Genomic DNA, 72,089 nt, shown 5'->3' with positions numbered 1-72,089 from the left:
TAATTGGTCTTAGTCCCCAGCAAGAAAGCTTTCTAAGATCCTTGGGATCCCAGGAATGTTAAGAGTGTTTTAATGTTAATGAGATGACTGGTGGCTAGAAGCCCCTAGATCTTTAGGATAGGGGGCTAGTTGCCAGAGGAACAAACCATGTGACTAGAGGGTTAGAAATTTCAGCCCTTTCCCACTTCTAGGATGAAGAGAGGGGCTGGAGATTGAGTTCAATCATCAGTCGCTAATGATTTAATCAACCATGCCTATATAATGGACCTTCCCTAAAAATCCTAATAGAAGGGGTTCAGAGGGCTTCCACATTGGTAAATATATTGAGTTATAGGGACATGGTGAGCCTGGAGATGGCATAGAAGCTCTATATCCCTTCCCACATTCCTTGCCCTATGTATCTCTTCTATTTTGCTGTTTCTGAGTTACACCCTTTATAATAAACTGGTAATAGTAAGTAAAGTGTTTCCCTGAGTTCTGTGAGCTGTTCTAACAAATTATTAAACCTAAGGAGAGGGTTGTGGGACCCCCTCATTTATAGCCAGTTAGAAGTGTGGGAGGCTGAAACTTGGAATTTGTGTCTTGTGGGACTGAAGCTTTATTCTGTGGGATCTGCACTAAGTGTGGTTGTTAGTGTCCGATTTGAATGGTAGGACACCCAGTTCGTGTCTGGAGAGTTAGAGAATGGGTGTGGGAAACACCCCTCTCCCTGATTTAGCAAATGTGTCATGACTGACACATTCCAAAGAGATCATCAGAGAGTCCAAGAAGAGATACCCTGACTGCCAGAGACCTCTCATTATGTAAAAGTATCTATTTCTCCTTTTACTTAGTAATTTATTCCGGGTGGCAATGAACCCAACCTAAAGACCACATTGTCTGTATGCCTTGCAGCCAGGAGTGGCCACATGAGGAGGTTCTTGACAGTGACAGTGTTGGTTGATAAAGTGTTGGTTGATACTACTGGTAAGCCTTTGTAGAAGGGGAAGAGTGTACCTTGCTTCCTCCATCCTGCTGTTTGGAATGTGCTTGTGACGGTGGCAGCTATAATAGCCATTGTGGGTCAAGAGACCAAGGCCCTCAGCCTAGAGGGGGAGTGGAAAGCTAACAGGCGCCGAGGTCCCTAACTGCCTTAGAGCCACTGTAGCAGCCTTGGTCTGCCAACTTCTGTCTGGCTCTTGCCAGGGATCTTTTTGATTTTCTGTCCTATTGCGTTAAACCTAACCCAACTGAGCCGGTGTGCAATGTATTCTTGTCCTAGCAGGAGCACGTGGAAAACTTCTGGGTGGATTTGGACCATGTCTCAAAATCAAGCCTCAAATGGACTCTCTACTCTGCTCTGAGAGTCTGTATCTTCCTGGCCTGTGGAAACCTTTGGCAATCTCCTTCTCTTTGCTTTTGTGTACCCTCTGACCTCCTGCTCCTGCTCCTATGTGATTCCTGACCTCTCTCCCTCGGCTCTCTGGTTTCTCCTGTCCTTCATTTGGATTTGCCCTCCTGTCTCCTGGTGACAGACCTACAGCCCCGCGTGTTTCAACACCATGCCCTCAGACTCCAATCCTGCCTCGATGATCTTTATCTACAACCCCTAGATACTCTCTCAGTACTCACGAGTAGACACAGCAAAAAGAGCAGGAGCGAACCCTCCAGAAGTTCTACTAACAGGAATTTCTTCGCCTCTATGAGCCCACAGGGCCTTTTTACATGAACTTATTATTTTTAAGGTTGCTGTGCCCCAACTCTCAGATGGGTACTTTCTGTGTTGGGGGAGCCCCCAGGGATGGCCAGCCATCCAGAGCCTACTGTGGAAGGCTGGGGGTTGCTATTTAATGTCAGCCTGCTGATTTACGAGGGAAGCCATTTTGCAGCAATCTTAAAGAGGCCGTAAATTCAGGGAAAGCTACAGCCACCTGGCTTTGCACGCTGTCAGCGTGATCCCTGACAGCTTGGCCTCACCCTTGGGACGTTTCCTTTCTCAATGCTAACCTTAATCACTAGCTTAATGAGAGTCTCTTAAAGATGATTACATCTTTCTCTGATGAGAACAGATCCTATCAGGCTGAGGGTTGAACACCCTGCTCTGGTCTGTTCCCCACAGGATGACCCTGGGGTGCAAGGTTACAATCGCCTCGTTAGACCTCACCCGGGGGATTTTGAGGTTGAGTAATGTGTCTTTCTCAAAGTGTTCCCACGTCCAGGGTTGCGTTTTAATTAACTTTCAATCCCAGGCAAATACGTGACAGCCCACTTGAAGGGTATGTTTGCTTGTTTGGCAGAAATTCAGGGCTCCCTTTTAAGCTGGCTGGTGTTTCTCAATCTGGGTCCTTGGAAATGGACCCAACAGCAGCAGCTAGGTCTCTCTCCACTTGCGCAAAGGTGGCACAAATTGCTATTGTTTCTATGACAACTGATGGCTTCCCCCCTCCCCCACCATCCCGCTTTCCTAAAAGCTGCCTGTATGATGGACAGCAGAATGTGGAAGAAATTTGCGAGGCAGAAACTAGCCTGGTAGATTGCAGAAGCAAACGTGCACAACAATTTTATTGTCTCTCTTGGTCCTGGCTTTGTCTCTCTGCGTTCTGTTCCCGTGTTTGCCATGCAAGTCACATAGAAATAGGAATAATAGCTGCTGGGCTGAACAAAGAGAGACCCCAGCAATTTGTATGCAATCTCATTTGAACTCTTGGATTTTGGAGGGCAGTTTTGCTTCCTTTTCTTTTTCTTTCTTCTTTTTTTTTCTTTTTCTTTTTAATTCTGCTGTTCAGCTTCTTGTGCCTAATGAGGCCTTTCAGAAGGGAAAACTAGCAAATGGCCAAACAAGAGTTCTGTCCTTTAAGCAACTGCCTTCCAAATCCTTTATCAGAATATAGTTGTGCTACGAGGGTAAGGTAAGGATCTCTATATTTGTAATCTACGTTACATCAAACAAACCGGACGCTCCGTGTGGCTGCTCTAACAGCAGATGAGGAAAGTGTAGGAAAAATTAATTTTCTGAGGATAATAATTGCCTAGTTATTTAAGTAGCTCTAGTCAGTGGTTCCCAGTCTGAGGGCTGAATATCTGTGGAAGGACCTTGACGTCAGTGCAGAGTATGGCAAATCTATTTCATTAGAAGATCGGTACCGTCCTCAGTCTCAAGGAATACAAAGGCTCCCACAGATTGGCAATTTTATTTTTTTCAACTGTGGGTGGCTGCCACTCCAAGTAGTAACATGCAAATTCATTCTAAAAAGTGATTATGTCAGCAGGAGCTTTGGCCATTATTTTCTCAGTCAACTGAGGCAAAACAAACTCTTGCCACCAAAGGAGAGGACTCTTGGCATTTGTAAATATTAAATGAGAGGGCTCATAAGCAAAATGTTTTGGGAACTACTCTACATAGTTCTAAGAGCTTGGTAGGGAAGTTCCAAGAACATTTTGGGGGCTGGGCTGTCAGACATCTCTAGAGGTATTCAGAGATTGCGTAAGCTGTCTGGGAAGCAAGGACAGAGATCATCCCATAGAGAGATGTAGGTATGAAGGTTAAGTCTCCGGTTTGAGATCACACAGCCAGAGGGGCAGAGTGGGAATGAGTCTTGCATCTAGTTTCTGCCCCAGTTTTATTAAAAAATAATTGACCTACACCATTGTAGAAGTTAGGCGTACAACATGATTGTTTGATTTACATGTATTCTGAAATGATCACCACACTAGGTTCAGCTAACATCCATCTTCTCATATAGATACAATAAAAAGGAAAGAAAGAGAAAAAGAAGAAAAGGAAAAAAAAACTATCCTTGTGATGAGAACTCTTAGGATTTACTCTCTTAAACTTTCTCATTAGCTATAGTCATCATGTTGTCCATTACATCCCCTGTCCTTATTCATCATCTTCTTTTTTCTTTTTTAGATTTAAAAAAAAATTTATTTTAGAGAGAGAGAGTGCAGAGCAAGAGAGAGAGAGCGCACGCACAAGCAGGGGGAGCGGCAGGCAGAGGGAGAGGGAGAAGTAGGCTCCCCACTGAGCAGGGAGCCAATGCGGGGCTCTATCCCAGGACCCTGGGTTCATGACCTGAGCTGAAGGCAGACACTTAACTGGCTGAGCCACCTAGGCACCCCCTTATTCATCTTCTAACTTGAAGCTTGCAGATGAGTTTGTACATATAAGCTGGGAGTTTTGACCACCTTCTTGAAATTCCCTCCCCCCACCCTCCACCACTGGGAACCACAAGTCTGATTTCTTTTTCTATTATTATTATTTTTTAAGATTTCACATATTAGATCATACAGTATTTGTCTTTCCCTTCGGACTTATTTCACTTACGTCTTCAAGATCCATCCATGTTGTTGCAAATGATAGGATTTCCTTGCTTTTTATGGTTGATGGATATTCATCCATCAATGGACACATAGGCTGTTTCTATGTCTTGGCTGTTTTAAATAATGCTGTTTTTTTTTTTATTATGTTATGTTAATCACCATACCTTACATCATTAGTTTTTGATGTAGTGTTCCATGATTCATTGTTCGCGTATAACACCCAGTGCTCCATGCAGTACGTGCCCTCTTTAATACCCATCACCAGGCTAACTCATCCTCCCACGCCCCTCCCCTCTAGAACCTTGTTAGTTTCTCAGAGTTCATAGTCTCTCATGTTTCATCTCCCCCTCTAAATCCCCCCCTTCATTCTTCCCTTCCTGCTGTCTTCTTCTTTTTCTTTTCTTTTTTTTTTAAACATATAATGTATTATTTGTTTCAGAGGTACAGGTCTGTAAATCAACAGTCTTACACAATTCACAGCGCTCACCATAGCACATACCCTTCCCATTATGAACATGGGGGTGCAGATATATTTTCAAGTTAATGTTTTTGTTTCCTTTGGATATATTCCCAGAAATGAAATTACTAGATTGTATGGTATTTCTATTTTTAATTTTTTGAGAATTCTCCTTACTGTTTTCCACAGTGGCCACACCAATTTACATTCCCACCAACAGTGTACAAGTGTTCCCTTTACTCCACATCCTCTCTGATACTTGTTATCTTTTGTCTTCTTGGTGATGGCCATTCTAACAGGCATCAGGTGATATCTCATTGTGGTTTTAATTTGCATTTTCCTAATGACAAGTCATACTGCGCATCTTTTCATGCACCTGTTGGCCTTTTGTACATCTTCAGAGAAATATCTATTCGGATCTTTTGCTTATTTTTTAAATTGGGTTATTTGGTTTTTTGCTATTGAGTTGTATGAGTTCTTTGTATTTTTTTGGATATTAACCCCTTCTCAAATAGATGATTTACAAATATTTTTTTCCTACTTCATAGGTTGTCTTTTCACTTTGTTGATGGCTTCCTGTGCAGAAGCTTTGTGGTTTGATGTAGTCTCAGTTTTTAATTTTTTATTTTGTTGCTTATGCTTTAGGTGTCATATACAAAAAAATCATTTCCAAATCCCATGTCCAAGAGCTTTATTCCTATATTTCAAGGTTTCAGGTTTTATATTTAAGTCTTCACTCATTTTGAGTTAATTTTTGTGAATGGTGTAAGATATAGGTCCAGTTTCATTTTTTTTACATGTGAATATCCAATTGTCTCAGCATCATTTTTTAAAAGACTGTCTTTTATCCATTGAGTATTCTTCACTCCCTTGACAAATACTAGTTGACCGTATATGCGTGTGTTTATTTCTGGGCTTTTGGTTCTGTTCCATTGGTCTATCTGTCTGTTTTCATGTCAGCACTACACTGTTTTGATGACTAGCTTGATAGTATAACTTGAAATCAGGAAGTGTGAGGCCTCTTGCTTTGTTCTTTCTCAGGATTTCTTTGGCTCTTCAGAGTCTTTTATCATTCCATATAAATTTTAGGAGAAATTAGGAGTTTATTCTACTTCTATAAAAAATGCCATTGGAATCTTGATAGGGATCACATTGAATTTATAGATGACTTTTGATAGGTAGTATTGACCTTTTTTTTTTTTTAAAGATTTTATTTATTTGACAGAGAGAGACACAGCGAGAGAGGGAACACAAGCAGGGGGAGTGTGAAAGGGAGAAGCAGGCTTCCTGCCGATCAGGGAGCCCAATGCGGGGCTCGATCCCAGGACCCTGAGATCATGACCTGAGCTAAGGCAGACGCTTAACGACTGAGCCACTCAGGCGCCCCTAGTATTGACCTTTTAATGATATTAATTCTCTTAATGTGTGAACATGGGATACCTTCCCATTTGTGTATTCTTCTATTTCTTTCATCAGTGTCTTGTTTTTGGAGTAGAAATCTTTCATCTCCTTAGCTAAATTTATTATGAAGTATTTTATTATTTTTGATGCTACTGTAAAGTGGGATCGATTTTTTTATTTCTTTTTCAGAAAATTTGTTGTTGGTGTATACACATTGTACTGATTTTTGCATGTTAATTTTGTATCTTACAATTTTACTGCATTTATTGATTAGATCTAACAGTTTTTTGGTTGAGTCTTTAGGATTTTCTGTACATAAAATCATATCATCTGCAAACAGGGACAGTTTTACTTCTTCCTTTCCAATTCTGATACCGTTTGTTTCTTTTTCTTGCCTGATTGGCAAGACTAGGACATCTGGTACTGTTGAATAAGAATGGTGAGAGTAGGCACTCTTGTCTTATTCCTGGTCTTAGAGGAAATGCTTTCACCTTTCAATACTGAGTATAATGTTAGTTGCGGGCTTGTCATATATGGCCTTTATTATGTTGAGATATGTTCCTTCAGTGCCTAATTTTTAAGGGTTTTTTAACCTGAATGGATGTTAAATTTTGTCAAATGCTTTTCGTGTTGAGATAATCATATGATTCTTTCATTCTCTTAATGTGATGTATCACATTGATTGATTTGTGTATGTTGAGCCATCATTGCATCTCAGGGATAAATCCCATTTGATCATGTATATGAACCTTTTAATGTGCTGCTAAATCTGGTTTGCTAGTTTTTATTAAGAATTCTTTGCATCTTTATTCATTAGGGATAATGGCCTATAGTTTTCTTTTCTAGTAAGTATCCTTTTCTGGTTTTGGTATCAAGGTAAAGTTGGCCCTGTAAAATGAATTCGAAAGTGCTTTGATTCTTTGGAAGAGTTTGAGAAGGATATGTTTAGTAAAATTCACCAGTCAAGCTATCTGGTCCCAGGCTTTTCTTCATTGAGAGATTTTTTTTTATTACTGATTCACTCTCCTTACTAGTCATTGGTCTATTCAGATTTTCTATTTTTTCCTGATTCAGTCTTGGTAAGTTTTTTTTTTTTTTAATTTTATTATGTTATGTTAGTCACCATACAATACATCATTAGTTTTTGATGTGGTGATCCACGATCCATTGTTTTCATATAACACCCAGTGCTCCATGCAGTACGTGCCCTCCTTAATACCCATCACCGGGCTAACCAATCCCCCTTCCCCCTCCCCTCTAAAACCCTGTTTGTTTCTCAGAGTCCATAGTCTCTCATGGTTCATCTCTCCCTCCAATTCGCCCCCCTCATTTTTCCCTTCCTTCTCCTAGTGTCCTCCATGCTATTTCTTATGTTCCACAAATAAGTGAAACCATATGATAATTGACTTTCTCTGCTTGACTTATTTCACTTAGCATAATCTCCTCCAGTCCCATCTATGTTGATGTAAAAGTTGGGTATTCATGCTTTCTTTTTTTCTTTTTAATTTTTTATTGTTATGTTAATCACCATACATTACATCATTAGTTTTAGATGTAGTGTTCCATGATTCATTGTTTGTGCATAACACCCAGTGCTCCATGCAGAACGTGCCCTCTTTAATACCCATCACCAGGCTAACCCATCCTCCCACCCCCCTCCCCTCTAGAACCCTCAGTTTGTTTTTCAGAGTCCCTCGTCTCTCATGGTTCTTCTCCCCCTCCGATTTCCCCCCTCTTCATTCTTCCCCTCCTGCTATCTTCTTCTTTTTTTTTTTCTTAACATATATTGCATTATTTGTTTCAGAGGTACAGATCTGAGATTCAACAGTCTTGCACAATTCACAGTGCTTACCAGAGCACATACCCTCCCCCGTGTCTATCACCCAGTCACCCCATCCCTCCCACCCCACCCCCCACTCCAACAATGCTCAGTTTGTTTCCTGAGATTAAGAATTCCTCATATCAGTGAGGTCATATGATACATGTCTTTCTCTGTTTGACTTATTTCGCTCAGCATAATACCCTCCAGTTCCATCCATGTTGTTGCAAATGGCAAGATCTCATTCCTTTTGATGGCTGCATAATATTCCATTGTATATATATACCACTTCTTCTTTATCCATTCATCTGTTGATGGACATCTTGGTTCTTTCCACAGTTTGGCTATTGTGGACATTGCTGCTATAAACATCAGGGTGCACGTAACCCTTCGGATCCCTACATTTGTATCTTTGGGGTAAATACCCAGTAGTGCAATTGCTGGATCATATGGTAGCTCTATTTTCAACTTTTTGAGGAACCTCCATACTGTTTTCCAGAATGGCTGCACCAGCTTGCATTCCCACCAACAGTGTAGGAGGGTTCCCCTTTCTCCGCATCCCCGCCAACATCTGTCGTTTCCTGACTTGTTCATTTTAGCCATTCTGACTGGTGTGAGGTGGTATCTCATTGAGGTTTTGATTTGGATTTCCCTGATGCCGAGTGATGTTGAGCACTTTTTCATGTGTCTGTTGGCCATTTGGATGTCTTCTTTGGAAAAATGTCTGTTCATGTCTTCTGCCCATTTCTTGATTGGATTCTTTGTTCTTTGGGTGTTGAGTTTGATAAGTTCTTTATAGATTTTGGATACTAGCCCTTTATCTGATATGTCATTTGCAAATATCTTCTCCCATTCTGTCGGTTGTCTTTTGGTTTTGTTGACTGTTTCCTTTGCTTTGCAAAAGCTTTTTATCTTGATGAAGTCCCAATAGTTCATTTTTGCCCTTGCTCCTCTTGCCTTTGGCGATGTTTCTAGGAAGAAGTTGCTGCAGCTGAGGTCGAAGAGGTTGCTGCCTGTGTTCTCCTTTAGGATTTTGATGGACTCCTGTCTCACATTTAGGTCTTTCAACCATTTGGAGTCTATTTTTGTGTGTGGTGTAAGGAAATGGTCCAGTTTCATTCTTCTGCATGTGGCTGTCCAATTTTCCCAACACCATTTGTTGACAGTCTTGGTAAGTTTTATGTTTCTAAGAATTTTTCCATTTCTTCTAGGTTGTCCAATTTTTTGGCATATAGTTGTTCATAGTAGCCTCTTATCATCATTTGAATTTGTTATTAGTTGTAATATCTCCTTTTTCATTTATAATTTTGTTGATTTCAGTATTTTCTCTTTTTTTCCTGATTATCTAGTTAAAGGTTTATCAATTTTGTTTATCTTTTCAAAGAACCAACTCTTAGTTTGGTTAATCTTTTCTACTATTTTTCTGTTCTCTATTTCATTTGTTTCTGCTCTAATCTTTATTGTTTTTTTTCATCTGCTAACTTTGGGCTCAGCTTGTTTGTTTTTTACTGGTTCCTTACAGTGTAGAGTTAGATTGCTTATTTGAAATCTTCTTTCCTCTGAATGTAGGTGTTTATTGCTGGAACTTCCCTCTTAGAACTTCTATTGCTGCATCCCACAAGTTCTGGCATGTTGTGTTTCTTTTTCCATTTGTCTCAAGAAACTTTTTAACTTCCCCTTTAATTTCTTCTTTGATCCATTGGTTGTTCCGGAGAGTGTTGTTAATTTCTATGTGTTCATGAGCTTTCCATTTTTCCTCTTGGTATTAATTTCTTGTTACATGCCATTATTGTTAGAGAAGATACTTTGTGTGATTTCAATCTTCTTGAATTTGCTCAGATTTGTTTTGTGGCCTAACATATGATCTATCCTAGAAAATGTTCCATGTGCGCTTGGGAAGAATATGTATTCTGCTGTTGTTGGATACAATGTTCTCTATATGTCTGTTAGGTCCATTTTGGTCTATAGTATTGTTCTAATCCACCTTTTCCTTATTGATTCTCTGTCTAGATGATCTATCTACTGTTGAGAGTAAGGTATTAAAATCCCCAACTATTATTGTATTACTGTTTATTTTTCCTTTTATCTCTGTTAGTTTTTGCTTTATACATTTAGATGCTCCAATGTTGGGTGCATAAATATTTACAATTGTTATATCTTCTTGATGTATTGACTGCTTTATCATTATATAATGAGCTGGCATGGGCAAAGTGGGCTCTAGGGCTGGGAAAACTCTTTGTTTGAGGATCCTAATAAGGCAGATCTACACTCCATTGAGTTCCCTGTTCAGTGTGCCCCTGACTTGGTTCCACAGATGAACAGAACTGCTGGTTGGGATTACGACTTGGGCACTGCAGATATGAACTTGGTCTGCTAAGATCCATGTGCTGGTTGTTGCAAGATTTCCAGTGGTTGAGCCCCACAGATTTCCCTGTAACCTCCATGGTGCAAGATCAGAGTAGGGGCTCCTGTAAAGTGACCCACAATGCTAGGGGTGGGCTGGTTGGTCCCCTGGGTTCTCTTTTCCCACTGGAGAAACCAGAGGCTCAGGGGAGACTTCTCTGCCTGGTGCTGTGCTGGCCTTGGGAAGGGACAATGCAGTCAATGTTAAGCTGCTTGCTTCTCTTACCTTCCTAATGCAATCTGTCTTAGTCTCTGTGGCTCAGGGGGTTATTTCAGGTTCACCCACATATTCTAGGATTCTCTTGGTGGTGTCTTTTTCTTGAATAGTTGTTAGCTGTTCTTCTTGTGGGAGCAAAGTCAGGAACAACCTGTGTTGCCATCGTGGTGACGTCACACTGCATCTAGTTCTTTACTGTTGGCAGGTGACATAAAGACTTAGCTGAGGGAGAAAGAGAACCCAGACCTCGGAGAGGCTTGCCTTACACCTTGCCTTAGGCCATCTTTCTGAGCCTTCCTCACTTTGACATTCTGAGGCTTTGTCTTATAGAGCAAATGGCTTGAAATTATCTCAACTGAGTGCTTATGGAAGCTGAAAGGGTGGGAATAAATGCAAAATTTATCCAGGCAAGTGGCATCTGCATCTAGCTGCAGAGCCTGTGTTTGGGAACTCTCCAGGGAGCTCTCTTCCATTTTAGCATGCAGGGAGTCTGCTCAGGAGTCTTCATGGAGTTCAGAGCCCTCCACAGCCCACCTTTGTATCTTTATCTCTCTTGGTTCAAATTCTTGGGCTCTTCCCTGCAGTCAAACCAATCTACTCATAGTGTCAGGTCTTCAGGTTTTTTCTCACTCAGTTTCCTTCATCTAATGCTAAAAGGGGACACATTATAGCAAAGTGGAAAGACTGACATAAGAGATACAGTGGTCCAAACTATGACTCTGCCATGAATTAACTGTGTGACTTTTCTATGCCTCTGTTTTCTTTGGAAAAAAAAAAAAAATATAAGACCTACTTGTTGGAGGCACCTTGGTGGCTCAGTCGGTTAAGCGGTTAAGCGTCTGCTGTCAGCTCAGGTCATGATCCCAGGATCCTGGGATCGATCCCAGGATCCTGGGATTGACCCCAGTCAGGCTCCCTGCTCAGCGGGGAGTCTGCTTCTCTCTCTCCCTCTGCTCCTCCCTCCCACTCATGCTCTCTCTCTCAAATAAATAAATAAAATCTTTTAAAAAAAAAGACCTACTTGTCGTAAGTCTTGAGGTATGAATGAGTTATTGGAGGCATTACCTCAAGTTGATTGGTACTCACATATGGGTACTCAGTGAATGAGTAACTTGTAATTACTCAGAATGCCCTCCTTCATCTATGACCATTCAACCCCTGCCCTTCCTTCAAGATTTTACCTAAGCATTTTTAAAATTGCAAAGAACTTCCCAGCTCCTTCTAGCCCACAGTGATCTCTTGCTGTTCTGAACTGTCTAGTGTACTTACTTGATAGTTAATACCTGGTAATTTTTTTTTTGATATTTTTGTGTGCACAAGAGTTTTAATTACATCTTTTGTTAGAAATAACTTTCCTGTGGAATTTCCTCTGCTTGCCTGTAAGATTTTGAGACCCTTGGGACTATAGCTTAAATATCCTTTAATCTCCGCTGATCTGCAATGTGATAGTTTCTTGGTAGGTATATCAATAAGAGCCGTTTTATTGAATAAATTAATTTCTAGTGTTGATTGTTGTAGTCCTAGACACAGAGGAAAAGGATCTTGTTTGGGACATGTAGATAGTCATTTGTGCAGGTTTTAAGGTATTAGAAGGTATTACTACTTAGAATCTAAGCTCATGGTTATGAAATAATTGATGGAACTGTGAATACTGAGCCTGCTGGCATCCTAGCTCCCCACCAGGACCATTTGAACACTTCACATTAGTAATAACTTCCTTGCAGGGTAGTATGGGCTTCCCATGAACAGCTAATTAGGGGGAGCAGGGTACTCAGTGAATGAGTAACTTGCTCATTACTGCAAAGTGGTTGAGTTTAGAACAAGCTAAATAAGAAGATTAAAATCATTTCAGAGGAAACATTTCATGGGATATTAATACATTGGCTGTAAATAATGAAAGATAATGAGAGCATTAAATCCTAGCAACAATATATTAACTGCAAGAGAACTAATTTGTAAATGAGTACTTTGCTTCTCTCTGAGATGCATTTTCGTTTGCTGAAAGGAATGCTGAGAATGGCCGCCAAGGAGACACCTTTGGTAAGATTTGAGAGTAACTTCTAATAGCTTAGTTGTCTTGGGCTCATTGAAATATTTGGGCTTGGATTCTTTAGCAGTGAAAAAGAAATACCCTGGAGGAGAACAAAGATAAGTTTTTTTTAAAAAAAATTAATACTCTTCCCTTAATGGAGATGAGAAATTCATTGGATGCTTTCTCATACTATGTATTTTTTGTCATGCCCAGGAGTAGATTCCAAATGCAGGGATTTTACTGACATCCATAGGTGGGTGGGTATGGGAGAGAGGAAGCATTGGTGGTGGCTGTTTTTCAGAGTCTAGTTTACCTCTTCCCTTTCTGTAACAAGGTAGTACTAAGAATGGGACAGATGCTTAGGGGAAAGGAGCTCAGATGGACAGGTAAGCCCCTAGGTTCTTTTCCCTTGCTCCTGATTTGCTCCAGAAATCATCCCACTGGGAAAGCAAGAAGGGAATAGGCATCCAGAAGGGCTAATGGAGAGACAGAAAAAAACCACTCTTGGTCTGTATGGCTGGGCTTTGACAATACTTTATAATGAGAGTTTAAAGGCTGTTCTCTGGAGCCTATCAAAAGAACAAGCTGTGTTTTGTGAAATCTGGTGTAGGTGGGGAAGGGGAGGTTTGAGCTGTTTCTGACATTTACCTCCCTTCCTTTTTTATTGACCTCAAATTTGAGTTAAATTAATATTACTTAACCTAGTCCAGCTCTTTGCTCTTCTTGCTAAACATCCTTCAACATCTCCTTTAATTTTATGGAAGCAGACCTAGAGACACGAAGGTAGATTAGTGATTTACTACAGCTATAAATTAGTAGCTGAACCAAGAATAGAATACAAAACTAGGGATGAGCAGTTATTTGCTTTAACTATCACATGTTCTTTGTTATCAATGAAGAGCTTATTATGTTGCTAGGATACGTTCTGGTCACTGTTGAAAGGCATTGTTCTAAGTACAATGAAGACACTTGGCTTGATTCATTGCCTTGGAGTCTTAATAATCATATTATTTCTTCCTCCAATTCACAAAATTTTATAATTCATCATGAGTGTTTTAGTCAATTAGTACAAATTAGAAAGGTCCTATAGACTACAGATTTCCTGCAGGACCCTGTTTGATGATTACAAATCCAGTTTCACTAAATCTTGGCAAGGATAAAGCAATTATCTCAAGTTCATAGAAGACCTCACATTTCTCTCATTGTTTTCTATATTGTCCAGTAAATTCAGTATTATTATTTGAATGTCAAATTACATCTTTTGAATTATATGCACCCTAATATATAGGGGTAAACTTAGACATTTAGTGGAGTCTTATTTTAAAGAATTGGCTGACTCTCTAAACCTTTTCTCTGCATCTGAAATAATCAAGCAGCAAGAATCAGGAAAGGAACACTTCCCAAACCAACACTTTCTTGTACAGAAATTCCAATGCTGATCTGTTCTGTAATCAGATTTTATTGGAGTCTAATGTAGTTTTGTTTATGATCCTTAAAAAAATAGTATTAACTGTTTTATTTTTTATCTACCCTTTTGTTGGGCAATGAACAGTAGGTAATTTTTTTCCTCCCTGTGAAGGGTAAAGACAGAATGTTCCAAGTCTGTAAAAGCATTAGTACCACTTAAAATCCAAAATGTGAAAGGTTCAATGTAATTAACACAGAGTATCATTTTGCTTCACAGCTTTTTAAAATTGACATATCATAGACAGTTGTACTGCTCCTCAGTTTGGTAACATTAATAAACAAGTGCTTGTAATTTAAGAGTAATTATGAATCCGTCCATGTGTGATTTTCTAATGAAGTCAAATAAAGAAATCAGCAGTTGGGAGGCATTCTTTAGTTTTTAATTAGGAAAATAGCAGCAAGTTTAAGGTCTCAATTTTCATCCAATTCTTCCCATTGTATTGCTCTTATGTAATGGTATGATAAAGTCATTGCATTTAGACATGCTGAGTTTGACAGCACACTACTTGGAGCTGTGAAATCCTTTTTTCTGCCACTTTCAGAAGCTGTGCTATTAATCATGTAATATATTTGCACTTGACAGAAATAAAATGCTTTGAGATCCTTGGACAGAAAGTGCTGTAGAAAATTATAGCACACTTCATTCTCCCAAAGACTTTGTGAGGAAGACATGTGGTTTTGCTAGTGACATTGGACAGTGTAACTGACTTACCCAGAGTCCCACTGTAAAATAGGGAAAGAACATAGGTGTTGATTCTTGATACCTTCAAAACATCTATTGGTCAAACAAAGCTGAATTTATTACTCACTTAAATAGGGAGAATGCCCCCTTGCTAATGTCTAGGATCTCGGAAGAGAGAGGTCAGAGGCAGAAATTTATAGGACTTGGAAATCTGTTTGAAATTAGGGCAAATTTCAGTGTGGAGATCTGTTTGGAATATGGTAAAGATCAAATTATACTTTGGGATTGGTGGACTAAGGGTTTACATTCTTTATGCCCTTATCTTCCTTGGCAAGAATTTTCTGGAACAAATAGTAGAAGCATATTGATTTAAGAACCTTCTTCTGTGTTGACTCTCCCTTTTAGTACAAAGGGTGGCAGGTAGTGTTTGGAAATGGCATAGTGCTACAGAAGTAAGTAACATTTATATTGTGCCAGGTACTTGCTCATGGTTTCTTACATTATTCAATTCTCACAACCAAAAGAATAATAGCTAATGTACAAATTTTTCTATTAACCATAGCATGACCTAGTGTAATGGTCTCCACAGAATAAATAAGCAAATTGCCGACACAGCAGTGTGAGCCATAAATGTGGGGTTTATTTAATCCTCATAATAATCCTAGAAGTCACACAATATTATTATGTCCATTCTACAGGTAAGTAAACTGAGGGATTTCTTTCTGAATCAGGTTGGATTCAGGTTTCTGCTTTTCTTGATACCATTTCAAACCTTACTCTGGTGATTTTTTGTATTCTACTCAGATGATGAAATTTTCCTTTCACTAGCTTCACTTTACTGGTGTACAGTCTCTTCCAATTAACCTATCTTGAGCTCATCCTGCTTTGTAGACTTTCACAAACTACTTTGTAGAGTTTTCTAAATGTTCACAACTCCTCTTGCAAAGTGGAGTTCAAATAACACTCAGCTTAGAGTGTTTTCTTTCTTACGCCCACACACTTTCCCTACCTCTGCTATTCTTCATCAGCACTTTGCCTAACCTTAGAGCTAGTTCAAGGTCACCATGGCCAAGCACAACATGCTGGCATTTATTCAACAGCAGCCCTCAACACAATACAGTGCTACATCATCTAGAAGGCAGCCTTATACAATTAAGCGGTGTGATGGTTAAGTTTATGTGTCAAATTGACGGGGTCATAGGGCACACAGATATTTGGTCAAACATTATTTTGGATGTGTCTGTGAAGGTGTTTCTGGATGAGATTAACATTGAATTGGTAAAGAGAGCAGATTGCCCTCCCTAGTGTGAGTGAGCCTCATCCAGTCAGTTGAAGGCCTGAATAAAACGAAAAGGCCAAATAAGAGAATTCCTTTTTCCTGACTGTCTTTGAGCAGGGATGTCAGTTTTTTCCTGTCTTTGTGCTCAAACTGAAACATCAACTCTTCCTGGGTCTCCAGTTGAAGCCCTTCAGACTGAAACTACACCAGTGGCTCTCCTGGGTCTCTAGCTTCCCAACTGCAGATCTTGGAATTTAGAGACAGCTGGGAGGTAGTAGTAATAAGGAACTGGCTCACATGCATGGTGATGGAGGCTGATAAATTCAAGGCCTTCAGGCTCTGTCTCAATGGCTACGCATAGTTCTTAGAAGCAAGTACAAGCCCTTTGCCATGGACTTCAAAGCCTTGGGTGATTTGACTCCTATTAGTTTCCTCAGCTTCATCCCACATGATACTTCCACTAAGCACTCCCTCCCAACAACGTTGTACTTTTTGCCGTGAAGATAATTTCTTGTACTCCTCAGGGCCTTAGCATGTGCCATTGCTTCTTTCCACTGGAGTTACCCCACACGTCCCCTTCATTGGGTTGGCCACCTCTCATCTCTTATGTCTGACCTTCAATGTCATTCCTAGGACAGGTCTGCTCTGGCCAGTCTGTCCAAAGTGTCTGTGGTATATTCCTCCTGTCACATTACCACCTTGCCTTGTTTATATATTTTATAGTGACTCTCACAATCTATAATTATCTTAATTAATGTAAGATCCATGAGGAAAGATAACATGTTTGTCTTGTTTTCAGTTCTGCGGTACTTATCTAGACCCGACAAATAGAATGTGCTGCAGAAATATGTGTTGAATGAATTATATTTATTATGTATCTATGTGTTCCTTTTTTTTTTTTTTTTTTTTTTTTTTAAGGTTTTACTTATTTGCGAGAGAGAGAATGAGAGACAGAGAGCATGAGAGGGAGGAGGGTCAGAGGGAGAAGCAGACTCCCTGCCGAGCAGGGAGCCCGATGCGGGACTCGATCCCGGGACTTCAGGATCATGACCTGAGCTGAAGGCAGTCGCTTAACCAACTGAGCCACCCAGGCGCCCTATGTGTTCCTTTTAATTAATACACTTTATCATATGCCCTCTGAGAACAGAGCCCAATGTTAGGTACCTGGTAGGACATAAATAAAGTGGTGTTACTGGGTCCTATATTACGGGAACTTGGACAAGTCTTTTTACCTTTCTGGAACTCATCTACTTTGTAAATTGAGAAGATTAGATGCAAAAGAGTACAATCTTTTATTTCTTCCACACATTTATGGTCACAGCAAATTCCCATTAGTAATTTCTCTCATTGAATACAGTGAATATTGGAGAATTGTTCATTGGATTGTCCAATCCTTTGCCTTAAAATAAATGGACTCTGTTATCCCCCACGGTTCCCATCACATTTATGTTACATTTATGATACCTGCCTTCACACAAAGTAGTTGTGTGAGTCATCTAACAGCCATTCTGGGATATTTTATCACATTTTCAATAGCAGAAATATAAAATATAGGTGAAATACTTTAAAAACACTTCTTTATTAAGCATATTCTTTATTAAGTGATCTTTATGTGCTGGATATTCTGCTAGGTTCCTTGCAAAGAGTAGTGAACAAAAACATATCTAAAGCTTACTACTATGGAGCTTTTAGTTTGGTGGGTGAGATAGGTTGTACAAATGATTGTACTAATGGATGTATAATTATAAACATAGCTAAATTATCTGAAGGAGGAAAGGAACCTGACTTAGGTTGGGGTGGCAAGGAACCTTCTGGGGGAAGAGATGGTTTAGCTGAAGCATAAAGGATGAGTAGACTGTTAACTTGCTGGGAGGTAGGAGTGAGAAGAGGAAGCGAGAACATTCCATGCAGAGGGAGTGGCATGTGCTAAAGCCCTGAGGGAGAAAATAATTGCCAAGGAACTGAGGAAAGTGTCATTGGGGTTGGAGACTAGAGAATGAGGCAGAAGATGGTACTATTTGATGCTCAAAAGGTGGGCAAGGGCCAGGAATGCAGGCCCCTGTCAGGATTTTGATCTTTAGTTTGTGATTTGTGGGAAGTCAATAGTAGTGTTTATAATGGTGCTGCCATCATCAGATCTTGGTTTTGAAAATGTTACTCAGGCTGCTATGTGGAGAATGTACTGGAATGTACTGGAGGAGGGTTAGTGTGTAGGAGGATCTGTTGGTAATAGGCCATTGCAGAAGCTTTTGCAAGAGATGGTAACATAGATTAGGGGCACAGTAGTGGAGGAGGAAAGTGGTAGACATAGTTGAGAAATATTTAAGCTAGGATTTCTGGTTTGGCACCATTTACTGACACTGAGAACATTGGAGTAAGATCAGGTTTTAGGGGCAGATCATGAGTTCAATCTTGTACATGTTGAGACTGAAATACCTCCAAGCTATTCAGTTGGAGATTTCACGGTGGGAATTAGACATATTATTTGGAAGCTCAGAGAACAGGTTTGATCTTGAGAGTCTAAGGGACTGGAAATGCTAGTCAAAGGTGTGGGTCTAGATGAAATTGCCCAAGAAGAGAACAATGAATAAGAAAAGAAGGTGGTAGAGGGCACAGTCTCAAAGAGCTCTACCATGGGGTAGAGATAGCAAAGGAGGCAAAAAGATTAAAGACATGGAAGGAAGGCCAAGGGAGTGGAGTCTCATAGACACCAAGGGAAGAAGTGTTTTAAGCTAGAGAGACTGACACATGCTGTCAGGTAAGCTGGACACTAAAAAATGTTTTCTGGATTTATTGACATGTGACTCAAAGGCTTTTTCAATGGCATGTCGATCATAGAAGCCGTATAGGTGTAAGTTTTAGTAAGCGGAAGATGAGAAGTGGAAACTGAATCTAGTCGACTCTTTTAAAAGACTATCTGTAAAGGGAAGCAGAGATATTGAATGCTGTAGAATGATGAGGGAATTTTTCTTTTTTGAAGATGGGATAATCTTGAGCATATATGATGGCTGATGGGAAGGAGCCAAATGTAAAAGGGAGAGGTTGATTTATATAGGAGAGAGAAGGTCTCAGACATAGGGGAAAGTGAAGGTGCCACAAAATGGAACTGGTAGGAGGAGGGTCACCTCCTCTAATATAAAAGGAGGAATGAGGCATAATATGGGTATACACGTTTGGGAACTCATTGGTTATTTCTTCTTCATAATTATGTACTAATTATAATTCTTCTAAATCTTGGCTTTAGGGGAGGGAAGAGATTATTTGTTCCCCAGTTATTTTGCTTTCCTTTTTATTTTAAAGAGCACTTACAGCATCCTTAAACCTTCTGTTTTCTTCATTTTGCTTCCCAACACCTTCATTAACATTTTCCTTTATTCAAATCCTCATTCATGACCTTCTATATAGGATGGAGACAAATTGCTTAATACCTCAAAATTAGCCCCTCTAACAAAATATTTATGCTGTTTTCAAAAGGATACAAGATAAAGATGTGTGTAACTTTTTTTTAGAAATTGTATATACGTGACAAGTGACTAAAATTCTGTATTTGTAATCATTACCTTTAGTTCCTAGATTAAAATAAGCATTCTCACTGGTTGCAGAGAAACCAATTAAACAGGCAACTTTATTGAAAGCAATTGTGAGTTTGGGAAGGGACCAAGGAAATAGAAAATTGTGTAATTTCAAATATATATAATACCTCAAGTCTTTGTGTTGGTTAAGTCTCTTTAACTTTCTGTGATATGAAACCTGCCTAGAATTCTAATTACTCCTGTGTCCAAAAACTGCCAGGTATACAATCCAGCCAGAGCATTATTTCCAATTTGAGTGCTGAGCAATTGATCAGTTCCATACGGGGGTGAGCCATTTTGTTTCCAAGACAACAAAGAGTTGTACTTTAAAATCATCGATCTGGTTGCTTTGGCTGCCCTAATGGTGAAATTAGATTGATGGAGCATGATCGGACAATGGTTTGGTGATCTTTATTTGTCTTGGACTTTCCACTATAGGGATAGCTGTACATCATCCCTACATACTTACAGTCAAGGTGAATCTTTTCTGCCTAGCATCTTTATGGAGAAGATGTTTTAATTCTAATATCATTTCCTTACTCCAACTTCAATACCTGAAAAACAGGCTGCAAACTAGAACTCAGGGAGTAGAAATATCCTATCTCTCAGATACTCCTCATGTCATCACCAGCTCCCACACAGTTTCCTTTTAAAAGATGACCTGACTGCAAAAAACAATTACTCAAGGAGACACCTGATTTCACTCCCTTTCTACTCTTGACCAACCATACGTTATATTTCCAAAGAATTTGTCAGTTTTTTTCTTCAGTGTTATTCTTCAGAGAATGGCAAATCACTGGGGATGGCTTCAGGCTGAAGTTCCACTGGGGTTTATGAATGGGACAGTTGCCATGATGTGGAATTGCAGAACAAACTTTCACTGTGAATATTCTACTTGAATTTAACTTCGAAGATGGTAATAGGGAGAGTAGACAAAGTGAGAGAAAAGGTTTTTCTAGATAGGGAAAGAATGTTATCCAGTGAAGAAATAAAATGGCATTTGGGGAAGACAGAACCCAACCAGGTTGCTTGGACTAGAGAAGGAGAGACAAACAAAGAGTAATCAACAGGTGTTATCTTGAGTACCAAACTGAGGTAATTGGCATTGGCTTTCTGAGATGGCGTGTAATTTGAGGAGGATTCTGAAATAGACTCTGTGTTGTGGAGTGAATACTGTGAATGCCTTGTAATGTCTGCAAAGGGCAAGGGGGAGGGTAAGCATTGGTACATGTGCCATATGTTTGGCATTCCTGCTATAGATACCCTACTAATGGAACCTATGAAAAGAGGTGTGCTTATAGGATATTCCAGAGAAGGCTTGGAGGCTTGGTTTCTTTTTCCACTTCTTAGATCATTAAAAAATATAAGATAAGTACTTTTTCTTCTCTCTGCTTCTTTTTCTTTCTTAATGTCTTTTAAAAATACTCTTACATTATAAGATAAGGTAGATGAAGTTTTGCTACACACACACACACACACACACACACAATCGGTGTGATGTGTTTTGTTTTTAAAATGAGTTCCTGTTCTAATCTGAAGATGAAAACATTTGTAAGACCAAAAAAGAGTTTAAGTATCAGCTTGCCCAATCATTTTATTTTACAGAGAAAACAAGGCTCACAATAATACAATTAGCCAATATATAGTAAAATTGATAATGCACTTATCCTGAGATTCAGCCATTCCACACCAAGGTATGTACTCTATAACCATGCTTCCTAAAGTTTTGCTGTCTTATCATATGTTGAAAATGTTAATATTCCACTTTAATGCAACTACCAACCCCCAAATATCACCCATATAATCTGTTGATAAGACAAAGCATAGTTTACTGTTTATACCAACACAGAACTTTGGTAGTATCTTGGAATGGTAAAATCAAGATCAGAATTTATTGGGAAATGGAATTTTGGTTTAAGACAGGTGCCTCAATGTGGAATCGTGAGTGGGATTGAATAAGGATTATGATACAACAGTCCAAGATTGATGGAATAACCAAGGAAGGATTTTGAGTCAGGAGATTCAAAGAATCTTAGGGCACTCACTGTCTGCTGATGCTTTCCATCGAAAAAATTGATTATTCTTTTGGGAAGTTTCTATAATGAACAATCAAATAATTTGTCTGAGCAAGAGGATCCTGAGAAGTAAAGTAATACTAATGTAGTGAAATAACAAAGTCATGTTAACATGGATGGTAAGATCTGGTCTTTATTCTCAGTGTCTTGACTGAGTGTGAGAATAGATCATTTTGTTCTTATTTCACAGCATGCACTGCCATAAGCTGGTGAGGTAGCTCATGGATAGAGTGGACCAGTGAGGGGCTCTGGTCAACCCAGGCTCTGACCTGGCCAAATCTGAGGGCAGGAGAGATGCATTTACTGGCACACCCATTTGTGCCCCAAGTGATCAGTATACTGGCTTAAATTCTCTATTTTAGCAAAGAGATAAATACAAACATTTTCATAGCAGCATTGTTTATAAGAACATAAAAAATTGGAAATAACTTCAATATCCATCTCCAGGAGAATAAATAAACTGTGGTACATTCAAATAACATGGGATACTGTACAATAGTGAAGAAGAATAAGTTACAACTACACATATCAATATATGATTCATAAATAAAATCTTAAGACAAAAAACCAAGTTGCCAAAGAATATATACAGTATTATAACCTTAAAATACAGAATACATTTCTACATATTGGGTAGCATAAACACTTGTGAAAGCGTATGAAAGATGAACTGTGTGGATGGTAGTTGTCTTCTCAATCTGGGAGGGGTACACGGGGGACTTCACCTGCAGTGTTAATTATATTTGTGAAGTTAGATGGTAACTTCACAGTGTCTATCATATTCTAATTTTATACCTTTTTTATACCTTAAATATTTCCTAATAATTTTTCAGACATTTAAAAAATTATTTTAAAAAGATGCTAAAGTTTAGATAAGTGAGTGACTTTGCCAAAGCTCAACAAATCAGACAAAGATCTGGGTTTTTACTTCTCTGAGGAGAAGTGCCGTAAGTCCTGGTGATGACCGGCTGTTTGTGTTTGTGTGTGTGTGTGTGTGTGTGTGTTCTGGACCCAGGAGGAGGGAGCACATCCATGGTGATTCAGTCAACATTGTTGCTAGCCTCTTGGAGCCAGGTTTTCTTGTATGTGTCTTCAATTGTCTGCAGCAGAGAGGTTAGTAGTTGCTGTAATTCTCTGAGGACAGCTATCCTGGGAAAGAGTTGGAGATAGATGAGAGTGGAAAAAAGATTTGAATCCCCTATTATTTTATGAGACAAGACCATCAGTTGTTCCTTGTGAATTGAGAAAGTGATCTAGTTTGGGGGCTATAGGTTGCCTGAGTGACAACTTCTCAAGCCAGAAATCAGGTTAGGGTAGCCACAGTTAGGCTATAAATGTAACATTTAAATAATAAACATGAATAAAACAAGAAGAACAGCAGGGTCGCATTTAAATTTTCACTTAAATGTCTAGTAAAATGCCTGCTGGATTCTTATTGATTTTTATTTTTATTGATTTTTTATTTTTTTAAAAGATTTTATTTATTTATTTGACAGAACACAGTGACAGAGGGAACACAAGCAGGGGGAGTGGGAGAGGGAGAAGCAGGCTGCCCGCCGAGCAGGGAGCCCAATGCGGGCTTCTCCGCAGGACTCTGGGATCATGACTTGAGCCGAAGGCAGACGCTTAATGACTGAGCTACCCAGGCGCCCCTCTTATTGATTTTTAAAATGAGTTTGGTAGTGTTTATCAACGCTATTTTAGTTCAATGAATCTACCACTTAACTTTCTACAGCATAACAATGGGGAAATAAGTGAGTGTTCATGCAGAGATTGGCTTGCATCCCACTTTGACATGGAACCAGTGCAGTTGAAGCTCTAGCAAACTTAGGGTGATTGACAGCACATGAATCAAGCAATTATTGTCAGTATCTCTACTTTGCAATTACCTTAAAATTTGAAAATGGATAATTAGTTCCTAATTCTTTAGTCAACAACAACAAAAAAAAATAAAATAGAACAAAACAAAACCCCCCAAAACCCCAAACCTTCAGCCTTTGAGCTAGGCTGAGCTTGGCAGTGTTATTCTGAACCTTTCCAAACACTTCAGTTAACCTGTTGTATGCCGAGTGACATAGTTCAGAAAGATATCTTGTAGATATGTTAAGATATCTACAAGATATCTTAACATTTTATCAATGTTAAAATACTTGATAACTTTTTTGGCCTCAATGCACATATACCCCAACAAATCAGACTGATTCATCGGGGTATGTGTGCATTGATGTATATAGGAGAACAATCTTTTCTTTCTCCTTTTTACCTAATTCTTAAATGGATTTACGACCCCAAAGATCCACAATTATGGCTTTGTGGAGGGAGAATGCCAGGGTTCTTGGAAGCCACAGTGGTACCTTTCACAGAGTGTTTGAACTCAAGGAAGACAGCGTGTGTGAACTCAGGCTTCCTACTCGGGTGCTCTAAACCACAGTAATTTGTGGATTTTTTTTAAAAAAAGATTTTATTTATTTGTCAGAGGGTGAGAGAGAGAGAGAGAGAGCACAAGCAGGGGGAAGCAGGTTCCCTGCTGAGCAAGGAGCCCGATGCGGGGCTCGATCCCAGGACCCTGGGATCATGACCTGAGCTGAAGGCAGACACTTAACTGACTGAGCCACCCAGGTGCCCCTAATTTGTAGATTTTTGACTGAGGATTGAGAGAGCAAAAATAAAAATAGTATCTTCACAATAATAGACTGTATCAAATTTAAGGTGATTTTGTGAAAAGTTCACTGTCAGATAAGAGTGATCAAATAAAAATCAGCCGATGAAATAAAGGCACTTTCTATAATGTTCTTTGCTTAGAATTTTGTTAACAGAAGGAGTCTTGGTATATTGTAAAATAAACGTTTCAGAAATATTTAGTTTAGATTAACAAAGGCCAGCAGTAACATTGCATACAGAAAGCTTAAAATCCCTAAGCAAAAAATGGTACAGTTCATTTGGAAGAAAATGCATCACTGCTGTGACATTAATTACTAATTTCCAAGTTTCAATTTTACCATATGTGCTGCCTGTCAGTGCAAGCCCCTAATTTCCCAGTTGCTTAATGTGGCACTAATAATTTCTAACTTGAAATATGTTCGTGTGATTTTTATCTTTAAGCAAATAATCTTTTGAGTGTGATTTACTCTGCACATACTGATTGTTTTTTAAAAAATTTAAGCAAATTTTACTTTTCCTCTCTATGTCTTTCTCCCTTCTTTGCTGACTTTCCTCCCTATTTCATCCCTTGTGCCCCTCACTCATTTGTTCTTTGGTTTCCATAAGTAAATACAATCTCAACTAGCTAATAATTTCGTATTTCCAGCAGATACTTAGTCTTCAATAAAGTTGGTGGAAGGGGACGCCTGGGTGGCTCAGTTGGTTAAGCATCTGCCTTCGGCCCAGGTCATGATCCTGGGGTCTTGGGATCGAGTCCTACATTGGGCTTCCTGCTCAATGGGGAGTCTGCTTTTCCCTCTCCCTCTGCCTGCTGCTTGCCCTGCTTGTGCTCTCTCTCTCTCTGTGACAAGTAAATAAATACAATCTTAAAAAAAATAAAGTTGATGGAGGAATGCAGGAAAGAATGGCAACCAGGCACCTGGCTCCACCTGGTTCCCAGGACCACGGGTAGCCTGGGAAGGGAGACTGTCCCAGGAATAGCTTCTTGTACTTGCCCATCCTGGTGAGAGGGAAACTGGGTCTGGATTTGATTTGATTTTTTAAAAACTTCCCTTTTCTGTATCTCATTTATGAGGTGGCCATCTCACAGTGTTCATATACATATGCAAAACAAAACCTTGTAGTGCCCTAGTTTATCGAAGAACCTTGAGTTTTCCCTTTTTCATTAATAAGACTTCATCTAAGATTTGGAACTGAAAACACTCAATATTACCAGATGCTATAAGAAGTGACTTCTGCTGATGGTGTGATTTCTCCTTGATGTTTACTGGGACTCCTCTAGTGAATACTAATGTTATGTTTAAGTTGGAAAATGTGAATCACGTAAGTAAAGCGTAGTCTTTTGCTTTTTTTTTTTAAGTGGAAGAGGGATAATCAGTTTTATTTGATTGGCTATGCAGTCTCCAAACTATTGTTGAGTCTTAATATATATTTAATTATGATCTTAAAGAGGGAAATGAAAAAAAAGAGTTTAGAAAGCTTTTTATTGATTACTGCAGAAAGGTCAATTTGTAACAGAAATGGGCTTGCTTTGGCATTTCAAGTATTTTGTAATCATTTATCTTCTTGTAATTTAAATATACTGTATTAGAAAGGGGGGGGCCTGTGTAGTAAATTCAGATTTGAAAAGAACTAGCACAATTAATGGAATATTCAAAAGAAGCAGGTGTAATAGAAGAAGTTTTACGCCCAAATGGAAACCCTATAGTGAATTATCCAGTACCCAGAGTGATCCTTCAAAAATGTAAATATGGTTTCCTTCACTGTAGCAACTTCTTAAACAAATTGATGACAACCATGTGTCAAAGTTTAATTTTAAACTTGCCATAAGGGAAGAGACCTCTGAAAAAGTCAATTCAAAGATTCCCTCTTGGTAGAGATATTTTATATGAATGTTTAATTGAAGACTATAAGACTCAGGCTTCTGACAAGACCCGTCTGTCAGGTAGGTGGGTGATGCCTTTTCCAGAAGGAATTCTTAATTTCAATAAAGTCTACCAGAAAACTGTTTAGGCATTTTTATTAGGGATGGCATATATTTCCTAGAAGGGGTTGCACATTATATCTCATAAAATCCATGTTTGGTACAAGTTTCTTTCTCATGTCAGTTCCCTTTTTGTAACCCTCAAATTCTTCTCACACTATTTGGAATAAAATCCAGATCCACCAAGACCCCACACCCGTCCAATGTAATTTCCTATTACTCGACCTCTTCCTCTGTGCTCCTTGAATATGCCAACCATTCTCCAGCCTCAGGTCTGCAGTGAGCTTGCCCTCACTTTATTCATGTCTCTGTTGAAATGTGGCCTCATCTAGAATGACAGCCCTCCTAGCCCCATCCCCTCTCTGTCACCTGACATCTCCTGGCTTGTTTAGATTCTAAATGCCACTAGCTGGCATTATAACCTCTATTTACTGTTTATTGCCCACCTTCCCCAGTTCCCACCAGAGCATGAAAAAACTCCATGAGGGCAGGGACTTTATTGCATTCATTAATATATTCCCGGGGGCTGATGCATAGTACATGTTATGGGCTAAATTGTGTCCCCCAGAATGCATAGGTTGAAGTCTTAACCCCCAGGTACCACAGAATATGACCATATGGGTCTTCGCAGAGGTCATTAAGTTAAAATGAGGTCATTGGGGTGGGCCCTTATCCAATATGACTGGTGTTCTTATAAGAAGAGGAAATCTAGACACAAGACACATAGAGGAAAGATGATGTGAAGACAAAGGGGGAAGAGAGCCATGCCCAAGCAAAGGAGAGAGACCTGGAGCACATCCCTAGTTCACAGCCCTCAGAAGGAATGAACCCTGCCGACACCTTGATCTCAGACATGCAGCCTCCAGAACTCTGACAAAGAGTTTCTGTTTTTCAAGCCACCTGGTCTGTGGTACTTGAATGGCAGCTCTAGCAAACGAATACAGTACATATGCTTAATAAGTATTTGTTAAGCTAATAAAGAAATGGTTTGGAACATTTTTAAAAGTAGCGATATTGTTGAACACTTATCCAGAGAGGGAGTACAGATGATGATTTCTCAATAGAAAGTAAAAGTTGGCCTGGAAACAGTGTATTGACTTGATGGAGGGTAAGAACACTTCAGCCTCATCGTAGCCATCGAGAGATCTAATCTGACAAGAACAGAGCACCCAATACATTGACGTCTTGAAAGTAACTTCATCTCGCAGAGGTTTGAGAATACAATGCACTGCTACTTGGGGCTTAACCATCACCAACAACGAAGAGAACATCAGGGTAAATGATGGTAATCTGAATGTTAAAGGAAATGACTCTGTCATCTTGGAGTGTGTGGCGGTCAAGGATGCAGGTTATTGTCACCTGGGGAAATCAGACTGAAAACTGAAAAGGGAAAAGATAGATATTAATTCCATTATTAAAAACACTGCCTGGAAGAAACAGAGGTGAGTCTAAAAAACATAACTCCGACATTGCGATTACAACTGACTTCAATGAGGATGTGCACAGGAGCTCAGATAAAGGATCCACAGGCAGCATATTCACAAAACACAGAGGGAGGGACACATGGCTAAGAACAAATACAGAAGAGTGGCATAAATCAATAGGACCAGTGTTAGGAATCCTGCAGACAAGAATGCCCCGAGACTCCAAAGTGCTAAGGACAGCAACATTTCAATTTTGATTTAACGTGTTGGAAACCCCCAAACAAGGAATATTTCTGAAATGCCTGAAACCTGCTGCTCGAAACAGATGGTGTAACGCTAATTGCCACTGACAAAGAGAAAACAAACCTGCTTCAGTCTGATTTTATTCCCATACTCTTCGTCCACAAAAATGATTTAAAATTGGGAAGCCCAAGCCAGTGACATTAAGAAGGAATTACAAGTCATACTAGGTCAGGATAGTAAATGAAGAAGTAATTGTTTTTAATGAGGTCAAATCCAAGACCTGGATGAATAATATCGCAGAGCCATGAGAAAACATGCAGGTGTGATGCTGGGCCACCCTCATTCTTCGCTTTTGAAGAATAACGGTGACTAACAAAATGAAAATATTTAGAGAGGCACAATGTTGCGTCCATTTTCCAAAATGGGAAGGAGATAATTTCTAAAAAGTATGCAGGATTGAGCTGACCATTGATTTTTATTAGTAAACAGAATATTAGGCAGATGGTTTGTAAACACTTCAAGAAGAAAGTAGTAGTCATTAGTTGTCATCCGTCATCACTACCCTCGATGACAGGCATTGTCATGATGTCCATGGCGTTAAAAGTAATTCGTGCCAAATCAAGTTCATTTGTTTTTGGAAGTTACCAGCTGGTGGGTCAGGGGAGCATCTGAGACATACTTGATCTTGATTTTATTAAGGTATTGGTATCTGAGGACACCCATTTTTAACTGCCTACTGGTAAGTCATTTCCTCAACCACAGCATGACAATCTTCTTCCACAGCTTTTCCTCTTTAGGGCTTAGTTAGAGGGGCCACCAGTCTTCTAAGATAGAATTGTCTTAGTAATCCTTGATGCTTTGCTCCTCTTTCTCCACTGGACTAGTGCCAACATCTCACCTTTCCCTCACCGCTCTGGATCACACTTCGTGCACAGCCAGACTTATTTGAAGATGGAGCTGATTATGCTTAGAACTTCACTGGCTCTTTGACATCCACAGGATAAAGACTCGGTACCTGATCCCAAACCCTTCATGGTCTGCTCCTGACTTTGTCAGCAAAACAATTCCTTTCCAAAGCACTGCATGCCATCTTTCATCTTGCTGCACTGAGCTTTACCTTACTCTTATTTTCATACGCCATACTTCTAATGCCCTGCTCTTTACAAATGCTGTTCCTTCTGGTTCCTGTGTCTGATTTCCTTTTGTGTCTGGCAAACTCCTACTCATACTTCAAAGCCAAGCTGGTGTCACCTGTGTGAAGTCGTTTCTGAGTCTTCAGGCAGGGTTAGCTATGTTCTTTTTTATATTCCCACCACAGCTTATTCATATTTTTATTACCGAACTTCTCAGGTGGTATAGAAGTTATTTCTCTACTGCTCTCCTTCTGCCAGCCATTCACTGGATCTTCTAGAGCTGCTTTTTGTCAAATACATTTTGCTCTTTCCCTCTGTTAACATGTTGCATACACACGCTCAATGAATGTTAAAAAAACAGACAAAACAAAACAAAAAAGAGGAATGATTCTTTTTATTGGCAAGATGGAGACTTTTGGACACACAGTTGGCTGAACAGTGATATCCGAAGAGTGTGGCTCAATGGATGATTGAAACCTTGCTGCCTGAACTCTTTCACATCACTTCTTTTCTGCCTACAGATTTCCATTTATCTTCATTCATTCTTTCCAAGTCTTCTCAAATCAGCATAAGAAGTATCCCATGTCCTCTCCACAGTTAGCCCTTGCACCTCTCTTTTCAATCTGTATCCTTCCATTTGCTTTTGGACACTTACATACAGGTTTACTGTTTGCCCCGTCCCCTTCCCCAAACCCCATGTGAATCATTCACAAGTTAGACTGGAGAAAAGAGTTCCGTCAGTGTTAAGGTGATGAAAGGGATCCTTGCAACATAACCAAAGGGCAAGAAGGTGACAAATACCAGTAAAATCACTTAAGAATAACATGATTTCTTATAAGAAAAACTAGTGAGAACTTGTTTGTTCAGGACAGTTGACTTTTATAGTGTGGACTGTCTATTATTGTTGCTGTTCTTGTTATTATTATTAAGCTATTTAGGGAGAAACTGCAACCTCTAGTCCACCTTAGGCACCCTTCTTTTCACTATGAAGCACCAGAAATGAGGATAAAAGAGAATGGTTGTATTTTTTATTTTATTTTATTTATTTATTTGAGAGAGAGAGAGAGAGAGCACGAGCAGGGAGAGGAACAGAGAGAGAAGCAGACTCCTCACTGAGCAGTGAGCCTGATGTAGGGCTTGATCCCGGGACTCCAGGGTCATGACCTGAGCTAAAGGCAGATGCTTAACCAACTGAGCCACCCAGGTGTCCTGGTTGTATTTTCATAACCCATGCCAGCATGGGCTTAGTGTTTTCCTGGGAGAAAATATAACAGTGTTGAAATAGGAGGACAGGAGGGAATCCTGAGGGACTCTCTGAGTTAAAGAGGGCCAAGAGAACAGCTGGGAGGAGAAGGGGTGCTGTGAGGAGAGAAAGAAGGAGGAGGTCAAGCAGAGGTCTGAGCTGGCCTAGCCAATGTTGAGCAGGGACTTCTTGAGAGTCTGCCTTGATGCTGAGTAGGGAGGCCATCACGGGATAGATCCCAGGCTCCCCTCTGAACAAGCAGTCTGATGCAGGGCTCGATCCCAGAACCCTGGGATCATGACCTGAGCCGAAGGCAGATGCTTAACCGACTGAGCCACCCAGGTGCCCCATCACCCTAGACAGAATCTCTTAAGCAATTACTCCCTATTCCCTTTCCAGCCCCTGGTAACTTCTAAATCTCCTTTCTGTCTCTATGAATTTGCCTATACTAGGGACTTCATGTGAGTGGAATCATATGATTTTGTCCTCTTGGCTTTGGCTAATTTCACTTAGCATGATGTTTTCAAGGCTCATGCATCTGTAGCAATGTCAGAGCTTCCTTCTTTCTTAAGGCTGAATAAGATTCCATTGTATGCATACACCACATTTTGTCTGTCCATTCATCTGTTGACCAATGGCCAACTTTTGAGCCCCCAGAGTTTGCATTTTATTACTGGAATCTTTGAGAAAAAAAAGTTTCTTTGAGTTTTTTGGGTGATACTGTATTTGTGTTCTCTCAATAGTGAGAGATGGAAATACAAGATGGTCTCTGTCCCCTGCCCATTTGAGGGTCACAGATTGATCCCTGTCTTCTCTCCCTTCTTTCCTAAAAGGGCTTGATGTCTCTTGACTCTGCCTCAATCCCTGCACATAATCCGCTCCTACCATCTATCTGTAGCCATCTTTATCACTGGTGCTATGCTGAGTCATTTACCTGAGGTAGCTGACTTCTTAATCTCCCTGACAGAGGAATGAGTCTCTTGCACAGGACAACCTCTCTCCTAAAGGACAGAGCCACTCCTCAAGCCTGGATCTTCCAGGTTCCAGGGGATGAGCCCTGCCCCCCACTGGCTCTCTTCAGCCTTCCCTTCATATCCTGGTCCATTCCCTTTGCCAACCCTCCTTTCAATCTCCTTATTCTGTTTTCTGTGATTCTAGCTCTTTTCTCTTTTCACAGCCAAACTTCTTGAAAGCATAGTCAATTCTTGAATACTTTCTCAGGATTCACTCACCTTGTCATTTCTTTGAAGTTGCTCTCCGCCCCATCAACCTACTTAAACAACTTTCTTGAAGGTCATTAACAAAAATGGTGATCCTTCTAATAACATTTTCTTGATCTCCATCCTTCTCATTCTGTCTAGAGCATTGAGGTTGAGTGAATTCCAGGAGGTTAGTGAGGGTCCATGTAGGGTTATGAGTAAGAAGACACACCATTTACACCAAACCTTGGAAACTTTTCCCTTCTCTGTTATCTGTATATCCCAGGCCTTACCAAGCTATGATCACAAAAATAATCTTTTATATTCAGTTTATCATGGCCTGCCTGAAGGAATTCTAGTGTTCCACTGAGTTTTCTTTCCAAACACCTTCAGAGGTTTCCAGGGAATTCTTTCACATTTCACGTTTCATAGATTTTTCTCTGATCCTCACAAGTCACATTAGCTGACCAACCTGACACAGCTGTGTCATTTTTTGTCATTTTAAGTTGGGCTGTCCCAGGTTTCTGCCATTCTCCATATCCTATCTTTTTGTCTCATTTTTATGTTGATGCCTCCATAGGCAGTGAGTGACCTTAGTCACTGATGTCTTCTGCTTAGTGACTCCATTTACTTAGCCTTGGAGAGGGGACTCTCTCTTCCCTTAACTGCGCTCCCTCCCAAACATGGAACAGATCCTCCAATTACTTCTAAGAATGACTCTTCTTGTGGCCTAAATGCAGGTCTGAGCCTGACCTCAGAAACCCTTACTGGCTGCCACCTGGGAAATCCCTTGCCCATAATGATTGCTCTTCTAGAGATTCACACCTCCTTTCCTCCTTTAAAAATTTTTATTTTATTTAAAAAAAATTATTTACTTATTTTAGAGAGAGTGTGCACAGGGGCAGGGCAGAGGGAGAGAGAGAGAGAATCTCAAGCAGACTCCCCACTAAGCACGGAGGCCAATGGGGGCCTCCATCTCACGACCTTGAGATCATGACCTGAGCCCAAACCAAGAGTCAGATGCTTAAGGGACTGCAAGTGCCCTTAAAAAATTTATTTAAAAAGCTTCTTCATCTTCCACCTTTCCTAACATTTCTGCTTTTTAGTCTCTAAAAGCAAGTTCCTTTACCCAGCTTCTCTTACCTCTATATCTTTTTGCACTTCTTTCTCAATACTTCAAATATAACTTTTGTGTAGCTAATGAAATATGTCCAGTTCTGATCTTTTCCCCGAACTCCAGGTACACATTTCTAGATGTTTACTTGAAATCACCACTGAAATGTTTCATAGACACCTTCAAAGCAATGCTTCTTTCAGGCATAGAGAACTGTGGCAAAATTGTATACTCTGGGGTTTTTAAAACTATGTGGCAGGAAAAAAAATATATAAATATAAATTTTGCAAATTTATTGCTAAGACCCAAACTGATGAAAACTTCTTGCCTTCCACCATGCTTCGTACTCTTGACTGATTCTGGGACTGGAGCTTTTACACCTTGGCCTTGCACATAGCTGAGTGTTGAGTTCAGGTTGTGACCATTGTTCCCTGCTGGCTCGCTCTTTCAGCCTTTGTCCCAAACTCCCAGGGACTGTGGACTTTTCAAGCCGCACATACCATCCCTAAAAGCATTCAGGCAAAGATGGGATAGCTTTAGTCAAGATTACTGTACAGGGAATTCTTGCATTAAGAGGAAAGTTTTACTAAATCACCTTTAAGATTCTCACCAGCTCTAAGAGCTGGTGCTTTCATAGGATAAAATATTTAATATTTTCTTATATGGCTATATTCCCTTGATTTAGCTGAAAGTTTTTGTCATTTATATATATGTTTTAGGCGGATGTTAAATTTTCCTTATGGATTTGTTTGAAATAAATGGGTCATTACTTGCAGCTTGGACAGTTTTTGGCTTATGTGGCTTATTCTGACTTTGATTATTTGTTTTGGCAGAGAAAAACTCCTGATTAGTACTGTGGCAGAAACTGTTGGTTTTCTTGCACACTGTTCTCTTTCCTCCAGAGTAATAGCATTTTCAACTGGATACATAGCAGCCTTTCTGACCTTCTAACCTCCTTGGAGTTGGGTAAGACTGAGTTCTAAATATGAGAAATATGATTTGCAAAACTTCCATATGTCCTTAAGGGGATATGGCTGACTTTTCCCTTTCTCTGATGGCTGCAATGCAGATGTGGTAGCGAAACATCTTGGACTATAAAGGTAAGTGCAGTACTCTAGGGATGGACGAATGACTGTGTAGTGGGAGCTCCTACCATGGGAGCCCAGTTGGGGAGAGGAAAAACTTTAATTTTGTTTACGCACTATTATTTTTTATTTATTTATTTACTTGAGAGAGAGAGAAGGAGAGAGCACAAGCAGAGGGAGGGGCAGAGGGAGAAGCAGGCTCCCCACTGAACAGGGAGCCTGACATGGAGCTCGATCCTAGGACCCTGGGATCATGACCTGAGCCAAAGGCAGACGCTTAACTGACTGAGCCACCCAGGTGCCCCAAGCACTATTATTTTGGATCTTCATCTTATCAATCAATTAAAATTGCATCCTAAGAAAACACAACGGGCTTGTCTTTTTTTTTTTTTTTTATCCTATAGTTAAAAACCTTATCTTCTATGTATCATTTTGGTAATTGTTATTTAGATATATAAACAGACAGAGCTGTATATTGAAAGTAGATTCTCTTGATGGGCCCTGAAGACTGGACAAAGATTTTAGAATAAAGGTGTTGAATTTGTGGAGAAGAAAAGAAATGGAAGTGAGCATTTATTGAGCATCTATTATACACTAAGTACTGTGTCAGGTGCTTTGCCTATGACATCTCATTTAATCCCTGAGTTAAGATTTGTTATCCCCATTTTATTTATTTTTACTTTATTTATTTACTGCCTGTGCTCTCTTCTAGGATTTTTATGGTTTCAGTTCTCACATTTATTCTGAGCTTATTTTTATGTATGGTTTAAGAAAGTGGTCTAGTTTCATTCTTTTGCGTGTAGCTGTCCAGTTTTCCCAACACCATGTGTTGAAGAGACTGTCTTTTCCCCATTGCATATTCTTTCCTGCTTTGTCAAAGATTAATTGACCACATAATTGTGGGTTTATTTCTGGGTTTTCTATTCTGTTCCTTTGATCTATGTGTCTATATTTGTGCTAGTACCATACTGTTTTGATTACTACAGCTTTGTAACATAACTTGAAGTCTGGAATTGCGATGCCTCCAGCTTTTCTTTTCTTTTTCAAAATGTTATCTCTATTTTATAACTGAGGAAACTGAGACTTAGAAGGAGAGTTCGGTCACTGACCAGTAAGAGTAGAACTAGAATTTAGCTGCAGGTCTGATCTCAAAGCCTTCTCTTCTCCCTCTATGCTAGGGGAGGGGGTGACTTCGGAGTCATGGGTGTGGTGGAGATCTGGAGTGAGGGCATCATGGGAGCTCATGACAGGGTCTTATTTATGTGAGGGCCTCCTGGGGAAAATGGTACAATGACTTTTGACTAAAGGATGAACCTCAGGGTGCTGTACTCCCTCTAGGAGGAGACGGGAAACTTGATTTAAGTTAGGAGAGTCAAGGCACTTGGACCTTTTTCTTAGGTCCTGGTTTACAGTCAGTGGTGAGCCGGCACTTTTAAGTGCAATGCTGGCTGATGAGGGTCAAATATTCTCAAACATTTTCTTATCCAGGCCCTTGAAAGAGGGAACACTAAAAATGCAGAGAAAAGGCTACCTTTGGGGGTTTAATACAGAGTGATATTCATCCAAAATCAGCCTGAAGGAGAAATCTTGTAAATCCAAGGACTCTAAGGGGAGCCTCTTTTTTAATCCAGGGATGGTGAAGAAGCTGTCAGAGAACAGTGCCACCACGTGGTGGATAAAATAATAGCAATAGCTGGGAAAATGGCCGTAGGAGTGGGCAACAGCTTGCAGGAGACACTGGGAAATGTGGGGGAAAGGAAGCCACCCCGAGGTGAAGTTAGGGTGGACAAAGCCTTGTTTTTCCAGTACAGTACTGATGAGGGTTCAGTGCGGCCTAAAAAATAAGGATTTTATTGGAATGGTTACCTGAGAATTTCATTATTTCCAAGGGGAAAGGAAGGTTACTTACAGAAGTTGGAGAATGTACAAGTTAGAGATTGTAGAAGCAAATTCTTTAGACAACAAGGAAAACTTGAATTGGGTGTTTCTCCTTGAGTGAGACTCATGGCCATGACCAACAATCCCCAATGGCTCAGGAAGTTTAGGGGAGACTGAGACTGCCTTGAGTTTGGAGAGTAGAGAAGGCACAGGTAAGAAAGGGAACCAGCACGGGAGTATTGGGTCCCAGGGGGACACACTGAGTTAGAAGAAGTGACTGGACATGGACATCTGGAGCTCTGGGTCTCCAAATAAACCCAAATGGTTCAAAGCTGGACTCTAACTATATCCTGTGGCTGGAATAGCTGACCTTGGTCTAGTTTATAACCTTTTATAATTTCATGCTCCAGGAAAGTAATCTTGTGATTTTTCTTACAGTCAAGATGAATATTTTTGATCTCATTGCCTTGTACCAGAGGAAAAAGGAACCAAGACATTCCCTGAGAGATGTCAATCACAGAGCCTGCTGGCCCTCAGTCCTTCCTCCGTGAAAACGGCCCCGCTTGTAGCCCCTGCTGAGGAGACTTCTCTGTGCAGATTGTGCACTTTTATCCTCCTCCCCATCTCTGCCTACCTTGTAACTATTATTTGGACAAGGGTGGGCACTTGGCCCAAAATTGGCTATTAGAGCCCCAAGTCGAGCTTCCTGCTCAGCACTAAGTCTGCTCCCTCTCCCTCTGCCCACCAGCTCGTGGTCTCTCTCTCTCTCACTCTCTATCTCAAATAAATAAATAAAATCTTTAAAAAAACAAAAACAAAAACAAAACAAATTGGCTATTAGAATCCTGACCCAGGAGTTGGTCATGATAGTTTTAGCTTTCAGATATTTGAAACAGAAAATGCTGAGACCACCAGATAGTGGGTAACTAGAGCAGAAGCTGAAAGCATTCAGAGAGGGGCCAGGAGGTTGAGTGAATTCCAGGAGGTTAGTGAGGGTCCATGTAGGGTTATGAGTAAGAAGACAGTCAGGCTCTGGCAAAGATTTTCTGCCTGAGAGATTATATGGCCCATGAGACAATGCTAGAGATATCGATGGTCCCTAGAATGGCCTTACCTTCTGATGACTTTCTGGTTCTTGTTGCAGTCCTAGTTCTACTCCACTACTATGTTTATACACAAACTCATTTCTTGAGGTAGATTGAATGACTCTCTTCCCTGCAATAGGAAGAGCTGGGATTGAGCACAGATAAAGGGAAAGAGATCACAGGCCAAGAAGGCTTCCAAGTTCTTGGATGGTGAGAGCACAGGTCCATCAAATACTAATACTAGCATCTGTACAGAGCTGCAGAGCTCTAAGGCCTGTAGACCTTTCACAGCTGTCCCTTCATTTGGTCCTTATAATGACCTTACAAGGGGAGCAGAGCAAGCATTTGTGTCTTCATTTTACTGATGAGAAAAGTTCATGCGCAAGGGTTTAATGACTTACTCTAAGCTATGTAAATAATCATCGGCAGTGCTGTGACTTCCAACTGAAAACTCACAGAGATGTGATTCCAGCTCAAATCCCAACTTGATTTTTCTCATTAGCTCCAACCTCTTGTCCAAGCTTATACATTGGAACCACCTGCCATGCTTGTAGTGTTTGTGCCCTAGCCTCAACCTGTGACATTCTGATTCAATAAGTTTGGGTGATGGTCCTAAGCACAAGTGGGTTTTAAAGATCCATGAGTGAGTGTGAGGAGCATCCCTTACTGAGAACCATTGCACCAGACAACGCAGGCTCAGCAGCAGCTCCCCTGTGGAGGTATCCACCAGCTGGCTTACAGCCCTCAGCCCTGAGGAAATTCCACAGGCTGGAGGGAAGATTAAGAAATTATTCTTCACGGGATGCTTGGGTGGCTCAGTTGGTTGGGCGTCTGACTCTTGATTTGGGCTCAGGTCCTGATTCAGGGTCATGGGATTGAGCCCTGTCAGGCTCCAAGCTCAGCAGGGAATCTGCTTGAGATTCTCTCTCTCCTTCTCCCTCTGTCCCTCCCCCGGTTGTGTGCAAAGGCTCTAAATAAATAAATAAATAAATCTTAAAAAATTATTATTCACTAAGTATATGGGGAGTGTTTAGAGAAAAAGTAAAGCCATAATGATGTCAAAGGATGATTTGAGGCCTTTTATCCCCATAACCTCCATGAACTGTCCACTCTTTGATAAGGACAATTAAAACAATGTTATGTATTATGTGGATTATATCTACAGAAAATCTTGCTATTTTAAAAAATTGATTTAGAACATATAATCCAAACCCAAACCATGGACTTTCTATGCAAATATCGCTTCAAGGCCAGTCTTTAACTCCCTTTTCAAATAGATTGTCACCACTAAATCCCTTCTATATGGATATCCTGAAGCTGTCAGGAAGGCTTATATGTGAGGTTGAAAGAAGAGTTATTTCAATAGTGAATGAAAAGATAAATAACCTCAGAGAGAATTTCAGGGCTCTTCTTGTCCTGGCATCTGGCTAGTGCTCCAAGGAACTGCGGACCTGCCTTGGGAGAGGCTGTAGCAGAACCAGGCCTCCTCAGTTCCTCCTTCAAAGGAGGGTGGCAGACCTGCCTGATGCCAAAATATAGCGTGATCATAAGAGAAAACTGCCCAAATGCTGACAAGAGGATCACAGGAAGTACAGGGAGTTGGAGAAATTAAAGAGGATACCGTCTATTTGGATCTCCCTCTCTGAGCTTCCCCACTTTCACCACCGTATTGCTATTTCACCCCTACCACAGTGCACACTAGCATCTTCCATTTCAAGGCTGGTTTATTCAGAATGTTTTAAGAGGAATGGACAGAAGTCAGGTGAGAGGGAAAAAGACTGCAAATTCTTCCACATTTAAGAAGACTGTTTGCGGGAGTCCAGAGTGGGTATAAGGAACCTGAAAGGACATCTACTCCGCAGGAAACAGGACCAAAGGTAACACTAGAGAAGGGAGGACATCCTGTGAAAGGAGTGTGGAGGGGACGCCAGAACATAAAAACCATAATGAGGATGTCAGTTTAGAAGATAGGAATTCACTAAGACAAAAAGTAGTTGTTAGTCCTGAGGGTGAGCTCATGAAGGAACGAGGAGGAGATGGCAGAAGATCAAAGCCACAGTGAAAAAGCTGGATGCCATGACCTGGGCTCAGAAGTCCAAACTGGAGAGTAGTAGATTTGTGCTGGCTCTCTTGACTTTGAGAGCTGGCCCCTGGGCTTCACTTCATTCTTGGAACTGTATTTACCTCCTGTGCTAGGAATAAAAAAAAAATGGATAAAAAAGGGAATTTAGTCTTCACCACTAGCTTTTTTTTTTTTTTTTTTTTTTAAGGCAAATGGGTAACTGAATTTTGAAGTATTAAACTCTCTCTTTGTGTGGGTTAGTTGGAACGTCAAGACATATCGAATGCTGCTTTGTGTGAATCTCATGCTAATCCAGATTGGGCTTCCATGTGGCCAAACCTGCTTGGATTTTTCTGCTTATGTAAAATAAGGTGCCCAAAGTGGGTTGACTGATACATAAAAGTACAGTTTTAGTCTCAGGACATATTTTTAAATCTGTAGTGGTTAAGACTTATGCTTATGTTATTGTAACCAAATACACAATATTAATGAATAGAAGCAGTTGGATTTAATGGTTCACCTCTTTAGGAATGAGGAGATTCCACTTCTTGGTAGGTAAAAACATTAACAAACTATTGTTAATTTTAACATTTGTGTGAATAATAACCTAATGGGATTTTAAGAGTAGATTTCAGAACTCCTGGGTGGCTCAGTCAGTTAAGCATCTGCCTTTGGCTCAGGTCATGATCCCAGGGTCCTGGGATCGAGTCCCGCATCGGGTTCCCTGCTCAGCGGGGAGCCTGCTTCTCCCTCTGCCTGCTCTGCCTGCCGCTCCTCCTGTTTGTGCTCTCTCTCTCTCTGACAAATAAATAAGTAAATAAATCTTTAAAAAATGGTATTTATTTAAAAAAAAGAGTGGATTTCTATGTAGCTTGATATGTGCTTATTAATTTACTAATATACAGGTCATGTAGGTCAGACGTGATGTGATACCTATTTTTTTGAAAGTTAATGTTTTTTTGATGGATATATTATTTTGAAAGTTAACGTTTGTTTAACCTATTTGAGTTAGTATGCAATGGCCAGGAGCATGGAGAAATATCTAACTAACTTTAAAAGTTCAAAAAGTAGGAACCAAAGAGCTAGATGGAACACTCAGGAACCTCCTGAGTCCTGAACCAGAAGAGCACCATGATTTCCTAAAGGCGCTGGTGACTGAAGTGTAACATAGAAGTGTGTGACAATCATGAGCATAGGCTGTCCTGCTAGATGAGTGAATCCGAGCTGGGGGCCTGTGCAAGAAGACAGGCCTCGTGGAGAGAAGTCAAATACACCAGCATACTCTGCTGCCATCTGCCTCTCCTTGAACTGATCTATTTTCATTTATATTGGGGAAACTAAGGTTCGTACGTAGCATGTATTTCTGTATTTTGTGTGCGGGTGATTGTAATAATTATAATATAGCTCTAAAAATCACTTCTCGCTTCTCCATAGGAAAGCTTTGCTGGAATTTATTAGAGGACCAGTTAATCATCTGTAATTTTCTAGGCAGAAAAAATCATTCAGGGCAAATAAACTTTAGCTAATAAAATGGCCTGGATCTGCTTAACTAGATACCATCTCTCTCTCTCTCTCTTTTTAAAGCTTTATTTGTTTAAGTAATCTTTACACCCAACGTGGGGCTCAAACTCACAACCCCGAGATCAAGAGTTGCACGCTCCATTGACTGAGCCAGCCAGGTGCCCCCAGATAACATCTCTTTGAAATAAGAGTTTATGGTTTGCCCACAGGGGATTTGGAAGTTAGGGAGGTACTCAGAGATGCTATTTTTCTATGGTTAGACTCCTAAATAATAAACATCCTGGAAAACAGAAAGGTTATTAAGATGTCAGAAGTCGAGGACCCTAAGTTATGGGTGATATCTCAGTGCTCTGGTCATTGGGACATTCCAGGCTCTGGAAGCACTGAAGTTTGAACTTTGGAACTTGATTTCAAACCATATGGATGATAGAGAGCCAGATATATACAGTCCAAAGCTTACTAGAAGAGGGACCAGTACTCTAGCTACGTGGCCTAGGGACCAGTACTACCCAGTATACCCTGAAGATAAATATATGTATAATAGCCAGTATTTACTGCATGTTTACTAAGTGCTAAGAAGGACACTAATGCAAAGTCAGTTACATAATGGTCCTGGGACATAGCTCATTCAAAAATGGACAGCTAAACAATGGTAGAGCTGAGGCTAGAGTGTGTGTCAGCCTGACTCCAAACCTATCACAATGCTCAGCTTGCAGTCACAAGTTTTCTGTATCTCTTTTGCAGTCTCTTAACCATTCTGTCTCTGGCTTTTCTCAACAAGAATAACCAATGCTAGAATTGAAAGAGAAAGTGCTTATTTGTAGAGAAGCCCAGACACAGTACAAACTGAGTAACAAGGGACTAGAGCTCAGAGAAAGTGCTGGACAGAGGACACATACCAGGGACACGTGGTGGCCCATTTTGAACTTCAAAGGAGCAGTTCTGTGGGGCTTCCCTTGCGGCCAAGCCTGTAAACTTTTCATTTTTGTGACTTGACTTGACATCTGACGAAGCTTAGTATTCACCATGGAAATTAAGTGCAAGGGCCTGCTGACAGATGTTCCTTTTTGCCTTGAAGGAAGATAAACATGTAGTTTAATAGGCCAAAGCATATGTATTGCCTTCTTCAGAGGGTAAGCATATGGATGCTCCAGGGCCCCTCCAAATAGATCGTGTTTATCTAAAGCCTAGCTTGTGCTTGCCATTAATTGCAGGTGACAGCCTCTGTTTTTCCTAGCCTTGCTGAATGGCAGATGCTTCAGCTCCTTAACCTGACTTTCCCCTGGGCTGGGGCCTGGAGTCAGACCTGACCAATGCAGCTAGGGCATCGGGAAGGAGTCTTGCTCTGGTAGGTTCTCTATCTGTGCAGTGAGTGGGGTCCACATGAATCTCCCAGGCCTCAGGTTTCTTTCATCCTCCTCCACATGTGTGGCTTGTCTCTGGATTGCACCCCAGGGCTCCTGCTGGGGCCAACCCTCAGCCTGAACTCCTGAGGCTCTGGACCTCAAATCCTGGGTAGGTCTTGCTCTAAAATCTAACAAATCAACTGGACTGGAAACACCATTCCTCTACCTTTCAGTCTCTACCCCATGCCACCCATCAGACTGAACCCCTCTGGGCTCTGAGCTTGATTTGAGGCATGACTCTGAGGCTGTGATTTGGACTGCTAGCCGTCTTTCCCTGTGTGGTTGGCTCACTAATTTGTTTTACTTTCATTCATGTCTGTTTCTGCCTCTGTTTCCTCTTTCCATTTATTGCCCCACTATGGTAATTTTACAACCAATCTCTGTCTCTCTTTTTAGCATGAAGAAATGGTTCTTTGATTCAGGGATTTTCTTGGCACAGTGGTGATTATATGTTCCTCCTTTTTTTTCTTATGTTCAATTAGCGAACATATAGTACATCATTAGTTTTTGATGTAGTGTTCAACGATTCATTAGTTGGGTACAACACCCAGCGCTCATCACCACACGTGCCCTCCTTAATGTCCATCACCCAGCTGCCCTATCCCCCACCCATCTCCCTTCTCCAACTCTCAGTTTGTTTCCCGGAGTCCAGAGTCTCTCATGGTTTGTCTCCCTTTTCTGATTTCTTTCCATTCAGTTTTCCTTCCCTTCAAGTGAAAGAACTGGGACTTGATGCTGTAGGCAACAGAGATCATTGAAAAGTACTAAGTTTGTGCCTGCTTGGCATCTACAAACCCCTTCCTGTCTCTGGAGGCCAAAGTTCCCTCCTGCGGGGCAGATGACCCATTGCACAGGTACCTGGCTGGCCCCGGCCAGGTGTGTGACCCAGCCTCTGCCAAATGGATGCTCCAGCCTGGGACTTTTAAGCCTGAGTGTGGAAAGGGATTGAATCCACATGTGTGGTGGTGAGCCGGGGCTACTGCCATAGTAAGTGTTGTTAGAACAGAGTGCCAAGCAGACCATTTTTATGCCCCCTCTTGGCTGTGCTTTGCTTTCCCTCATACAGGTCTGTGTTCCGAACTGGGTTCCCAAGGCTGCACGCCAATCTCCGCGCTCTCTGAGGACTTTCCAGTACATTCCTTTTCTAATCAAGTAAGCAGAGTCGTGTCTGTTTTGTGTAACCAAGAACCTTTGTTTGTAAAGTGAAGTCACAGGCCCAGGTTTGTTTTGGTTGGGTGACCCTGACAGCGGAGCAGAGGGTGGAAATGAGGTGGCAAGTGAACGCGCCGCCCTCCCAGGCTGGAACGGCTCTTCCGCCATGTTCTGAGAGGACCCGTGGGGGCTGTTCACAATCTATGGAGCAATCCTTTTCCGCACCGAGCAAAGCTGAAAGAGAATAAGGCCCTCCCAGTCCTGTCCTTCTTGGAGGCTTTGAGTGACCACAGAGAATGGCAAGGGGAAGAGGTGATCCCCGGCCGGCCCTCCGCTGCTGCCGTTGCGCGCGCTGACACCACAGAACGGGGAGTCCGATCGAGGACTGTGGGGATGTTTGGCTTGGACTTTTCAAAGCCCAAATTATGCTGGCCATAAAGAAAAGGCACAACAGCCCTGCAGTCTCCAGGGCTGTTTCTTATGTGAGCAGTAAATTCTCTTCAAGAAGAGGGGATGGATAACGGCATTAGGTAGTATAAATAAAGGTGCCATTTTTATCCCATCTTTAAAGGTTTGGCTTAAAAAAAAAATCCAGAGTATGTTTTCTGAACTTGCTTTAATTAGGAGAGGCACTGATGTTGGGCTTCCCACAGCTTTCCTTGTGGTTTGTGTGTTCCCTTTGTAATCCATTAAATTTTATGGCATTAGCAGGGATTTGAAGCACCTGATTTAATCAATAGTCATTTCTCCTGCATCAGCACTTTTGTGCAGTGCTCTGTATGTTAAGCAGTATTTTAGAGCGTTGTCTGACCTTTACCTCTTAGACTGCACTTCCTAATTATAACTTCTCCTGTTTGACCATGATATATATCTAAGGTCAAAGGCTATTAATAGCACTTGTGAATTTTCCCCAAAGGATCACAAAAAACGCCCCAATATGGAAGTCAGGATTGTCCGTGCATTTGGATCGGGGCACGATTGGGGCTGGCCGACTGTGCCTTCTGATGTCACGTTAGTTTTTTTTTTTTTTTTTCTTTCTTCTTTTAATAATGTTCAAGTCATCCCACATATGCTACTTGGGATTCTGACTCATTCCTGGGTACAATTCAAGTTGTGGCCATGCTAAGCCACCGGTATGAGGCAAAGCATCTGATTTTTCTTCATACCCCTGTTGCGCTACTGAAACACTATGCTGAAAACCCATGCTGTCTATCTCATCAACAGGCTGTCTTCCAGTGGCAGACGTCTAAATCTTAAGGGACCCATGTCCTGTTTCCTCTCATGGGGACGGGGTTCCTCCTGCTGCACGCAGTGCTTACTGGTGTTGGAAGCCTTCAGGTCTCTGTGCTGTTCGTCAGTGGATCCGCATCTAAGAGGATATTAAGAGGCTCATCCTTGTGGCCTTGGTCATCTCTCTTAGTAATATGGGAAAGAAACTTTGGGCTAACAGATTTGGCCGCCAATAGGCTTTGCTTATCTCCAGAGCAACCTCTCATTATGAGTCAGATCTGGGAGTTTGATAGGTCCCCTTACTCTCAGTAGCTCGGAAATGAGAATCTTGCTGTGGATGTGCTTTGAGTCCTCCTCAAGCCAATGTTTTAGCCGCAGTAACAGCCTCTTTGACTATACTGTGCCTCCGTGTGTCCCTTCTCCGACGTTGGCCCCCGCTTCCAAGCCCAGCCTGATCATTTTCATGTGACAGTTCTTTCAATAGAATCATTTTCCAAAATATGCCTCTCCTCAAACGTCATCCATGTTAGTACTTTGGTCTTGTCTGTTCTGTCTGTTTTAAAGCCTGGAGTTGGCCTGCAGATCCCCAAAATTCTCTCCCAGGCCTGCCTGCCCCAGTGCCTTCATCAGAGTATTCTCTCAGATGCATTTGTCACGTGCAGACTTACTGACTCTTTTTTTTTTTTTTAAAGATTTTATTTATTTATTTAACAGAGAGAGACACAGTGAGAGAGGGAACACAAGCAGGGGGAGTGGGAGAGGGAGAAGCAGGCTTCCCGCCGAGCAGGGAGCCCGATGTGGGGCTCGATCTCAGGACCCTGAGATCATGACCTGAGCCGAAGGCAGACGCTTAACGACTGAGCCACCCAGGCGCCCCAGACCTATGGACTCTTACATCTTACATCAGGGCTGGAATCAGGGCGCACCTTATAAACAGAAAGTATTGTGAAGTGGGAGGCGGAGACCAGCTATGTAACTTTGAGCAGGCTTTTTTTTTTTTTTTCCAAAATATCTCTGAGCCTTGGTTTCTTTACCTCTGAAACTGGGCTAATATGAATAGTTCATTGGGAAGATTCAGTGAAGTAGCATTGGTAAGGCATTCAGCAGTGTCAAGAACTATGAACGGTCTGAGGTTTTATCTCGCTTGCAAGCTCACAGGGTAGCCTGCTACAGGTTCACAGATGCTGGCAAAAGACACAAGACTCCTGGGTCCGAGACAAATGACTATGGCTCACAGCAGTTACGCTGGTATCCTGAGCTCTGCCTCCCACAGGGCAAAGCTACCAGGGCCAGGTGATACCTGTACCCGTGGTGGGTTTGTTACAGAGAGAAACTCGGATCTTAGGGAACTCTAATTATTTATTTATTTATTTTTATCCCCCCCCTCCCCCGTTATTTATTTATTTATTTATTTATTTATTTATTTATTTATTTATTTATAGTGAGCTCCAGGTCCAAAGTGGGTCTTAAACTAACGACCCTGAAATAAATCAAGAGTTGCGTGCTCTACCCACTGAGCCAGCCAGGTGCCCCTAAGGGAGCTCTAGTGTTTTGTAATGGGCAGGAAGTAAACCTGCTCTTTTGCTCTGGCAGAAACAATCTCTTGTATCTTCCAAGACTATTAACTCTGCAAATATCCTTGAAAAGATAGTCCAGAACAAAAGCACTCAGGGCCTCTGTTTGCAAGATGTGCAGGAATGTGAGAGACCCCTCGAGGATTGTCTCTCAACACACAGCACCCGGCTCCGATGAGCTCAATGAATTCCAACTGTCTTTATTGTTAATAAAGTACTAATGTAGTACTTAGCGTATAATAAGTTCTCAGTAAAATGGTAGCTATTAAGAGTATAGATGTCTACCCGAAAATAATGAAAGTCAATTCTGGCCAGTGAACAATAATGTATATTTAGAACCTATCTCCAAGCTTGATACACAGTAGATATTTAATATGCATTACTGAAGGAATAAATATGATTTCAAAGTGAGAACATTTTAAAAGTTGCACTAACCAAATATAAGACGTGATCATCAGGCTCCAAACCATGTATCTTTTTCTTCTTTCTTTTCGACCATACAACTCTTTTTCAGAATATTTTCCATAGAGTCAGCTCTTAACAAATACTGTTTGAAAGACTAATAGTAAAATAGATAAAATGCACAAACAACCCTCCAATTTTAATTATAGCAATGACTTCTTCTTTCTTACCATATATTGTAGTAAACTGCTGAACAAATACAGTAATTAGGATTTTCAATTTCTCTCTCTACTCTGGTATTTCTCTAGAAAATGGTGAAATGTATTCCTTACCAGGCTATTGTGAAAGTTTTGAGAGCACTAACATGGCTAAAATGTAGACAGCAAGAGAGAGGAGAACTAAAAGTATAAATAACACACAAACTGGATAAGCAGCTCTACAATAAATTGAAAGTTGATGTAAACTCAGAATAGTACTCCTACTTTTCCCATGGCAATTTACCAAAATTCATGCATATTTTGCAATAAAAAAGTGTTCACCAAATCACCCCTAGGCATAAATCTTCTAACTTCTGAAATTAAAATCTCTAAAGAAAACTCAGGAGTCACATTAAACCAATTGCACAAGCCTGGTCAGCATTTCCCATTATCTGGGTGGAAAGAAGGATCCCTTTGGCTGGGGGTCAGAAAGGAGTCAGGTTGTTGATGGAGGCTTGAGAGCTGACTGGGGGGTGAGGGGAAGTGGGTGAGGAGAGGAGGGATTTAGGCATATTTCTCCCCACAGGCCTCTCCTGAGCCCCAGGGAAGGTCTTTCTGTCTCCTGACGCTTGGCTCCCTCTCTGCAAATCAGGGAGGAGGCTGTGTGCTTTAAAGAAGGCGGTAATGGATGTGGTGAGGCGGAGCACAGCAGGTCAGACTGCACAGATTTGGTATTCATAAGGTCATAGTACTGGGCTGCTGTCTGTCAGTTTGGTACTTTTTTTTTTTTTTTTTTGAGTCTCCGAGGCAAGTAATGAATAAAAAAGTAATAATGTGCTGTGTATCACCTGCTGTTCTCTAAACTATAGTTAAATTTCCCCTGATAATTTCTTTTCCATTAATCCTTTTTTTCACTGTTTGGATATCTTTGGAAAATTGCTGACTTGGCAGCTGAAAATATTTTCTTGGCAAGTCCTTTGAAAGTGTAATTGTATTAAAGTGCCTTTTTCTTATCTTTGCCTTTAAATAACTTTTTTGGGGGGGGTTCTCTGTTGAAGAAAGAAGAATAAGCTAAATGGTGCATCTGTATCCTCCACACATCATTACTTTGAACCTTTGGAGACCAGTGATATTCTCTACTGTGAGAGATTTTAGCCTTAAATCAACAGCATGTCAGGGAGCATTAGGAGGAGGAACAGGACACGCATATGCAGATAGGTCTGGTGTCTTCTGGATGACCATCAAGCATAAGTGAGCCGCCAGCAAACCAGCTCCAGAAACAAGAATCCTTAATTCCCACCACTCTCTCCCCACGCATTTAGTCTCCGGAGACGCAAATACAATATGCCAATTACGGTAACACTTTCTGACCTCAATTTATCAAGAAATACAAAATTGCATGTTCAATATTTTGTGAAGCTAGTATTTCAAAATTGATTTTTAGGCAATGGTTACTTGTGATTCTTTTTGCCTCCACTGAGAATTTGGGGTTAGGAAGAGCAGTATATTTCTCTTGATGTCTCTCTTGGATAAATAAAAAGAAAATAGGAGGCCAATTTCTGGTTGGCCTCAAGGTCTCTCCCAGGCAGACTCATTTCATCCCACTTCCCCAGGGCTTATGCTTGGCCTCTGTTCCTGGAGAAGAGAATCACAGAATCACAGAGCTGCAAATAGCTTGTTCTTGTTTGAGAGTCATCCTTGATTCGGGCCAAGGGGATTCAGCTCTTGATGGGGCCCAAGGAAAGGATCCTGGTGTTTTTCTTGGGCTTCGGGGCTTAGTGTTCCACAGAGAAGTGATTTTTCCACCCAGCAACCTGTCCTGGATGGGAGCACTGACAAAGTAGCTGAACAGGAGCCCAGGGAAAACCCACCAGAGCTCGCATTTGTTACAAAATACTGCATTGCTAAGTACTAAATAAGACTGCTTCCCTGTCCTGCTCTCTGGTTGGCAAGACACAAAGGCACCCTCGAATGGAGGATGGAATTGGAATTAAGGGTTGGAATGAGGTGGCAGCTGGAGATTCTGCATCAAAGAGCAAGGGGACCAACCCTGGGGCTGTGGGCACCTAAGGCAGGTCACTCAAGTGCATGGTGAAAGCTTTTCATTCTATTCTGTATTCCTGTGCAGTTACTAAGCTGAGTTTAGGTCTTAGCTCTGCCATTTTATTAGCTGGGCAGCTTTGGCCAAGTTACTTGACCACTCTGCGCTTTCGCTTCTTTATCTATAAAGAGACAATAACACTTTGCTGGGTTATTTAGGGATAAATGTCCATTTATGTAATGCTTCTGGTGCATAGTAGGTGCTACATGAATGCCATCCATCACCCTTTCTTTCTTTATTTGTGTCTTAATGGGCAATCACACTACCCTTGCTGGACTGGTCCTCCAGAGCCCCTTCTCCACCCTGATTAGAATGAGACACAGACTTATTGCTCTGGATTTCATAAGAAATGCTAGCTTTTGTGCCAACCTGCCAGCTCTTTCAGGAAATGAAAATGGAGAAGCAGGAGGTTCTCTGGGATCCGGAGTTACCTCAGGGCTGGGGTAGGAAGTTAAAATGGAGAGGCAGGAGGTTCTCTGGGATCTGGAGTTACCTTAGGGCTGGGGGTAGGAAGTTAAAATGGAGAGGCAGGAGGTTCTCTGGGATCCGGAGTTACCTCAGGGCTGGGGGTAGGAAGTTAAAATGGAGAGGCAGGAGGTTCTCTGGGATCCGGAGTTACCTCAGGGCTGGGGTAGGAAGTTAAAATGGAGAGGCAGGAGGTTCTCTGGGATCCGGAGTTACCTCAGGGCTGGGGTAGGAAGTTAAAATGGAGAGGCAGGAGGTTCTCTGGAATCAGGAGTTACCTCCAGGCTGGGGGTAGGGAGTTAGACCTTATCAGTTACATAAAGACAGGGCAGACCTTATCTTTGCTGGAAGGATTTCATGGATACCGATATAACAGACCCATGTGAAGTGAACAAATGCATTTAAGTTTCTGGTGGCCAAAGTGGGGTGAGGAGAGAACTAATGAGGGCAAATGGGAAAGAGGTGCCTTATATCTACTTTCTATTTCTGTGTCTTGACTCCCTTTTCATTAATTTGTACCCTGAGGTGGGTTGTACATAAGGAACATACAAACAGACACACTAAAGGAGGGATAAAATTCTTTGAGTTTGGAAAGAGCGTGGCTGGTGTAGCATTTGCAAGCAGTCTTTTTTTTTTTTTAAAGATTTTATTTATTCATTTATTTGAGAGAGTGAGAGAGAGAGCACATGAGAGGGGGGAAGGTCAGAGGGAGAAGCAGACTCCCTGCCGAGCAGGGAGCCCGATGCGGGACTCGATCCCGGGACTCCAGGATCATGACCTGAGCCGAAGGCAGTCGCTTAACCAACTGAGCCACCCAGGCGCCCTGCAAGCAGTCTTAATACAATAGCACTTTACATTTAGTATTTTAGAGTCTTACATTCCCATCTCCTGTCTAATCCTCAAAGAATCTAGGATATCTCCAGGGACGCCTGGGTGGCTCAGTCTTAAGTTCAGGTCATGATCCCAGGGTCCTAGGATCCAGCCCCACATCAGGCTCCCTGCTCATCCGGGAGCCTGCCTTTCCCTTTCCCTCTGCCCCTCCCTGCTGCTCATGTTCTCTCTCTGAAATAAATAAATAAAATCTTTAAAAAAAATCTAAGATATCTCCTGTGTTATTTTCCCATTGCTGCTATTAACACCTCACCACAAATTTAGGGTTTAAAAAAAATTTCTAATCTCACAGTACTGGAGGTCAGAAGTCCAAAATGGGTCTTATGAACTAGAACCGAGGTGTCCACAGAACCGTGTTTCTCCTAGTGGGTCTCAGGGAGAATCTGTTTCCTTGTGGTTCCATGTTCTAGTGGCTGCCGGCAGCCCTCGGCTTGTGGCCCCTTCTTCCATCCTCAAAGCACACTACTCTATCCTGGGCTTCCACAGCCCCATCTCCTCTAACTCTTCCTCTACTGCCCCCCTCTTATCTGGCCCCACCCAGATAACCCAGGAAAGTCTCCTCATCTCAAGATCCTTACCTTAATCACATCTGCCAAGTCCAGTTTTCCATGTAAAGAAATGTGTTCATCGGTTCTGAAGCTTAGGGTGTGGACATCTTTGAGGGACTGTTATTCAGTCTACCATGCCTCCCCAAACCACCCCTTCCTGGTGGTTAGTACATATCTCTTTCTGAACTTACACATTATCTGACTTTCCTTTATTAATTAAGTGAAGGAACGAGTTGTGGAAGAAGCCATACCCTCTCATTGTTCCTCTTCAGCGGTAGGGTGGAAGAGGCCAGCGAGAAGTGGGACACAAACAGTATTAGGAGTACTTGCTGGAGTTTTGGTCACTCCCTTGGGTCTTGACAGACAGGTTTCCAAGAGAATGGTGCTTGGCTAGCCCTGGATCAACAGGGCCAAGCAGGCATATACATGCATTTTCTAGCGTCTGATGAAATAATCGGGCATCCTTATCCCTAAGAAGAGCTTCTCTGATTACTTGTAATGCATATACGTACAACTGCAAAGCCTAAATACAAATTCTTCCACTGTTATTGCAAGGGACACCACCAACATGGCCTTGAGCCAGTTTAGATAAACACCAATAAGAAGTAATAAATTTATTCATTTACTTACTGCAGAATCAGCAGGGAGCCTTTTTCAACCCAGGGCTGTCCATTTTCAAAGGGGTAATGGTACTGTAAGTGGAGGATTCTGGCGGCTCTGACAAAGACCGTGTTCTCGTTTGTTTTTGTTTATAGAGCTATGACTATTCAACCAATTCCAGGAAACTCTCTCCTGCTGACAGTATCTATGGGTAGTTCCTTCAAGCCCATTCAGTTCAGTGCACTGATGTACAAGGTATGTATAAAGGGTAACGTTTTCCTATCTAAAATCTATTTTTCCCAAAATGTGTAGAATTGATTTTCTCACATGTCACCTAACAACCTTCATCAGAAAATTTTTGTCAGACGCCTAACAAAGCAGAAGGTCTACCCATGCCACGGGTCCTGTTAGCAGAATACCAAAGTCTATCCCACTGCTCTCGGTGGTCCTGCTGCTAACACATGCAGCCGCTGGACAGACTGATGCCCTGCTCCTCTTGCTCTCACTGTGGTGCCCATCAGCTGGAAGATGTTTTACATTCATTTTCCCCAATTCTCAATGTCATATTAATCACCATGTCTTTTTAAAAACTGATTTCATCAAGTTATTCTTTATGTACAAATGCATGTATCCATGTAACCATCATCCCAGTTAAGGTACAGAACATTTCCTTTACTGCACGACATCGCCTCCTCCCCTCTGCAGTGGATCCTTCACCCCCCTCTGGCCCCAAGCAACCACTGATCTGCTCTGTTACTATGAATTAGTTTGCCTTTTCTAAAATTTCATACAAAAGGAATTGTATCATATATACTCTTTTGTGGCTGGCTTTTTAAAAAATTTTTTATTTTACTTTATTTTTTTATTATTATATTAATTGGCTTTTTTTTTTTTAAACTCAGCATAATGTTTTTGAGATTCACTCATGTTTTTGTTTATATCAGCGGTTTGTTCCCTTTTTATTGCTCAGTAGTATGCTAGGGTATGGGTTTCCCGCATTTTGTGTGTCTGTTCAACCTATTGATGAATATTTGGGTTGTTTCCAGTTTTAGGCTCATATGGTTCCTTCCCTTCCTCCCTCTGTCCCTTTTTTCCCTCCTTCCTTCCTTCCTTCCTTCCTTCCTTCCTTCCTTCCCTCCTTCCTTCCTAAATACCAAGGAGTGGAATCTCTGGGCTACGAGTAAATATACATTTAACTTTATAAAAAAAATCAACAAACTTCTTTTCAAAGTTGTACTATTTTATATTCCTACAAGCATTGTCTGAGAGTTCCAGTTGTTCCACATGCTTGCCAGTAGTTGGTATTATATTTTTTATTTTAACCAGTGTGCCGTAAGATGTCATTGTGGTTTTAATTTTCATTTCTCATAACCGATCATTTTGGGTGTCTTTTCATGTGTTTATAACCATTTAGGTATCTTCTTCTGTAAGTATAGGTTAACATTCTTTGCCCACTTTTAAATTAGGTTGTCTTATTATTATTGAGGTACAAGATTTCTATTTGTATTCTGGGTACAGGCCTTTTCTTAGATATATGCACTGTAACTATTTTATCCCAATCTGTAGCTTGGCCTTTTATATTTCTAAACATTGATTTTTTTAACTTTGATGATGTCTAATGTATTTGTTTCCTTCCTATTGCTACTATGACAAATACCACAGATACAGTGGCATAACACAACACAGATTTATTGTTTTAAAGTTTTAGAGTCAGAACGTCACACCAGGTGGGCAGGGCTGTGTTCCTCCTGGAGTGTCCGGGAAAGAATCCATTCTGTTGCCTTCCCCCACTTCCAGAGGCTGCCTGTATTCCTTGCCTGGCGAGGCTACATCACTCTGACCTCTGCTTCGGTCCTCACTGCACCTTCTCAGACTCTGACCCTCCTGTCTTCCTCTTTTAAGGGCCCTTGTAATTGCATTAGGCCCTCCTAGATAATCCAGGGTAGTGTCTCCATGTCAAGATCCTTAATGTAATCACATCAGCAAAGTCCCTTTTGCCACATAAGGTAACAGTCACAGAGTTTGGAGATGAGCACCCAAGACATTCATTTGTTAAGTGAATGCTGATGAACCTTCTGTCAAGCAACACAGGACTCTCCTCTCACTGGTGTTGCAGACTGATAGCACAGCAACTACATTCAGTTATGAAGAATGGGCTGGATAAAGGAAGGATGATAAGGAGCCAATTTTTTTATTTAGGCAAAATGCCAATTAAGTGTTGTTATGCAAAGGGATATTCTAATAGACACAGCAGAGTTTTTCGTAAAGGAATTTTAGTATTTCATATGATAACCTTAATAGTTTTCCATCATAACTGGGGAATAGGTAGTCTGATTAATAAATTCTTTCGGTTAAAAAAGATCCTTGTATCGGTTTTGAATTTAAGAAGGCTAAAGGATCTAATGTTTATTTAGTATGTTCAATGTGCTTGGTACTGGACTAGGTACTTTACAAATGTGATTTCAAATCCCCAAAACAACCTTGGGATGTTAGACTGAGGATGAGAATATCCACAGAGGTACCATAAGTTGCTTATGACCACACAGTTAATGGAGGAACCAGTATTTGTACCTGGGGGTGTCTTCTTCTAGAGTCTGTACCCTTTCTACTTCCTTTAAAAATTACTAAATTCTCTTATTACTAAAGCTAATCGCAACTTTACTGGGTAATTCACAAAGAATCTATAATTTTGTAGTGACTCAGGATGTCACTGAACATCAGTTGCTATTTTCCTTGAAAGGGGTAGATATGTTAGTTATGTTGCTCTTCCCAGTTGATAGAACTTCCCGTATATTTTTAGATGGTGTGATATCCTGGTAACATAGAATTTGTGTTGGCAATTGGAATTTTAGGATGTCTCCAAGATGCTATTGTACATAGAGAATCCGGGAAAGCCCCAAATCAGGCCCCAAATTGTGGTCGTTTCTCCCACTGAGTGTATAAGCTGTGAATATTCCCGAAGGAGATAATAAAAGGAAACATAACTGAGGGAAACAGGATGTGACTTTATTGTTGGCTATGCCCATAATCCTCAAAGCAGAATTCAGTGAAAAACATGGCTAGTGTGGCGCTCTAACGGGATTGGGAAATTCCTCTGCCCTATATTCTTTTACTTTTAGTCTTTAAAACAATTTTTTTCTCTAGCTTCCCATTTCTTTTTCTTTTTTTTTAAATTTTATTTTATTATGTTATGTTAATTACCATACATTATATCATTAGTTTTTGATGTAGTGTTCCATGATTCATTGTTTGCGTATAACACCCAGTGCTCCATTCAATACGTGCCCTCTCTAATACCCATCACCAGGCTAACCCCTCCCCCCACCCCCCCTCCCCTCTGGAACCCTCAGTTTGTTTCTCAGAGTCCATAGTCTCTCATGGTTCGTCTCCCCCTCCGATTCCCCCCCTTCATTTTTCCTTTCCTGCTATCCTCTTTTTTTTTTTTTTAAACATATAATGTATTATTTGTTTCAGAGGTACAGGTCTGTGATTCATCAGTCTTACACAATTCACAGCGCTCACCATAGCACATACCCTCCCCAATGTCTATCACCCAGCCACCCCACCCCTCCCACCCCCCACCACTCCAGCAACCCTCAGTTTGTTTCCTGAGATTAAGAATTCCTCATATCAGTGAGGTCATATGATACATGTCTTTCTCTGATTGACTTATTTTGCTTAGCATAATACCCCCTAGTTCCAACCACGTCGTTGCAAATGGCAAGATATCGTTTTGCCGGAGACTGGGGAGACAGGAGATAAAACGATTTTTTTTAATCCACAAGGGTTTACAAGTCAAGCAGGTTTGTTGCCATGCTTTCTAGAGGAAGCCATCAGAGCACTAGAGAAGTCCATCTCAGGGTCCATCGATGGTTTCCTTATCCATGCTACTCTGAAAGGACTGGTGGGCATTTTAGCTGAAGACACAGTGTTTTTTGACGTTGTTCCCCAAAGTTTCTGAAATTGTTCAAAACAAAACATTAATTATTTCCAAGCCACTTTATAGGTTTGGTGAAAATTTATCCTATTTCCCATCTCAAATTATATGCAGCTCCCGTGCCAGGCTACCTTAGCAGAGAGGTTTATACGCTGTTTGCTCGTGACAAAATTCCCCAAGTAATAGGATGCCAAAAATAGAAAAAATGTCCCAAATTAGAACAAGATACAATTCTCTACTTCTTGTTTCCAAAGAAATATTAAAACCCTCAAATAGAATTATTCTTTTATTGGGGAAAATTAGTCTGAAGGAAGTAATCTTTCAAGTATTTTTTCAGTAATAGACATTAGAGTATCTCTCCGGAGTTTGGGTTTCCGGGTTCAGTCTGGTCTATCTTACAATGAAGCTAATGTGTTGTTTTATAGCGTTTCCACAGTTGGATCAACCCAACATGTAGTGTCTCATATGTTCTCCTTTCTCCCCAAATCATGAAATATGAAACAAAAGGTTGACCCTAATTTTTATGTCAATAGGAACTTTGAGAAAATGATAGGAGTTTAGGAAACATAAGAAAATTGAGAAGAGATGCATTAGTACCACACAAGTTTGGGGGATTGAGAGAGCCAGGCAAAAGCCACAGTGACTTAGCAGAGGCAAATCAGGTAAGAAAGCAGCCGCTTTGGGGAATTTTGTCCAGCAGATTCAGGAGTCTGAATGCAGTGGACCTAAAGATGATGGGCAGAATCCAGAGGAGAATCAACCTGAGGTTAGGGGCCTTAGATAACATGTATTTTTTAATGAGGAATGATTGGTTTTTGCTATGAATATTGAAATGGTTTAAACAATAAGAAAATGCATTATCTCACAGAGCTAGCCATGTAGAAGTGAGAGAGCTGGTGGGCCCGAGAACAGTGTAATCTGGATTGGAGTTCATTGATATTTTCAAGGACCTGAGGTCTTTCTGGCTCCATGCTCTGCTGTCCTCAGGGTGTGTGTTGTCTGAATGGTGACTCCCCTTATGGTGGCAAGATGGTTGTTGTTGGCAAGGGGACTTCTTGCTTCCTTGTTTATGTCTAGCAGCAGAGAAAAGAAAAAAACCTTCCCCTTGATCAAAGAATATAATTCATTCCCTTTAATCTGATGGGACAAATAGATCACATGCCAATCCATTTTGGCCAAGAGCTATCCCTGGGTCATGTGTTGACCACCACATTGGTTGATCTGTGATATTCTCTGAAAGTAAAAATGGAATATATAGCTGAACAACAATGGGGTTCTGTTGAGAAGGGGGATAAAAAGACTGGATGTTGGTTAGACAGCCAACAGTGTTGACTAGACAGTCCAAAGATGAGGGGTTGAGTTGCCCAGGGAGTGGTGGGATTGGTTGCATACTCAGGGTAAAACCATGAAGTGTTGAAGGCTTGCTTTTCCATGGTGTTGGAAATGTGGAGCAGGCCTGAAAATGTCAGGATGAGGATGGATTAAAGTAGAGATGGTTCTCACTGTTGCATGAGCATCATAATCATCTTGAGGGCTTGTTAAAATACCGATCACTGGGCCCCACCTCCAGAATTTCTGATTCAGTAGATCTGGAGTAGGGTTCAAGAATTCGCATGTCTGACAAGTTCCCAGATGCTGCTGGTGCTGCTAGTTTGGGGGCTTTGTTTTGCGAATGGCTGGATTAGAGGAATAACCTGTCAAGAGCTGTTCAGTGTTTCTCAACTTGTGGAGCAGGGGTCATCTATGTCAGAATCACCAGTAGAGCTTGTTAAAGATCCTGGTTATACAGGTCCTGCTCCCACAGATTTGGATTAGTCATTTTGGAGAAGAACCTACAAATCGATTTCAAACAAGTTCTCCAGTGATTTTTTTGTAGTTAAGGTTTGTGAACTCAGTAACTAATGTTGGTGACAACATACCTGCTTGTGAGCCTTGTGAACTCTGTTAAACGATGTGAAGTTCTTTTAAGCCATCACCCATCCCCGTGTGCTCTGTGTGGTAAATAGACTATTGCAGTGACACACCCCTACCCTTTTTTTTGGAATCACTATAGCATAGAGTTAAGCACTGGGGTTTTTGGAGCTTGACAGAGACGGGTTTGAGTGCTGTGTGTGCCAATTTCTATGTGGGTGACCTCGGGCAGTGGGACCTAACCGTTCTCGAATAATGAGACAAATATTACATAATAGTCACTTAACATAATATCTGATGTTTAGTAAGCAACCAACAAACACTAACCCTTCTGTGATTTCCTCCTATTCCCCATTCCCAGTAGTGTTACAGCTGATTGACCAACTAGACACATCTCTTCTGGGGCAGGGGAAATTGTCTTCCCAGAGATGGTTTTCTATTCTGATTGACCCGAATCAAGGAAGGCATCAATAAGAGGTAAACCAGAGGAAACACTAAAAAGGGCTTTGGGACTCAAAAAGCAGAGAAGAAAAAACTCTCTTCTGTGGGTAATGCTGGTGAAAAGTGAGGCGACAGGGAAATTTCTTTTGGAGGCTGTTTCTTGCCTGCTTGGTTATAACTCCTTCCCCCATTCATAATGTCCCCTGTTATACCCTCCAGGACTCTGTCTGCAATGGACGTTTGCACACATTTAGAGGAGGGATGTACATATTTGTACATACTTAGAGAAGCTAGAAGAGTAGTGGTCAGAAAAATGAGGAAAACTCTTTTGTAGCTCAAAACAGACCATGAAGTCCAATAAAGCCTAGAGATATTCTCAGCATGGCCCCAAACTCTGGCACTGTTCCATTGATTTATTTTATTTCCCTGCATCTCATACACATGAGATGGGGTAATATTTTTTTCTGAGTCCTTGCAACACAAGGCCAAGTAGATAAACTCTGGTGAGTGAATGTTTTGGCCTCATCCATTTGACTGATCAAATAGCCTTTCTCACAGAGTCATTATTTTTTCTTGTCCTTTAGATTTTTCTTTTTCTTTCTTTCTTTCTTTCTTTTCTTTTCTTTCTTTCTTTCTTTCTTTCTTTCTTTCTTTCTTTCTTTCTTTCTTTCTTTCTTTCTTTCTTTCTTTCTTTCGAGTGTCTTCATGTCAAAATGTACTTGGAATTTAAAGGACAAGATATTTTGCTACTTTTGGCTTCAGATAAATCCTTTTCTTGCTTGTGCTGAGGTTGTTCATTATACATATATAATATATTCTCTTTATGAGTTCTGAACTTTCATAATACCAGATCAACATGAGACAATAAGCCCCAAATTCAAAATGAAAACAAAGTAAAAACAAAAATCAGGCTTTTACTTCCTACTCACATCATACTGGCATTTCTCATCAGAACCAAATCCGAAATCATAGTGTTTTCAAACTTGAAAGGGATTACAGACCAGAAAACTGAGGCTCACAACATGTATGGTGTACGCTAGTGTTGCTCATTTAGCTGGTGTCAAAACACAGATCTTACGGTTTCTCTTTCCTCAAGCTCCATGCTACCACTCTTATTTGGAACCCACAATTCTATAACTACTAAAACCCTAAAAAGATTCAGAAAGACACACTTGCAATTATCACACTCTGTCTTTAAGATCTATTTCAAATCTATTCCACTTCCACAGACTTATAAATCACTTTATAAGTTGGCTAATTTGTTTATTAGGATAAGTTTTTGTTTGTTTGTTTTTGGTTAAAAGTTAAACTTTTATTTTACTGCAAATTTTTATTTAAATTCTAGTTAGTTAACATATAGTGTAATATTGGTTTCAGGTGTAGAATTTAGTGATTCATCACTTACATACAACACCCAGTGCTCAAGTGTTATCTTTAATACCCATCACCCATTTAGCCCATCCCCTACCCACCTTCCCTCCAGCAGCCCTCAGTTTGTTATCTATAGTTAAGAGTCTCTCTCTCTCTTTTAAAGATTTTATTTATTTATTTGACAGAGAGAGAGAGACAGTGAGAGAGGGAACACAAGCAGGGGGAGTGGGAGAGGGAGAAGCAGGCTTCCCGCGGAGCAGGGAGCCCGATGCGGGGCTCGATCCCAGGATGCTGGGATCATGACCTGACCCTAAGGCAGACGCTTAACTGAATGAGCCACCCAGGCGCCCCTAGTTAAGAGTCTCTTATGGTTTCCTTCCCTCTCTCTTTTTTTTCCTCTTCCCCTATGTCATCTGTTCTGTTTCTTAAATTCCACATATGAGTGAAGTCATATGGTATTTGTCTCTCTCTGACTTGTTCCGCTTAGCATAATACACTCTAGCTCCGTCCACGTTGCTGCAAATGGCAAGATTTCATTCTTTTTGATGGCCGAGTAATATTCCATTGTATAAATAGACCACTTCTTCTTTATCCGTTCATCATTTGATGGACATTTGGGCTCTTTCCATAATTTGATTATTGTTGATAATGCTGCTATAAACATCGGGGTGCATGTGCCTCTTTGAATCAGTATTTTTGTATTCTTTGGGTAAATTCCTAGTCGTGTACTTGCTGGGTCATAGGGTAGCTCTATTTTTAACTATTTGGGGAACCTCCATACCGTTTTCCACAGTGGCTGCACCAGTTTGCATTCCCACCAACAGTATAAGAATGTCCCCCTTTACCCGCATCCTTGCCAACATCTGTTGTTTCCTGTGCTGTTAATTTTAGCCACTCTGACAGGTATGGGGTAGTATCTAATTGTGGTTTTGATTTGTATTTCCCTGATGATGAGTGACAGAATAAGTTTTTTATTGATGACCACTCGTGTTCCCCACCATGGGGCAGGGTAATTGAAAGTATTCAGTGAATGGCTTCCTTTCCAAGCTGAGGGATGCCTTAATGGTGATGTGTTTGAGACCGTGCCTCTTGCTATGGTCAAAGGCAGACATTGACTCACTTTTGCCTAGGGTGTTTTGTATTTTTTAAACTCCTGAGGTAAAGGATAAAAATGAGCTAGATGTTTTCAAGGATAAATTTTTAAAGATCATGTAAAATTTTATTTTTTTGTTTCATCAACTTAAAAAATGTTTGCTCCCACTTAAAAAAAATGTCAGTGCAATAGAGTGTATGCACATAGTTATAAAATAATAAAAAATGGCAGTCTCCTGTCCTATTCCTCACTACCCCTGAGCAGTCCACTTTTAATACTTTTTGCTTTCTCTTCTGACATTAACTTCAGTATACTGTTTTCACTTGATTCCTAAGGTTTAGACATTTTCTACTGACTTCCTCTTATGATAATTGAGGACCTGGCTTTTTACCAGCCTCCAAATTTCTCCCTTTTTTTTCCCTACTATGAATAATGGCTATAATTTTAGTAAAGTCAAAATATTTTTGCTCCACTAAATCTGTTGTATACATTTAAGAATCTTTCCCCAAATAGTTTCACAAGTCTGGTCATCTGCTAGTTGTCACTCCTTCTCCTTTCCCCCCTTTATTCTGCTCTTTGGAATACAGATCCTTCTGCTCCGATCTTTTCTCCCCCAGGCCTGTTGCACATAGTCATCTTCAGACCTCACCCCTCTTCTGTGTGGGTCTTGTCTCCTTGATCCTGTGCTTCCTTCTTCCTTGTTTTATTCCCTCATCCTTCTGAAGCAATCCTTCATAAATGAAAACTTAAATTAAAAAAAAATTGGAAAAACTTACAAAATCAGGGACAAAATATCACGAATCCTTAGGTTCTTATCATCCAGATTCAAGTTATCACAAGTTTGCCACACTGACTGCATTTGTCCCTTTTTCCTTTTTCTCCTCCATCTGTCCTCCCCTTCTCCCTCTCCTGCCTCTCGCCCTCTCCCTTTCCTTCCCTAGCTGTAGTGTTTTAAAGTAAAGGTCAGTATTTTAAGTCATGGTGTCAGATGAGCTCCCCTTGAGAGGCAGACAACATTCAATACATACAGCGAATAGGAGACTTTGTCGGCATCACCCAAGTTGCTGACACCAACTTCACAGGAAGGTTTATCCTGGAACTTTGAATTACATGAACCAATACATTCCATTTTCCAGGGACATGGTGTTGGGTTTCTGGCACATACAACATTTTCAAGCTGACCAGACATTTTGGCATAATGATTTTAGAACATTTTTCCTCCAAGATCATAGTACTTAAATTAATTAATTCCTCAATAAACTTGCTATTTGTGCTATTGTTATCCAGTAGGTGAAATGTTTGGTTTATGATATTCAGGTATGAATAGTTAAAGTAATGTGATATTTAGTTCCCTTGAAAATCTGGTTCCTATATAATACCAAATATAAATATTAGGATTTGACATCCAACAGGAAAACTATTTTGTTTTATTGGGAACTATACGGATTTGATGGCAAAGAGCATGCCATGTCTATTAATGCCTTATTACATAGGTCAGTTAACTTTAACCTAATATAGTAGATAGCTCCTTTTTTGGTATCACAAACCAGTAGCTGATGAAACAACCGATAACTAGAAATTATGCCATGAATTAACATGTTAACCTTGATATAATTGTAAATCCCATGCTAGTATTTTCATTCAGGGGTTCTTAATTATTGAAGACATGAGCATTTATTTTAACTTTTTGCATTTTCTGAATTGTATTAACAGAATAACAGAGATCAGTTTGATGTAAATAATTCAGAAATGCTGATAAAAATCTCTGCCTGGTCAATTTCTTTATAAGGGCTCCATTCTTCATGGGGTTTTTTGCTTTTTTACAGTACATGGATCCTGGAAACTTGCAGCTTTCTGAATAAATAACTTGTTTTATAGTCTTATTTTCTTTTCTTAGATCTTTATCCCCAGAAGGTAAGGAAATTAGGCTTATTATGAACAATTTATTGATGTATTTATAATAAAGTCTTCCCATTAATCTTACTTATACTGTACTTTACATGTTTTCAGCAATCATCTTCTGAAAAGGTTATGCAGAAAAAGCTTTGAGTAGCAGGGATCAATGGATTTATTCATATAAATGGTTATTAATATACAGATTAAGGTGATATAAAGATGGGCAAAATGCTTCCCCTTAGTGACAAATAAAAGCATAATTGTAACTCAATTTTAATACTAATCATCTCACATTTTAGCAGTAGGTTGGGTGAAAATTTTTATTTATTTATTTATTTTTTATTTTTTTAACATTTTATTTATTTATTTGACAGAGAGAGACAGCGAGAGAGGGAACACAAGCAGGGGGAGTGGGAGAGGGAGAAGCAGGCTCCCTGCCGAACAGGGAGCCCGTTGCGGGGCTTGATCCCTGGACCCTAGGATCATGATCTGAGCTGAAGGCAGACGCTTAATGACTGAGCCACCCAGGCGCCCCTGGGTGAAAATTTTTAACTAAGTAGTCATTTTAATGATGGCATTGATAATTTGTAACTCACAGGAATTTTGACGTGATTTCTACCAGCTCATTTTACTAACCTCCTAAACCCGGCTGTGGCAGATTGTGTTTTCCAAAAATGGCTAAATATATATCCCACTCCCCATGTGCTCCTTAAATTGAGACACTCCTCTCACCAAGAGGTAGAGTCTGTGCTCTGTCCCCTTGAATGTTGTGATGCTGTGTGGCTTCCAAGGCCAGCCTGCAGAGAGGATGCAGCTTGTACATGACTTGCTCTCTCTTGGAATGGGCACCTTGGAAGTCCCAAGCTGTCCTGTAAGATGTCCAGCTACTCTGAAGCCACCATTCTGGAGAGACCATGCGGATATACCAAATGGACAAAGAAAAATGTCAGAAGATCCCCAGATGTTCTAGTCTTCCCAGCCTGAGTACCAGACATAAGAGTGAATGAGCCACCCTCTGCCGGCAAACACATGTGCAAGCCTGAGGGGGAACTGCCCAGATGGGCCCAATTAAATCCCAGAACCATGCAAGAAAATGTTAAATTTGACTGTCATTGTAAGACACTAAGTTTTGGGGGTAATTGATTATGCAGCCATAAATGGAATACTGACCCTTCTCTATGGCTCCCTCATTCAGAGAACAGCACCATCATTCATATGACAATCCCCAAATTTCCACATCACATTATTTCTGGCTTGCCTGAGATCCAGATGGGGAGTTCCGATTGCATATGCAAATTTCCACTGTCTCAAATGGACCTATTTGGAGATACCTCAAATCACAGAGCAATAGGCAGCGATGCATGTGATCCATTCAGCGAGAGGAGCCAATGGTAGACAGCAATAATGCAGTCCACCACAATTACCAAAGCTGTAGAAGTCTATTAATACAATAAGAAGATAAATGTTTTTCTATATTCATATCTATGTGGTGACATGGAAAAGCTCTGAACACCAAAGTATCAACAGTCCCCCCGAGTGGGGCTAGTTCTCCTTAACCTCTGTACTGTTTGAATTTCTACAGTAAGATTTCAAGCACCTGAGGGAGACATGAGGCTGAGAGTTGCTGAATGCCACCTACAAGGTCATTTAGGAATCAAAGTCACAGAGCTAGACCTAATTCAGAATCATTTGCAGTGTATTTTGTCTGGCGTTTGCCTGCTTATCTGTATGTGTCTCACGTATTTTCCTGTTGTGATTTGAGTGTGTACAAAGAGAGATGACCATATGGACTGTATTTCTGGCTATTTTACTTTAATTCCAGTCTTGTATATGAGGCCAGAGTTATTTACTTTTGCTTTATTGCTTCCTCATGGCCTCCTTCAGGTTATTGACAAAGTGTTGATGCCAGGAAGATTAAAAAAGTCTTTGGTGTTACCCAAGAAAAAGAAGCTGCATGTCAGGTAGAACTGACCAATAGTCTTGTCAGAGAAATTAGCACGAGCTAATAGATTTGTGTTTTCCCTCAAAAGAAGTATCTGTTTTCAGGATTTTAAAAAATTTTTGTGGGTTAGTCCCGAGCATACCTTGGTTGTAACGAGAATTAGGGTTCCTGATTCAATTGCCATTAATTTGCAAATTGTCTCAAGGTAGTCCTTCTCTTTGCTTACTTATTTTTACATACAACAAGAAAAAGGAAAATGTGGATGTATATCCACTTAAAAAAGAATCCACGTTCGGGGTGCCTGGGTGGCTCAGTTGTTAAGTGTCTGCCTTCGACTCAGGTCATAGTCCCAGGGTCCTGGGATCGAGCCCCACATCAGGCTCCCTGCTCAGCGGGAAGACTGCTTCTCTCTCTCCCACTCCCCCTGCTTGTGTTCCCTCTCTCGCTGTCTCTCTCTCTGTCAAATAAATAAATAAAATCTTAAAAAAAAAAAGAATCCACATTCAAAATGGGAAATTTGTAAAACCGGTAAGTTATAGAGTTGGCCTATATCATTCTTTGATTTCCAAAAGGCTTTTCTTCCAGAATTCTTTTAAATAGAATGAGTCTAATATACTTAGGATTTTATTTATAGATCACAAAGAAATAGGAAGTGGTGGTCGGGGCGCCTGGGTGGCTCAGTCGGTTAAGGGTCTGCCTTCCGCTCAGGTCATGATCCCAGGACCCTGGGATTGAGCCCTGTGATGGTCTCCCTGCTCAATGGAGACGCTGCTTCTCCCTCTGCTGCCCCCTGCCCCGCCCCCTCCCCCCTGCCCCGGGCTCATGCTCATGCTCTCTCTCTCTCTCTCAAATAAATAAATAAAATCTTTAAAAAAAAAAAGAAATAGGAAGTGGTGGTGGTAAAGAGGAAAGGGCAGAGAAAAAATGTTTTAGGAAATCACAGTGATTAAAGATCAATAAAAGAATTTTAAAAATCCACTTGGAAAATTGTTAGGCCACCAGAAAAATATTAAGTTCCTAATAACTTTAGGAAAATTGTGATAGAAAATGAAACCTTTTATGGTTTGCAAGATGGAGAGTGTCTTTTCCCCTGTAATAAAAGCCATCTTTTGGCACAAAGGAGAGGTATGATAGTGTACTTTGTGAAAGCCAGACATGCAATAAATGATGAAGGCTCTATTTCAGCAAGTCACAGGCAGAAAACAAAACCCCAAATGATCGGCTAGAGCTACAGCTTTGTTGAACAGAGGATACTGCTTCATTATTCTACCATACACTTTGCAATCTAAACATTATTGCTCTATATAAAAAGGTGATCTGTACATTTGTATGCTGAATAGCAGGCATTCTTAATGCCTTTTGGTGATTGGGTTGTAAGAGCATATTTAGCCTTTGCTTTCATTTTTACTGTTGGAGCAAATTAAACCATCCATAAGGTCCTAAACAACCAAAGCTCTTCTTTTCTCTCAATTTGTCGGTGAGCACTTGCTGGACTCTCTGAGGAAGATTTCTTTCCTGCTTGTCTAGGGCAGCATCTCTGGTTTGCAGATGCACAGGCTGCATAGGAAGTACCAGGCTATGAATCAGTGGGAAAACAGATTCTGAAATCTGGAGAATCCAACATTTCATTTTGTTTTTTTTGCATAGCTTGGTAATCTGGACATGGTCTCAGATCAGAAATGGAAAGACTGAACCTGCTCTACCATAGTAGAGGCTGGGAAAAAGTTCCCTCCCTTCCTTCCTTCCTCAATGGCAAAATCCTTATTATTTTTTTCCCCCCCAAATGTAGAAATAAATATGCTCTTTGGGGAAAAAATGGTTACATATAAAGTAGGAAATTAAATTCTCTCCCTTCCCTGCCAATGTCCTCATAGGACATAACCCACTGTTAACATTTTCTTATAAATCATTCCAAATATTTTCTATAAATGTGAATATAATTGTATTTTTCTGAAACAAGAAAATGCAACACTTTTCATTTTGTAATGTGATCTTTTATCTTAACACCATATATTGGGCATTTTTCTGGGTCAGTATCTACAGACCTACAACCTTCAAACAGCAATATTGTTATTCATTTATTTTTATTTTTATTTTTTATTTTTTATTTTTTTTTCAAAGATTTTATTTTATTTATTTGAGAGAGAGAGAATGAGAGACAGAGAGCATGAGAGGGGGGAGGGTCAGAGGGAGAAGCAGACTCCCTGCCGAGCAGGGAGCCTGATGTGGGACTCGATCCAGGGACTCCAGGATCATGACCTGAGCCGAAGGCAGTCGCTTAACCAACTGAGCCACCCAGGCGCCCCTTTATTTTTATTTTTTAAAGATTTTATTTATTTATTTGACAGAGACATAGCGAGAGAGGGAACATAAGCAGGGGGAGTGGGAGAAGGAGAAGCAGGCTTCCTGCTGAGCAGGGAGCCTGATGTGGGGCTCGATCCCAGGACCCTGGGATCATGACCTGAGCCGAAGGCAGACGTTTACCGACTGAGCCACCCAGGCGCCCAACAATATTGTTATTCATTTAAACAGATCCTTCAGTGATGGGCATTGCGCCCCCCCATTACATATGGTGCTGCAAGGAATATTTTTTTCACTTACATCTTTCCACACTTACCCCTTCATTTCCTATGATATTTCATTCCTGTGATATTCATTTCTATGATATCTCATTCCCCCAGAGAGGAACTGCTGGGTCAAACAGTGTGCAAGATTTACGTTGTAGGATATATTGCCAGTGGCCCTCCAGAAATGTACTAGATACACTCCCACCAGATGTGTACGAAAGGCTTATATACTTTTGCCAAAACTAGATATTATCAATCTTTTTAATGTTTGTCAAACTAGGCAAAGGCTAATATCTAATTTCACTGTAATTTACAAAAGAACTGTTTTTTTCTGAATCCAGATCTGGTTGTGTTTCCTGCCGTCAAAGGCTCTGTTGCTTAACTTTGGGAACCCTCCCCTGCTCCCAATCTCTGCCTTGTCATGCTCTTTGGTGCATTGCTGGTCCTTGTTGGTATCTTGCTGCGGTCTATTCCCCTAGCTGAGCAGAGGGGGAGTTGCTCTCTGCCGATGACATAGATTCTCATCATATTTATGCACACACAATCACAAATCACAATCACACATATGCTACATAATACACATGTACATGATCTCTCTCTCTCTCTCACACATACACACTTCACATCACATACAAAACCACATAGGGAATCATATCACCCACACCACATCATATGTTAGTGTGTCATTGTACAGCAATCAAAATGAAATCAGTTTCTCTCAACTGGTTCAAAGGCCCATCACATTCCTGGGATGCTTCAAAAGCTCCCAGATGACTGTGCTCTTCTTGGGTGTCTGGCTTCTTATGTCAGCTCTCTGGTACCTTGCTCCTGGCTCTCCTGCTCAAGTTGAGAGCTCTTTCCTCCTGGCTGGGCACATTTGCACTCTCTGAGTGAGCCTGGAGGCTGCTGGTAGAAAGGTGAGAACTGAAGTTCTTGGGTACAAGCACTAATTTACAAGAAATGGTTGAAATCTGTTCTCTCTCTCTCTCACCCAAACCAATATATATTATTTCCCCTTGAATTTTGTTATAAGGATTTTGAAAAACTGTGGGAAGTCATAAGTAGATCCAGTTTTGTCTGGTTTCTGCTTAAAACATTCTGATTTACCATTAGTCTGATGTTTCTTTCCTAATGCACAGTTTGCTTTATTGATTTTTTTCCCCCTTTGTCACCAGCATTGCTCAAAACAGAACTGCTAAAATATGCTGACCTCTTTTCTTTCCTCAGAGTTCCTTAGCAATAAGACGTATACAGAACATATCCATCAAATCTACTATTTAATTAAAATATGAAGTTAGGTTGGAGAAATATAAATAATAGAGCTTGTAAGCAATTTGTATATGAACACTACTTGTCCCTCTGGTTTTCTGTGTGAGAGCCTGAATCTAACTCTTCAGAGAGGAGTTTGTGTAACACAGCTCTGAGCCAGACAGACCTGGCTTTGCATCCTCTGTGATTGTGAACCCAGGATCATCTCCTTTTCTAAGCCTTGATTTTTTTTTTTTTTTTTTTGCTTTATAACATGTGATTAATGAAAGTACCACCAGCCATGAGGATTAAATGAAATTCATGAGAATTAAGAAAAGGAATGAAGAAGAGGGCTTTTACTACTGCTAATTATTATTTTTTTAAGTAGGCTCCACACCCAGCATGGAGCCCAACGTGGAGCTTGAACTCACAACCCTGAGATCAAGACCTGAGCTAAGATCAAGAGTTGGACACTTAGCTAATTAAGCCACCCACGCACCCCATTGTGGCTGATTTTTTCATTATAAAAGTTATATTTACTTATTGAGGAACATTTGGAAATATAGAAACATATAGTGACAAAAATCACCCCTAGACACTGCTAATAGTTCGGGATGGTTCCTTTAGTCCATTTTATTTTATTTTATTTTATTTTATTTTATTTTATTTATTTATTTATTTATTTTTAAAGATTTTATTTATTTATTTGACAGAGAGAGAGAGACAGCGAGAGAGGGAACACAAGCAGGGGGAGTGGGAGAGGGAGAAGCAAGCTTCCCGCCAAGCAGGGAGCCCGATGCAGGGCTCGATCCCAGGACCCTGGGATCATGACCCAAGCAGAATGCAGATGCTTATTGACTGAGCCACCCAAGCGCCCCCCTTTAGTCCATTTTAAAACAATGCATAGTAAGGGGTGCCTGGGTGGCTCAGTCAGTTAAGCGTCTGCCTTTGGCTCAGGTCATGATCTCAGGGTCCTGGGATCAAGCCCCATATCAGACTCCTGTTTGGAAGAGAGTCGGCCTCTCCCTCCCCCACTACCCACCTCATGCTCTCTCTCTCGAATAAATAAATAAATAAAAATATTAAAAAAAATAAAACAACATGTGGGTTTTTTTTTTCTTTTAAGATTTTATTCATTTGACAGATAGACACACAGTGAGAGAGGGAACACAAGCAGGGGGAGTGGGAGAGGGAGAAGCAGGCTTCCCGCGGAGCAGGGAGCCCGATGCGGGGCTCGATTCCAGAACCCTGGGATCATGACCCGAGCCGAAGACAGACACTCAACGACTGAGCCACCCAGGCGCCCCAACAACATGTGGGATTTTTAAAAAACAGCATAATCATTATATTTACACATATCCATATATATGTATACATTTGTATGATATATAAAATATATGTGTATATATAAATGTCATATATATGTAAAATTTTGTGTGGGTAGAAAAGGATTTTGTTAAGATTCAAGTCCTTATGTGCTACTTACTTCAATCAGCCCGAGTCTATTGACTTTGTATCGAATGTCTGTCATCAGAGTTGTGTTTTAATCTAAATTGACCACTTGGGCATCTGTTAACCTTTCAACATTTCTTTGTGATATAGGTACAATCTCAAATCTTTCCCAACTCAGTCTTGTGAGTTTGCACTTTCCCTGACGTTACTCTAATGTGCTAGCCCTGGAACATGGGAGATTTCTCTTCTCTTATGCATTGGCAAATATCTCAGAATCTTAAGTGCATCTACTACACAGCGCTCCTCTGTGTCCTTTTATCCTGCTCCTGTTCGATACCGTATTAAGGAACTGAAACTCTAAGAAGGCACATCAGGACAGAAATGGAGGAGCCACCGGAAAGGTTACCATTGTCTGGGTGTGAGATAAATACCCTTCCCAGAAGAATTCATTATAAATGATGCTGCTTTCCTGCTGCAGGATTGATTTGCTCAAGAGAATGGATGGAAAATGACAGAGAAACACTTGGAAGCAGAGGGAGTGGTGGGGAGCAAGATGAGTAGCATTTGGACCCTGTTTTTAGGACAATGACTCTAGGGCTTTAGAAGAGTGATTGAAATTAAAATGAGAATCCTTGCATATTCCTCCCCCCCCAACTCTTCATGTGATTGCTTTTGAGCCAAGGATACTAAATGCAATAACTGAAAATTGGGGGAAATTATTTATTGAGAACACTTTTATTGTAGGGTGCTTTCTTCCTCCCTCTTTAAAAGAATCTTTTGCTGTCACAATGGATATGCAGTTCCCTCTGAACCGTAATATAAGGGGAGGAGAAAGTCCTTATTCCTGTGGAGATAACTGGAGTTGAAACATTTCATATGCTCCAGAGTAGAAAATTCAGGGACAAAATTGTACACAGAGAACAAAGGAAGCTATGCAGTGTGTCTACTCCCCACTATGTTGGATATAAGCCTTGCCTATGAGCTGAAATTAAACTTTGCCATAGCGACACTAGGAGTGAAGAATTCTTTGGGTTAAAAGCACTTTTGTAAGAGAAAATCTGGGATGATCTGGAGTGGTCAGGGGCGAATCAAGGGGTTGGAAGAAATGCACTGTAACAGTCAGTATCCTGAAATGCAGATTCAGACTCCTTTTATCCCCTGACGAGACTTGGTGATAAATGCCCCTTTAAACCCATGTGCTCTTTTTCACATTGGTGTCTTAGACTCTTCTGGTATGTTGGTGTGGAGTCTCCAGCGTTCTTCCTTTGCTTCAGCAAAAGTTTCCATCCATGAGCTCCAATTCTTTCCAGATATTAAGCCCTTGTAAAGGAGAACTATGCAATCCTGATTGATGTCAATACGTCGTTCTGGGGTTAGCCTTTGGCCAAATCTGACCCACTGCCTTTTTCACAAATAAAGTTTTATTGGAACTCAGCCAGCTAGCCCATTCATTTTTCCATTGTCTAGGGCTGCTTTTGCACTATAACAGAATTTAATTGTGACAAAGGTGGTATGACCCACAAAACCAAAAATACTCGCTATCTGACCTTTCACAGAAGAAGTTTGCTAAACATTGCTAGTTGATTAGATCATGGTGAGGTTGAAGCCCTAGCTTTTAATTTACATTTCATATATCCAGCCCCAGAAAGCTTCCTCATAAATGGTTGTGTGGCTGGTCAGATAGTAGTCCTCAATGTCTTTCCATTAGTGGGGACAGTTCCCCGTACATGTTCTGTAGACTTCACCCAGAATCAGTAAGATGAGCTGAGTAAACACAGGATTTTGACTTTCAAAATGAACCATGAGTTAGTTTCCAATGCTGCTGTAACAAACTACCATGACCTTAATGCTTTTAAAACAACAGAAGGTTATTGTGTTCTGGAGGTCAGAAGTCTAAAATGGGGTAGCAGGGCTGTGTTCCCTCAGGAGACGTCAGGGAAGACTCTTGTTCCCTTGGCCTCTCCAGCTCTAGAGAATGCCTGCGTTCACTGGCTCATGGCCCTGGCCCCTCTTCTTATCACTCGGACTTTAGCTTCCATGGTCACCTCTCCTTCTCTGACTCTGACCCTCCTGTCTCTCTCTTGTAAGAATTGGATCACCTGGGTAATCTGAGATAATCTCCCCATCTCAAGATCCTTAACTTAATACACTGGCAAAGTCACCTTTGCTTTGTAAGGCAACATAATCACCAGTGTGAGGAATTAGGATGTGGACATCTTTGGGAACCCCATGATTCTAGATACTGTAGATTGCAAATGCTTGCTTTCCCCTCTGCTCAGATATCCACAATAATTTTACTGATCGCCAAGCAGGGCGGTACTAAGAGAATAAAAACAAAAACCAAAAACAATAAAAAAAATGGTTTGAAAGTTCTTATAGGTGTTTTATATACATTTTGAATGGAAAGCATGAGATATATATAGTGCTTCAAAGAGGACAGGAAGATATTCGGGAGATGAGTGAATCTTGATTGTATTAGAAAGTAAATTGATTATTTACTACATAAATAAAATGCATATTTGCAGAAATAAAGCACTTTCCAAACGAGCATATTCATTTTCCACTGCATTTTCTAAGCAACAGAGATTGTCTGCACATTTTCCAAATGCAAGACTGCTCCCACCCCATGCTAAGTATAAGGTACTCTCTGCAAGTTACCATGTGTAAGAGCAATACATCTGAATGATTTAACACAGAAACACAGAGTTCATAGATAAACTTCTTCACAGAATATGTTGCTGACTAATTGTGTCACTTGTGGGACAGGCATCCATCATTCTCTGTTCTCTAAAATGGGACCTGCCTTTGGCCATAGTAGGGTAAGTATGGCGAGTCTATGTGAAAATAAGAATTTTTTTTAAGCATACTCATATTTTCAATGAACCACTCTCTAACTCATTGAGGACATATTTGCAATTTCACAGCCCAGAGAAGTCCCTGGGGCCCAAATAGTTTCACTGTGTGTGGGTGAAGGTGTTATGAACCACAGAATATTATACTTGATTTGAGTATCTTTACGGCTGTTTAACATCATCTCAAATTGATCTTTCTTTCCTTTCACTGCAAAGTGTTCCATAGCCCCCCTTCTCTCCCGGGAGCCCGCCATCCCATCCTTGGTTCACCACAGCCCCTTACTTGCTTGCAATTTGGCTTCTAGATTCCTGATTATGTTGTCCTCTGCTCCCCAACACACTTATTATTTTTTTTTTTTAGATAAGTCTCATTTGGTATTTCCTGGGGCCCTAACTGCGCTGTGTGTTCTTCGAAGGCAAATGTTGTCTTCTTTCTGCCTCGCAGACTTAGTGTGATACACGACGTCCTGCACATAGC

The sequence above is a fragment of the Halichoerus grypus genome, chromosome 5 (assembly GCF_964656455.1).
Source record: "Halichoerus grypus chromosome 5, mHalGry1.hap1.1, whole genome shotgun sequence".
In the NCBI taxonomy this organism is placed as follows: Eukaryota; Metazoa; Chordata; class Mammalia; order Carnivora; family Phocidae; genus Halichoerus; species Halichoerus grypus.
The sequence above is the reverse complement of the archived record's forward strand: the minus strand, read 5'-3'. Positions refer to the sequence as shown.